The 72,089-nt window shown below is 39.6% G+C and overlaps 1 pseudogene; it reads left to right on the forward strand.

Annotated features, from left to right (window-relative positions):
• The first annotated feature begins 8,352 nt into the window (after nt 1-8,352).
• Nucleotides 8,353-54,705, forward strand: LOC127131698 (uncharacterized; annotated as a pseudogene).
• Nucleotides 54,706-72,089: the final 17,384 nt, after the last annotated feature.

A 72,089-nucleotide genomic window follows, 5' to 3' on the forward strand; every position in this document is an offset into this window, starting at 1 on the left:
AGATGATGTTGAAGAGATTCTTGATGAGATCACCCGTCTACTTGAGCATGAAGAGAAGATCATTCAGCCGCATCTTGAGAATCTGGAAATAGTCAACTTGGGGTCTGAAGATTGTATGCGAGAGGTAAAGATTGGGGCACTTCTGGAAGAATCTGTTAAGAAGGGGTTGATTAAGTTACTACGAGAATATGTTGACGTCTTTGCCTGGTCATATGAAGACATGCCTGGTTTAGATACTGATATTATGCAACATTTCCTACCTTTAAAGCCTGAGTGCGTGCCTGTGAAGCAGAAGCTCAGAAGAACTCATCCCGATATGGCAGTGAAGATCAAAGAGGAAGTTCAGAAGCAAATTGATGCGGGGTTTCTGGTGACTTCTATATATCCTCAATGGGTGGCCAATATTGTGCCCGTGCCTAAGAAAGATGGAAAAGTCCGGATGTGTGTGGACTATAGAGACTTGAATAAAGCTAGCCCGAAAGATGATTTCCCTCTACCACACATTGATATGTTGGTAGACAATACAGCTAAATTCAAAGTCTTCTCGTTTATGGATGGATTTTCTGGATATAATCAGATTAAAATGGAACCCGAGGATATGGAGAAGACAACATTCATCACACCTTGGGGAACATTCTGTTATCGAGTGATGCCCTTCGGTTTGAAGAACGCCGGAGCCACGTATCAACGAGCTATGACCACCTTGTTTCATGATATGATGCACAAGGAGATTGAGGTATATGTTGACGATATGATTGCTAAGTCAAGAACGGAAGATGAACATGTAGAGCATTTGTTGAAGCTTTTCCAGCGTTTGAGGAAATATAAGCTTCGTCTGAATCCCAACAAGTGTACATTTGGAGTCCGTTCTGGAAAGTTATTGGGCTTAATTGTTAGTGAAAGAGGTATTGAGGTTGATCCTGCAAAGGTCAAAGCAATACAAGAGATGCCTGCGCCCAAAACTGAGAAGCAAGTCCGAGGTTTTCTTGGCCGCTTGAATTATATCTCCAGATTCATATCCCACATGACTGCCACATGTGCGCCTATATTCAAGCTCCTCTGGAAAGATCAGTCTCATGATTGGACCGAGGATTGCCAGAAAGCTCTCGACAGTATTAAAGAATATATGTCTGAGCCTCCGATTCTGTCTCCGCCTGTAGAGGGAAGACCTTTGATCATGTATCTGACTGTTCTTGAAGACTCGATGGGTTGTGTCCTTGGTCAGCAAGACCAATCAGGGAAGAAGGAGTATGCTATTTACTACCTGAGTAAGAAGTTCACTGATTGTGAGTCTCAATACTCAATGCTTGAAAAGACATGCTGTGCTTTGGCTTGGGCTGCTAAGCGCTTACGCCAGTATATGATAAATCATACGACTTGGTTGATATCCAGAATGGATCCAATCAAGTACATCTTCGAGAAGCCTGCTTTAACAGGGAGAATTGCCCGTTGGCAGATGTTGTTATCTGAGTATGATATTGAGTATCGAGCTCAGAAGGCTATTAAAGGTAGTATCTTGGCTGACCATTTGGCACATCAGCCTATTGAAGATTATCAGTCAGTTCAGTATGACTTCCCGGATGAGGAAATTCTGTATTTGAAAGTAAAAGATTGCGATGAGCCTACACTTGATAAAGGGCCAGAGCCTGGTTCCAGATGGAGTATGGTGTTTGATGGCGCTGTAAATCAGTATGGAAATGGTATTGGGGCCGTGATTATTACTCCTCAGGGCGCGCATATTCCTTTTACAGCAAGGCTAACTTTCAAATGCACGAATAATATGGCTGAGTATGAGGCCTGTATTATGGGATTGGAGGAATGTATTGATCTAAGGATCAAGCATCTTGATGTATATGGTGATTCGGCCCTCGTTGTTAATCAGATTAAGGGTGAATGGGAAACGAATCAGCCTGGCCTCATTCCATACAAAGATTATGCGAGGAGGATTTCAACGTTCTTTATTGAGGTTGACTTCCATCATATTTCTCGAGATGAGAATCGGATGGCAGATGCTCTTGCTACGCTTGCTTCAATGATTGTGGTTAAATTGTGGAATGAAGTCCCCAATATCACCGTGATGCGCTTGGACAGACCAGCTCATGTATTTGCAGTAGAAGAAGTAAAAGATGATAAGCCATGGTATTATGATATCAAGTGTTTCCTTCAGAGCCAGATTTACCCGCCTGGGGCATCTGTGTAGCACCTCAAATTTGCACCCCCCCATTCATGCATTCATTTCATTTTTTAGGTCATATATCATTACATATTGCATTGCATCATGGCAATCCATCATTGGCATCAAGAGGATTCATCTGTGCAAAGAGAGCAAGTTTTCCTTGAGATGAAGGCCACATGACTATTCTAAAGAGCTTATATGAATCAAGGTTCATTTTGAAGCTATTGTACCAAGTGCTAGAGGCTCAAAAGTCATTAGTGCATTCCCAGGTCTGAGGCCCATACAAGTCGACTGAAAGTCAACTGAGGGCTAGGAGGTGGAGAAATGGTTTGAGACACTTCATTCATGTCCAAAAGAGGTTCATTCATCATGTCAAACATCTACATTGAAGATTTTGAAGTCAGACCAAAAGTTTCCAAAAATGGAAAGTGACCTGTAATTTCAAGTTTCCAAAAATGGCAAGTTTATGGACCACATTCAACTTGACTTTCCAATATCAAAGAGGCTTCAAATGAAATTTTGGTCAACATGAAAGTTGAAGATCTTTCTCTCCCATTTCCAAAAAGTCCAAGATCATGAGCATCTGATGAATGGTTGAGGAGTTATGAGCAAATGATCACCAAGTGTGCATGAAACTTCAAAGTGCCATAACTTTTGATTCAAAACTCCAAATTGAGTCACTCTTTTTGCATATTGCTTCTTTGCACTTATATTTTCCAAATCCATCATGGCATTGCATGAAACAATCACACATGATCATTGGTGCATGCATGTGCTTTTTGGAGGGAAAATGAAGAATTTAAAATTGGTGCATCACATGAACTTAATTCCAATTCCATCATGATTGTTGGATGATTTTAAATGACTTTGGGCCCTAACATGCTACTGTTCACGTGGGGTTGAGCCATGCACCCTCATTTTGCATTTTTGGTCATACACCTTATTTCTTCTTAACTTTTCATTAGCCAAGCCTAATCATCATTAGCAAAGTAATTAACAGGTCATATATAAGCTTAATTGTAACAGAATTTCTCATTCTTACAAGTTCTAGATCTAGAATCTCACTTCCCTCCAAAAATTCTCTCAATTGAAACTTGAATTTTCTTCACATAACTCATTGATTTTATTGCATAATCGTGTTCAGCATGTGTCATTGAGTAGGAATCAAGCATTGATTTGAAGAAATTGGCCAAGAATCAAGCAAATCGTGCACAAACTCATGAAGATGGATCTTGAAGATTAAGCTTCATTCAAGAGGATTCAGCTGATATTTCTTGCATCAAACTTCAAGATACACATAGAGGAGAAGATCTGGACATTGCTGGAGCTCGAATCAACTGTTTCAACTCACTGCTCTCCAAGAAGGTTGGATTTCGAATCTCACTATTTGCTGTTTTATTGCCATGATCTTGTAGAGTTTTCCATGCTGATGATTTTGATATACAGACTTTTGAAAATGGATGAGAATTGAATGAGTTGTGTCAATTTAAAGTTTGGAAGTCCAATTTGTTTTCCTTCGATCCATGCTTGTTATTGAGAGTTAGGTCAAATAGATGTTGGATTCATGATCTACATGCAATGGCGGTTCGATCCATATATGGCATTCTCCATTCTGGTATTTTTTTCTCATGATCGTCGCCAGCGTTCTACCGGAGAAGACGGTGGAAACCGCCTTGCTCCACCGTCTGAAAAAGGTGCTAGGGTTTGCCTTGTACGCTGCCACGCATGCGTCCTTGTGGCGAAACCATTGGCTAGCGCTTCCCTGACCTGGTCCACGCGTACGTTGACTCTGAGTTGGCTTGCCAACTCATTTAAGTGGTACGCAGCATTTTGTACAAAACGCGCTTGTAACCTCGCTTCGATTCTTGCTGAGGACATTCTGGAAAATCCATTTGATTTAATTGTACCATAGCCAAACACGGCGTTTTGATATGCCCTGGGTTCGATTCCAGGCGTGGACATTTCATTTGTTTTTATTTCAAGCGCTCATTTTGACTGCCATAACCTTGGTTCGATCCTTACCTGTTGCATTGTTCCAATTTTCTCTTCATTTCATTTTCCATATGATTTGCAACATTATTTCATTTTTTATTCGTTACTTCAAAAAATCACTAAAAATAGCATATGCATCCAATTTAATCCAAAGTTTTTGCCACATGTTCCTTGTAATGTCTATTATTTTGTGGTATGAATTTCCTGATTTTATCATTTTTGGATTTTTGAATGTGAACTGATGTTTGAACATGTATGCAAAACTACCATGCTTCATTCAATTGATTGTGAAATGCTCATTAATTGTCCAAATGCCTTGAAATTTGATGTGCTGAGTCCTAACATGTTGCATGATGTTTGAGCTTTTGTTTGGCATTTTTAGCATTTTTCATTTCTGTTTTAGATACATGAATGTATGGTGTGACAATGTGTGTCACACATTTTGATGTTGATCTTGTTCATTTTCATTGACATGCCAATTGAGCTCCTCTGATTCTAGATTTTTGCATGATGATTATGTTTAACATGTTGATATCACATAAAAAATTTCATGATCATTGGATGAGTTTTTGATTTAATGTGCATTTTCTCATTTGAATGCCCAATTGTTGGTCACATTGTGTGCCTTTGCCTTAGCATGATCATTAGATGGATTTGCCTTAGGATTTGAGTCTGGTCCTTTTTAGGACATGTTCCTACTTGAATAAGTGAGCTTCATGTGAAATATCAATTGTTGTTTTGACTATTTGCTTTGCCTTTGACCCTAGTCTTGGTACTAGTGGTTTGTGCTCACCAATTGTGTTTGTGTTTCAGGTTTAGCACTAATGATTGGTATAGTCTCACAACTTGAGATGCAAATTACTTTGTCCACTAACCTTGGTTGTGTTGTAGGATCCTTGGTGAAGAACTCACTTGAGTTGCTTACACATGTTGACTTACCTTGTGTGCATATTGAGGAACCACTGTTGATTGTCTGTTTGACTTGTCTGAATGTGAATATTGACTTGTTTGACTTTCTTACAGGTACTTTAGTCGCTTTTAGCCCATTGCTTGAGCTTTGCTTTGCTTGTGGTTGGTATACCACCTAGGTAATCATCCTCTAACTCCATGTAGTCGGGAAGCCCTGTCGTTTCTTTTGGCAGGCATTTGGCTGAAGTTCTCCTTAAGAGGCAATGATTGTGTTTGTTTATGTTTGTGCTAAAGACCTCCTTGTCGAGGCATGGATACTTAAGTCCTCCTAAGTGAAGAGGCAATTGGCAGATAGAAGGGACTAGCAGTCAGTCCCCTGCTAATCGTTTGAGTCGTTCATTATGCTCGCACCACGTGCTGAGGCTCTTGAACCTAACCCAAGATCCTTGTATATAGAGTCAGTCAAGTGGAGTAGGGTCCCTCATTCTGGATCCCCGCGTCTTCATTGATTGAAGCTCACCCATGCCCGGGTTAAGAGCTATGAGGTCCAATCCTCATTACCTTTCATCTGCTCACCCTGACGGTCAATGTCAGTGGTTAAGAGCCTCAGATACCCTACAGTTGGCTTGTTTATCGAGGTTGATATGACCCCTTGACTAAAGCCCGGCTTGTTTTTCGAGGTTGATATGACCCCTTGACTAAAGCCTCACCCTTGATGTTTGAGCCCCCTTGTTGGTGTGTTTACTTCATGCTGTATGTGTTTGTGTGGTGTGATTGTATCCCCATAGGTTTGCTAGACTTCGCATAGTCTCTCGTTTGCATGTCAATTGAGGTAGCACGGTTCCTTCGTCTAGGACTTCCTTTCTTGCGTGAGCTTTCCTAAAACACAAACAAACATTATCTTCCCTTAAGGACACGTTGACTCCTTCTACTACAGGTGAGTAAGTCTCCAAAGGTCGAGCATCTGGTAGATTGCGTAGTGATGTTGTTCATCTAAAAAACACAAAACAAACAGAAATAGTTTAGCCAAACTACGGCAACTCTGATTCTCATGTTCAGATGAGATACCTAGGCACGAGATGCGATGTCTTGTCGAGTTTGACTGACGACTAACATTAATCCTTCTTTTCTCTCGCCCTCGTTGCGATCGAGACCTTCCTTTTCTCTCGCCCTCGTTGCGATCGAGACCTTCCTTTTCTCTTGCCCCAGTTGCAATCGAGACCCTTCTTCTTTTCGTGGGTGTGTGTTAGGAGTCGGATGTAAGACCAGCCATTGGCATTCCGTTTCCTGTTGGCGTTTGCTTGTCCGGAGTCTGATGTAAGTTCATCTATTGGCATTCGGTTTCCCGTTTGTTTGTTGTTTGTGGAGTTGGATGTAAGTCCATTTATTGGCATTTTGTTTCCTGTTTGCGTTTGTTTGTTCGGAGTCAGATGTAAGACCATTTATTGGCATTCCGTTTCCTGTTGTATATTTCTCTTGACGTCTCAGCGTCCTTTTTCAGTGTTTTGGCGTGCGTTAGCCGAGCTACGGGTGCTCTGATTCTTTCTCTGGTTAGAGAAGATACGTATGCATAGGATGCGATGTCCTAGCGAGCACGTTCCCCATTTCCCCGAACTACGTCAACTCTGATGTTTGTGCCTGACAAACTACGTAGGCCCAGGATGCGACATCCTGCCGAGTCCGCTTTCTCCGTCTTCTTTCTCCTGTGTTTTATTCTAGTGTGTGTGCATTCTTTGAGCAGTTATTCAACAACCTTATTCTTTTCTTTTGAGCGTGGATCCCGTCGAGTACGATGGACGTGAGGGGTGCTAATACCTTCCCCTTGCGTAACCGACTCCTGATCCTAGCAATCTCTGGTCGTAAGACCATTCCTTTCCCTTTTTCAGGTTTACTTCGAGCGTTTCCTTTCCCTCCTTTGGGATAAATAACGCACGGTGGCGGCTCTGTGTCTTTTTCCCGCCGGTTGTTTTTTGCGTATGCGACAGCTGGCGACTCTGCTGGGGATCTATAAAGAAGTTGACCTCTTGCTGGTCCATCTTCCCTAAGCAAGTCAATCCTAGCGCTCTCTAGGATAGTTTTGGTTTCTTTTGCTGCTTTATTTATTGCATTTATGATTATTATGCTGTGATTGTATATATGTGCATATGCGTTTGCATGCATCATATTATCATTGTGCTGGCTGTGTATCTGTTTCTCTGTTGGGTGGGAGTCACAAGAGGTAAAAGGCCCAATACCCAGGCTATGAGTGAGCTTTAGGACACCTAGGAATAGAGTGATTCATGGGAAGCGGGTGGTATGGCGCCACTTAGCGGAACATGATATCACGAGCAGTTCAGATTCTAATGGGGTATTATCGTTGCATACACCTGGTGTGCATATGATGATATTCTTGAAAGGATTGTTTATCCTACGTTTCTCTTGACCTTACCCTGGCCTAGATGACACCCGTGTGTGGGGCGGGATTGAATCATTTGCAGGTACTGATGGTGACTATGGTTCAGATGGACTTGTGGATTTATTTCTGAGATGCTGGAATGTTGTCCGTGGTATTTATCAGTGGGTTCCGTTTATTTTGGATCCCCGGGTTGAATCCAAGGGTACTTGTTCAGAGGAACTTGTTGTCATCCGTTCAGTGGATATTCCTGTGATGATGGTGATGTATCCACTGGTTCCGTTTATTTCGAAACAACCCAAGTTGGATTTGTGGTTACTTGGGCCCTCAGATGACTGTGACCGGTTCAGAGACTTGATGGGTGCTCAGATGACTTGGAGGATGGCACTGTGACTTGCATTCATGCATCTGCATCATTCCCATTTTGCATTCATCTGCATTTAACTCATGTCTATCCGTACTCAGGGTACCTTCTCGACTGAGATTCTGGTTGAGAGACATCCTGATGTCAAAATGTTATTGTCAAATTATTATCCATCTCGATGAAGCCAGAATCAAAGGACAGAATGTTCCTCATACGGATAGACATTGCATTCATGTGTGAGTCATATTAACCCTTTTTCTGTTTTGTAGGTGTCAGTATCTAACCTGTGTGATTGACTCAGGAATCGCTGCTCGCGCACATCGGATCATTCCTCTGCACATAGCTCGTCCGCACAGATACCCTACCAGGTGCAACAAACCCAGAATGATGAATCCACCCAACGCTGACATTCTCGAGCTGAAGGAGAAGATGGGTGAGTTGATCAGTGTCATGCAAGGGTTCACCTTGGGGCAGAAAGCAATCTCCGAGAGGTTGGAGAGGATTGAAAACTGGCTGAGAATGGAGAAAACTCAGGGAAAGGCTCCGTTTTCTGGAGTAAAGGAACCCTCTGGTAATGGTCAGCACAAGAAGGAGGTTGAATCAAGTGATGTGTATGCCAAAAAGGGGCACGGTATAGATCGTTACCACCCGTATGCTGCTGCAGTGACTATTCCTGTTGGTAATCAGTTTGTACAATAGCAACAACAACCACCTCAACAGAGAGCATAGAGAGCTGGGTGCCAGGTGAGAAGAGGGACGACAGATCGTCAGTTTGATAAGCCACCCGTGACTTATACCTTCCTGTTTAAGAGGTTGAAGGATCTTGGGTTGGTTCAGCTGAGGATGTTGGTTCCGGTAGGACCAGGTCAGAGGCCTGCAAATTACGATGAGAACGTCAGGTGCGAGTTCCATTCTGGGGCACCCGAACATCACATTGAGGGTTGTAGAGCTTTTAAGCATGTCGTCCAAGATTTGGTGGATTCTAAAGCCATCAATTTCGCACCGACACCGAATGTTAATGCTGACCCCGTGCCAATGCATGGTCCTATGGGGGTGAACGTGATGTCAAAGGACAAGAGAAAAATGGAGGAGACGAATGTGGATCAGTTAAGAACTCCAATGTCTGAGGTCCAGAGTCATCTGATGAAGAGTGGAGTTTTCCCTAGTTGTGATAATTATTGTGCGGCTGTCGCCATGAATGGGTGTGCAATGATAAAGGAGACGATCCAAAGAATGTTGGAGGTGGAAATGGACAGTGAACCATGTGAAACACCATGTCATGCGTTTGAAACTGTCAAGGCGGAGAATGCCATTGTTGCTGAGAAAGAGAAAAAGTCGTCCATTTCTTCTTACAAACAGGCCATGGAAGTGGTGAAGAATGGAAAAGCCCAAGGCTGGGGAAGAATGGTAGACATTACGGTGAAAGCAGATAGGTTCGGGGTTGGCTATCAGCCGGGCCAAGACTCGTCTGGGCAGAACAGAGGACGCCATCAACCGTTTACGTTCATCGGTGCTGGAATGCTGGATCCAGGTCACGCCTGTGCGGTGGGTGAAGAGATTGGCAGTGACTGCGAGCTCGAATCGTGGATAAAATCGTGCGTACCAGAGAATTGGAAGGTCTCAAAGATCATCACTGTCACTCTACGTGAAGAGTAATATTTCTGTTTTTCAATTCTGTTTGCATGAAAGCCATACGTTTTGCCCGAAACGTATCGGTCCATTGTAAGGGCCACCTCATGTGTTTCATTTTGCAACATTTTGCATCATTAATAAACGGATGTTTTGTAGTAAAAGCGGTGTTCCCTGTTTTTCATTTATTTTTGCAATTTTAAAAAATAAAAATGGCAATGTTTGTTTTCATTTTTCCTGCCTTTTGATTGGCTTCGTTCCGACTTTTGTATTCTCCGGATCTCATTGATAACAATTCTGTTACACCCTCATATGACTTCGAAAATCCGATCTATCATGCCGAAGAAGAAGGCGAAGAAGATTGTGAATTACCGAGGGAATTAGCCAGATTGTTGAAATCAGAGGAGAAGGTGATTCAACCGCACGAGGAGCGAGTTGAAATTGTTAATCTGGGCACCAAGGAGGTCTGAAAGGAAGTAAAGGTTGGGGCCACCTTGGAGGCGAGTGTCAAGAGTGGAGGTGATGCCATTCGGTCTAAATAACGCCGGTGCTACGTACCAGAGGGCCATGGTGACTTTGTTTCATGATATGATTCATCATGAAATTGAATGCTATGTTGATGACATGATAGCAAAGTCCCAAACTGAAGAGGGGCATCTGGCAGATCTGGCCAAGCTGTTTGACTGGTTGAGATAACTCAGACTGAGGTTGAATCCGAATAAGTGCACTTTCGGAGTGCGGTCCGGTAAGTTGTTGGGGCTTATTGTGAACGAAAGAGGAATCGAGGTTGATCCTGCTAAAAAAAAAACAGAGAAAAAAAAAGCAATACAAGAAATGCTTGAACCGAGAACAGAAAAAGAATTTCGTGGTTTCTTAGGTAGATTGAACTACATTTCATGGTTCATATCTCATCTAACAGCCACGCGTGAACCCATAGTTCAAGTTGTTAAGAAAAGATCAAACGGTCAGGTGGAATGATGATTGTCAGGCTGCATTTGAAAAAATAAAAGAATTTTTGCAGGAGCCTCCGATTCTATTGCCTCCCGTGGAGGGACGACCGTTAATTCTGTACTTGACAGCCCTCGAGGGGTCTATAGGGTGTGTACTGGGGCAGCATGACGAGTCTGGTCGAAAAGAGCATGCAATTTACCTTAGCAAAAAGTTTACCGACTGTGAAACAATATATTCACTGCTCGAGAAAACTTGTTGTACTTTGGCATAGGCTGCTCGCCGACTGAGACAGTATATGCTGGTTCATACCACTTTATGGATTTCCAAGTTGGACCCGATCAAGTATACTTTTGAGAAGCCAGCATTAACCGAACGGGTTGCAAGAGGGCAAATGATTTTGACTGAATATGATATTCAGTACACCTCTCATAAAGCAATCAAGGGGAGTGTACTATCTGATTACCTCGCCCAGCAGCCCATTGATGATTATCAATCGAGGAAGTTTGAATTCCCTGATGAGGACATCATGGTTCTCAAATCGAAAGATTGTGAGGAACCGATCCCGGAGGAGGGGCCTGACCCCGAATCCGAACGGATTCTGATGTTTGATGGGGTCGTTAACGTGAATGGAAGCGGGGTTGGTGTTGCTTTGGTTACGCCAAAGGGGAGCCCACGGTCCTTTTGCTGCCCGGCTAGCATTGGAATGCACCAACAACAGTGTGGCTGAACACGAAGCTAGTATCCTGGGTATTGAACCTCAGTGCGTACATCTACTGGGGCAACGCCTTTCTCGCTCGTATGGGATGGAAGCGGGGATACCAGTTGAGGTCCAGATTCCGTCATTGAGAGTCCTGATGGATGTAAAATTGAAAGAGACGGAGTGGATAAGGACTCGGTACGAAGAGTTGAGCCTAATTGAGAAAAAGAGGCTGGCAACCGTTTGTCATGGGCAGTTGTGCCAACAGCGAATGAAGCGTGCTTTGACCGAAAGGTGCGACCTCGTGGGTATCATGTGGGAGACGTGGTGTCGAAAAGGATCCTTCCTCCTCAGAACGATCGTCGGGGCAAGTGGACCCACCGTTATGAACGCCCATTCGTGGTCAAGAAGGTTTTCTCTGGCGAAGCCTCGTTGTTAACGACCACGGATGGTGAGGATTCTCCATCCCCTGTGAATGCGGATGCAGTTAAAAAATACTTCGCATAAATTGACCCGCTGGACGAAAAGAATAAAAGAGTCCAGGCAAAAAAGGGCATCCCGGCGAACCAAGAAAAAAAGAGAAAAAGGTTAGGGCAAAAGTTAGGGATAAAGGTGAAAAAAATATGTAGACCCGGTAAGTCGAAAACCTGAAAAGGCGATCCAGGCAAAAGAGGGATTAAAGCAAAGACTACAGTCTGAGTTATCTATACTTCATCGCGCTTCAGTTTCTACCATCTCGAAGGATGTGATCGGTCCAATCGTTCTTCTCAGAAAGCAAGGAATTTGGGAGAAAATTGGGGATCTGTGAGTCATAACAGAATTGGAAAATAGTGGATGCCGTGTTCACATTGCCAATAGGATAGTTTATTTCCTTTTTTGGCGCAATTACCTCTTCCTAGGAATTGCTTCCTGGTGTATTTGCCTTTATAGGCCATTTTCAATCAATAAAAGTCGTTATTCAGTTAAATTGCTCTCTTGTTTTTATTTTACTGTTTTGTTTGCAAAACGTCCGAATTTTTGATAAACATTGCATCTAAAAAACATGAAGGCTAGACAATAACGTGCAGAAAGATAAAACATTTGAAAATCATTTTGAATGTTGAGTACACTTGAGTGTATTTTGTCCATATAATCCCTTGGGGCATATGTCTTGCTGTTTTGCAGGTTGCTATCTTTGATTGCTGGCTAAAGTAGATGAGCCACAGTTTGTTCAAAGGTGTCTTAACACTGTTCAGTAGTGTGAGGAGTTGGGTTGTCCAAAGCTAGTTCAGGGCTTGTATCCTCAGCAGCCAAGCCTGAAGGTTGCCCTTTCCCCAGCAAGTCTGAGGATTGTTAGTTCCCCAGAGAGTCTGAAGGTTGCTACTTCCCCAACGGAGGTGTCTATGGGTATTTTGTTCCTCAGTAGCCGGGCCTGAAGTGTTGTAATCCCCAGCAGGGTTGAGTTTGCTGTAATCCCCAACAGGGTTGATGTTATTTCCCCAGCAAGTCTGAAGGTTGCTATCCTCCCCAGCAGGGTTGAGAGTGTTATTTCCCCAGCAAGTCTGAAGGTTGCTGTTTCCCCATCGGAGGTGGGCGTTGTTTGTTTTCCCCGGCGAAGTCCCCGAGCGGACCGAGGTCAGTGGAGGTCGTCCCCAGTGAGGGTTATCATTTCCCCAGCAAGTGCTATTCCCCAGTATGATCGAGAGGTTGGTGTTTTCCCAACGAGTGACTCCCTAGTTGAGTTGGTTTTTCTGCCATTTCGAGAATGTCAGATCAGTGAGTATCCTCAGCAGGATTGTTGTGTCTCCTCACAGAGTTGGAAGATCGGATCAGAGTCGTGTGCTCAGCAAGTGATCGTTCGCTTTCCCAGCAGGAGTTCTTCCCTTTGCATCTTGCATATAGTAATCATCATTTGCATTTGCATCCTCAAATCGCGTAGCATTTCCATTCAATATGGAGCATTACGCCATAGAAAGCTCAAACATGTGCATACATGTGTTAAACCGGATTGGATCATATCCCCAGCAGAGGCGGATCATTTTTCAACATCTGTATGGCACATTAGCAGCGGTTGCTCTTGACAGCATTCAGAATTGACAATCCCCAGAGAGGTTTATTTCCTCACCCGTCCGTGAAAGGAAAGCGTGACTCCCCAGTGTAGTCCCCGACAAGTGTCTGCCTTGTTTTGACTAGTGAGTGTCGTGCTGATCCCCGTGTAGGTTTTTTTCTTTTGGTGTCGGTAAACATCATCTTTCGATGACCGTAAACATCAAGTTTCTTCCCATTCGTCTGTTGACGTCTGGTCGTGGTTTCTCTTCCCATTCGTCTGTTGACATCTGGTCGTGGTTTCTCTTCCCATTCATCTGTTGATGTCTGGTCGTGGTTTCTCTTCCCATTCATCTGTTGATGTCTGGTCGTGGTTTCTCTTCCCATTCATCTGTTGATGTCTGGTCGTGGTTTCTCTTCCCATTCATCTGTTGATGTCTGGTCGTGGTTTCTCTTCCCATTCATCTGTTGATGTCTGGTCGTGGTTTCTCTTCCCATTCATCTGTTGATGTCTGGTCGTGGTTTCTCTTCCCATTCATCTGTTGAGGTCTGGTCGTGGTTTCTCTTCCCATTCATCTCTTGATGTCTGGTTGTGGTTTCTCTTCCCATTCGTCCGTTGACGTCTGGTCGTGGTTTCTCTTCCCATTCATTTGTTGATGTCTGGTCGTGGTTTCTCTTCCCATTCATCTGTTGATGTCTGGTCGTGGTTTCTCTTCCCATTCATCTGTTGATGTCTGGTCGTGGTTTCTTCTCCCATTCATCCGTTGATGTCTGGTCGTGGTTTCTCTTCCCATTCATCTGTTGATGTCTGGTCGTGGTTTCTCTTCCCATTCATCTGTTGATGTCTGGTCGTGGTTTCTCTTCCCATTCGTCTGTCGACGTCTGGTCATGGTTTCGCTCTTCCCATTCTTCCGTTGACGTCTGGTTGTGGTTCCCATTCGTCCGTTGACGTCTGGTCGTGGTTTCTCTCTTCCCATTCGTCCGTTGACGTCTGGTCGTGGTTTCTTTCTCCCATTCATCTGTTGATCTTTTGGTCGTGGTTTCTTTCTTTGATAAATATCGAATCCTCAGTGAAGCCGCCGTCGGTGAATGGCCTCGCTTCTTTCACTTCATCCCCTGCAGAGTGCAAATTTTACGGTTCTTTTGGTATTCAATCCCTGTGTACCTTGAAGGTCTGACAGTTGTTGCTCTCATCCGTTCAGGTTCTCAGTTGATTGAATAGGGGCAGCTGTAGCACCTCAAATTTGCACCCCCCCATTCATGCATTCATTTCATTTTTAGGTCATATATCATTACATATTGTATTGCATCATGGCAATCCAGCATTGGCATCAAGAGGATTCATCTGTGCAAAGAGATCAAGTTTTCCTTGAGATGAAGGCCACATGACTATTCTAAAGAGCTTATATGAATCAAGGTTCATTTTGAAGCTATTGTACCAAGTGCTAGAGGCTCAAAAGTCATCAGTGCATTCCCAGGTTTGAGGCCCATACAAGTCGACTGAAAGTCAACTGAGGGCTAGGAGGTGGAGAAATGGTTTTTAGACACTTCATTCATGTCCAAAAGAGGTTCATTCATCATGTCAAACATCTACATTGAAGATTTTGAAGTCAGACCAAAAGTTTCCAAAAATGGAAAGTGACCTGTAATTTCAAGTTTCCAAAAATGGCAAGTTTTTGGACCACATTCTGTAAGACCCCAATTTTGTCCCTAAGATCCCTTATAGCATCATATCATATCATCATTGCCTCAAAGATCATTGTGCACCTTGCCTCCTTTCTTGTGGGTGGGTCATTTTGTGAGTGTGGTTCTTGATCACCAAGCATGTTTTGCATTTGTATATCATTGCTTTTCATTTGTTTACTAACCAAAAGTACAAAAATATTGTCATCTAACCTTGTTACTTGCAGATGAAGCAATCAACAGTCAATCAGTCAAGCAAGTCATTGAGCAATAGATGGTGGCCATTCTGAAGAATTTGGGCACCATGATCATTCATAAGAGATTCATATGAGTTGTGATATCATTTGGAATCAAGATCTCAAGTGGTAGAGGATTGAAATTCATCAGAACATGGCTCAGTCAACCAAAACCCTAGCAAAGTCAACTGTGGTCAACTGTGCACTTAATCAGGGATTTGATGGTGGGAAATGGTTTGAGAGACCTTATTCATGTCCATACAAGCCTCATACAACATATCAAACATCAACATTGAGGAATTGGAGGTCAAACAAAAAGTTTCCCAAAATAGCAAGTGGCCTGTAATTTCCAACTGCCAAAAATGGAAAGGTCTTCTCCTCAACTTTACATCATCAAGCAAGCTTCAAATCAAATTTTGTCCAACCTGAAAGTTGAAGATCTTGCTCTTACCTTTCCATAAAGTCCAAGAACATCCATTTCTCATTTATGGTTGGCAAGTTATGATCAAATCATTTTCAAGAAAAGTTGAACTTCAAGGAGGCATAACTTTCAAACCATTAGGTCAATTCTTGTGATTCTTTTTTGAGCAAATCCCATTGGACATGAGCTATCATAATCCATCATTACATTTCATCAAAAATCATCACATAAAAAGTGCATTTTTCAAGTGAATCAATTTGAATTTTGGTGGGAAAAAAGGTCATTTTGAAAAATACACATGATTTTCACTCCAAACCAATTGCAATGGCCTTAAAACAGAAATTTGGATTTGCTGCAAGTGGAATTTTACTGTTCCATTGGTTACATTTGAAAAAGGGCATTTTTGCCAAATTGCATAACATGAGCATTTCACTAATCCAATCCATTTTGCCTAATCATGTTTAGCTAGTGTGATTAACAGGTGGTATAAAGCACTAATCCTAACAGAATTCGAAATCAACAATCACAATCTCAGATCCAAACCAAAAATCTCTCAAATTCTCTCAAATTTGCTCAAATTTTCTCAACTTCTTTTCATCAATTTCTGCAGTGCTTTTGCTTTCTTCTGGTTCTAATCATCATTTGCAGGCTTTATTGGTGTGAATTGAAGGAAGATCCTTGAGAATTCGTTCTGGATCTTGACTGTTGAAAGTTGAAGATTCACATGGCAGTTGAAGATTTCTGCGCATTCAAGCATTGTTGAGCTGAGGTTTTGCTTCCATTCATCTTCCTATTGATCATAGAAGTTCTGTTTTCACCATTGGAGCTTTGAATCCAACAGAATCAAGATCTGCATCTTCATTGAGGTAAAACTCGATTGCTCCAATTCTCATAATTAGCATATGGCTTTGGTAGATCTTTTGTTGCTGAGCATGATGAACTTTGAATCGTGCAATTTCATTAAGTTTTGAGGAAGATATCTGGATTTGAATGTTGATTGTTAAAATTTGTTTTGCTCAATTCTTTTCCTATGAGTGAAATTAATTGAAATCAATACCATATTAGTGATGTATGATGAATGAGGATTAGAGTGATATGTGTTTTATTGATTTCTACGATGAAATGTTCTTGATGATTATGAACAGCATGAAGATGATGATGAACTTCATATTTTCATTTCCAGAACATGCTTCAATCCGTTTTGCCTTGCCTTTGCATGTGATTTCGTGTTTTAGCGCCATGAGCCAATCAGAACGCGCCATGCACTTAAGTGAAACGCAGCGTTTCACTTAAGTGGCGCTCATTTTTGAATTACTCAGGGGTTCGATTCCCCGCTTCAGCATCCATTCCAATTGCCTTGTGTATTTTCTCATATATACCTATCACATATTCATATGCTTTCCATTCATTTTTTTTATTTTCTTCCACAATCAAAAAATCATAACTCATTCATTAATAATCCAAATCACATGCAATTTTTTGTGAAATGTTCATCATAATGTGCTTTATTTTTTGATGATTTTTAATAAATTTGTGCACGTGTAGAAAAAATAAATGCCTAGGGTTTGTTTTCACATGTCATTTCTTGCACAATGCTTGCTATTTCTTTCATGAAATCATGATGCTTAACTGGAAATTCTTGAAACTTTACATGCATGATCTAGACTCATTCCTGGTCATTTTGGTATATGGTTTGTGATTTTTGCCTTTCTGGATTGTGAGATATGATGTGATCTTTAGAGGTGTGACAATGTATGTCACACCATTTCTTGTTCATTTTGTGGAATTTCTTTGCCATGCCATATGAACTTGAAATAATTTGGATTTTTGCATGTTGATACTTGTGGATGTTAAGTTTGCTTGTGATTTTTCCTGGAATTTTTGAATGCATTTTCTATTTGTTTGAGAATTTCTCCCCTGTTTGACCAATTGAGAACCTTTTGTGAGTCATGATCTCATATGTTTTGTGAAATCCTTGGTGTTTATTGGATGGACCTAAAATTTGGCATGTGTATTATAGACATCTTGAAGTTTGCCATGACTTTGATTTCATTCATTTATCATGTTTGGTTCCTGTTTTATGCTTGCTTGAAGTTGATGCTTGATTTGGTGCCTTGTATGAGCTTGTTTGAACATGCCTTGACTTATGGATTTTAATTGATTTGCTTCCACTTATCCAATTGACATGATTTTTGGTGTGTTGCTTATTCAATGTGTTCTGTTTAAGCCTGATTTTCCTTGGAATTTATTGAGCCATTTTGGTATTGATATGCTTGTGTTCATTCTGTTTACATCATTGAGTTCCCAATTTGCCTAGTTTGACATGTTTTGTTTGTGAAATGATTTTTGTGCATAGTTTTGATATGAGACCAATTGGAATTTGTTCTTATTTGATTAATCTTGATTTTGATCAATTTTCATGTTCTGTTTTAAATTTTTTCTCCTCCTTAGACCCTAGGCTTTGGCCTAGGGGTTTACTTCTCATGTTTGAATGTGATTTTCAGGTTGAAGAAGCAATTGCTTTAAGGAGATTAATTCAAGTTGATTGAGTTTGGTTTATCTGATTGTTATGAACTAACTTGGTTTGTTTTGTAGGATGCTAGCTCATTTCATTTGAGTTTGTGCTTTGCACATGTGATTGATTGTGTTGACTGTTGGTTCTTATTTTGTCTGTTTTGACTTTGTGATTGTTATACTGATTATATTTGATTGATTTCAGGTACCTTAGTTGCTATAGTTCCATTGTGAACTTGCTATTGCTTTGCTTGATAGCATTAGCATTGAGGTAGAATCTCTTGTCTCCATGTAGTCTAGAAGACCTGGCCTGTTACTTGGCCAGGCACCTGTCTAAAGTCCTCCTTAAGAGGCAATGTTTGTGATTGTTTATCTTTGTCCCCAAGCAGGAAAAGTCCTTTTGATAAGGCAATTGGTAGACAAAAGAGATGTATAGTCCATCTCCTACTATTCTTTGTGTCACTCACCTTGCTCACACCACATGTGTTGATGCATAGTGAGTAAAAACCCAAGATCTATCGAGTCATTAACTTGTGGAGAGATTTCCAACTTTCTGAACTCCCACACCTTCTATCATTTGATGCTCTCCCTGACCAGGGATAAGAGCAATGAGGCACACCCCTCATATCCTTTCATCTGCTTCACCTTAACTCTCAATGTTAAGGTTAAGAGCACCATTTACCCCATTCCAGTTGACTTTAAAGTCTAACCCTTGCTTGAGCCTAATTGCTTGGTTATAGTGTGTGCTAAATGACTTTGTTTGATTGATTGCTTGGTTCATTTGTACATGTTTGCTTGTTTGCCTTTGTGCACTTATCATCATTAATTGGTCATTATTGCATGATCATCATTTCATATCTTTGTGATCCATCTTTGGTTTGCCCATTGAGGACAACTGTAAGTCCATCCATTGGCCATTGCTCCTATGATTTGGAAAGGATAGAGTATAAGACCATTTCATTTGGCCACTCATGTCCATTGCTTCTTTTTGTTTGTTGTATGTGAGGATGCAATTGTAAGACCATGTTGTTGGCTTTTGTATTCCTATGATCATCCTTTCGAGGTTGGTATAAGTCCAGATAGATGGGCATCTGACATCCATCTTTTTGTTTGATTGTTGTCTGTGAGGATGCAATTATAAGTCCATGTTGTTGGCATTTGTACTCCCATGATCATCTGTTGGAGATTAGAGTGAGCCCAGATAGATTGGCATCTGACATCCATGTTTTATTTTGTTGAGTGAGATTGGAGTAAGTCCATTTATTGGCATCCGGTATCATTGTTTTGTTTTAGGAGATTGGTGTAAATCCATTTATTGGTATCCGATATCCGCTTTTGTTTTGTGAGATTGGAGTAAGTCCATTTATTGGCATCCGGTATCATTGTTTTGTTTTAGGAGATTGGTGTAAATCCATTTATTGGTATCCGGTATCCGCTTTTGCTTGTGAGATTGGTATAAGTCCATTGATGGCATCCGGTATCACCTTGCTTTTATTTGCTTATTTGCATTGTTGCTCCATTCCAAAGGACACACTTGAATCATCTTCTATATGAATTCAAGAGGCGAACTTCTAGGAAGTTTTACACTCCTTCATCCATATCCTTTTGTTTCAAAACCCCTTTTCACTTGTTGATTTTAAAACTTATAAATACATGTTATGCAAACATTCTCATCTCTTTTCAAATTAGAAACCTGGACCTTAAGTCCTTGACTTTTCAAACTCCATTTCATAACACTTCTTTGAATTGAATCTTAATCATACCTTGACCATACTTTGTAAATACTCATAATCAATTAACTTCACCCATTCAATTGTTTTGTGGCTTCGTCCATTGTAAATATGCTTTCATACATTAGCCATAGGTTTCAATTACCATAGTGGTTGATGTAAGTCTTACCTTGTCCTTAGTGAGTTGATTGTAAGACTTCCGTACTGAAAACAGGGTTAACCCCTCTAGTACGTCGAAGCCGTCCTCGCATGGTGGATTGTTGACTCAGGTTGAGTTTTCTCCCATTGGTAATGAAAAGCCTTAGTGCTTGTGTTTTAAAATGAACTCACTAATTTTTGGAAATCTTTTAGCCGAACTACGGCGTTTTGATCCTTACCTTTGATGGAAGGTACGTAGGCAACGGGTTCATCCGTTCAAACACAAAAATAATAAAATTGTATATTCTTTTCTCATCATCCCATTCATGTTTGCACAATATGTCATAAACAAATAAACATTTTTATACAACAAGTGTGAAAAGGGCTCCCTAGGAGTACCTAGGACGTGATGGGTGCCTAACACCTTCCCATTGCGTAATTTACCCCTTACCCAGATTCTCTGATCTTTTCATTAGTTTTCTACGTGTAAAACTTCTTAGGCTTTTGTTCGCTTTTTAGCCAATCCTTAGGATAAATAAAAGTGCGGTGGCGACTCGATTTCTTTGTATGCTTTGCTTATGGTTTAATAAATAAATCATATAGCGACGAATACACCGCTACACATTCAACTTGACTTTCCAACATCAAAGAGGCTTCAAATGAAATTTTGGTCAACATGAAATTTGAAGATCTTTCTCTCCCGTTTCCAAAAAGTCCAAGATCATGAGCATCTGATGAATGGTTAAGGAGTTATGAGCAAATGATCACCAAGTGTGCATGAAACTTCAAAGTGCCATAACTTTTGATTCAAAACTCCAAATTGAGTCACTCTTTTTGCATATTGCTTCTTGGAACTTATATTTTCCAAATCCATCATGGCATTGCATGAAATAATCACACATGATGATTGGTGCATGCATGTGCTTTTTGGAGGGAAAATGAAGAATTTAAAATTGGTGCATCACATGAACTTAATTCCAATTCCATCATGATTGTTGGATGATTTTAAATGACTTTGGGCCCTAACATGCTACTGTTCACGTGGGATTGAGCCATGCACCCTCATTTTGCATTTTTGGTCATACACCTTATTTCTTCTTAACTTTTCATTAGCCAAGCCTAATCATCATTAGCAAAGTAATTAACAGGTCATATATAAGCTTAATTGTAACAAAATTTCTCATTCTTACAAGTTCTAGATCTAGAATCTCACTTCCCTCCAAAAATTCTCTCAATTGAAACTTGAATTTTCTTCACATAACTCATTGATTTTATTGCATAATCGTGTTCAGCATGTGTCATTGAGTAGGAATCAAGCATTGATTTGAAGAAATTGGCCAAGAATCAAGCAAATCGTGCACAAACTCATGAAGATGGATCTTGAAGATTAAGCTTCATTCAAGAGGATTCAGCTGATATTTCTTGCATCAAACTTCAAGATACACGTAGAGGAGAAGATCTGGACATTGCTGGAGCTCGAATCAACTGTTTCAACTCACTGCTCTCCAAGAAGGTTGGATTTCGAATCTCACTATTTGCTGTTTTATTGTCATGATCTTGTAGAGTTTTCCATGCTGATGATTCTGATATAAAGACTTTTGAAAATGGATGAGAATTGAATGAGTTGTGTCAATTTAAAGTTTGGAAGTCAAATTTGTTTTCCTTCGATCCATGCTTGTTATTGAGAGTTAGGTCAAATAGATGTTGGATTCATGATCTACATGCAATGGCGGTTCGATCCATATATGGCATGCTCCATTCTGGAATTTTTTCTCATGATCGTCGCCGGCGTTCCACCGGAGAAGACGGTGGAAACCGCCTTGCTCCACCGTCTGAAAAAGGTGCTAGGGTTTGCCTTGTACGCTGCCACGCATGCGTCCTCGTGGCGAAACCATTGGCTAGCGCTTCCCTGACCTGGTCCACACGTACGTTGACTCTGAGTTAGCTTGCCAACTCATTTAAGTGGTACGCAGCGTTTTGTACAAAACGCGCTTGCAACCTCGCTTTGATTCTTGCTGAGGACATTCTGGAAAATCCATTTGATTTAGTTGTACCATAGCCAAACGCGGCGTTTTTATATGCCCTGGGTTCGATTCCAGGCGTGGACATTTCATTTGTTTTTATTTCAAGCGCTCATTTTGACTGCCATAACCTTGGTTCGATCCTTACCTGTTGAATTGTTCCAATTTTCTCTTCATTTCATTTTCCATTTGATTTGCAACATTATTTCATTTTTTGTTCGTTACTTCAAAAAATCACTAAAAATAGCATATGCATCCAATTTAATCCAAATTTTATGCCACATGTTCCTTGTAATGTCTATTATTTTGTGGTATGAATTTCCTGATTTTATCATTTTTGGATTTTTGAATGTGAACTGATGTTTGAACATGTATGCAAAACTACCATGCTTCATTCAATTGATTGTGAAATGCTCATTAATTGTCCAAATGCCTTGAAATTTGATGTGCTGAGTCCTAACATGTTGCATGATGTTTGAGCTTTTGTTTGGCATTTTTAGCATTTTTCATTTCTGTTTTAGATACATGAATGTATGGTGTGACAATGTGTGTCACACATTTTGATGTTGATCTTGTTCATTTTCATTGACATGCCAATTGAGCTCCTCTGATTCTAGATTTTTGCATGATGATTATGTTTAACATGTTGATATCACATAAAAAATTTCATGATCATCGGATGAGTTTTTGATTTAATATGCATTTTCTCATTTGAATGCCCAATTGTTGGTCACATTGTGTGCCTTTGCCTTAGCATGATCATTAGATGGATTTGCCTTAGGATTTAAGTCTGGTCCTTTTTAGGACATGTTTCTACTTGAATAAGTGAGCTTCATGTAAAATATCAATTGTTGTTTTGACTATTTGCTTTGCCTTTGACCCTAGTCTTGGTACTAGTGGTTTGTACTCACCAATTGTGTTTGTGTTTCAGGTTTAGCACTAATGATTGGTATAGTCTCACAACTTGAGATGCAAATTACTTTGTCCACTAACCTTGGTTGTGTTGTAGGATCCTTGGTGAAGAACTCACTTGAGTTGCTTACACATGTTGACTTACCTTGTGTGCATATTGAGGAACCACTGTTGATTGTCTGTTTGACTTATCTGAATGTGAATATTGACTTGTTTGACTTTCTTACAGGTACTTTAGTCGCTTTTAGCCCATTGCTTGAGCTTTGCTTTGCTTGTGGTTGGTATACCACCTAGGTAATAATCCTCTAACTCCATGTAGTCTGGAAGCCCTGTCGTTTCTTTTGGCAGGCATTTGGCTGAAGTCCTCCTTAAGAGGCAATGAATGTGTTTGTTTATGTTTGTGCTAAAGACCTCCTTGTAGAGGCATGGATACTTAAGTCCTTCTAAGTGAAGAGGCAATTGGCAGATAGAAGGGACTAGCAGTCAGTCCCCTGCTAATCGTTTAAGTCGTTCATTATGCTCGCACCACGTGCTAAGGCTCTTGAACCTAACCCAAGATCCTTGTATATAGAGTCAGTCAAGTGGAGTAGGGTCCCTCATTCTGGATCCCCACGTCTTCATTGATTGAAGCTCACCCAGGACCGGGTTAAGAGCTATGAGGTCCAATCCTCATTACCTTTCATCTGCTCACCCTGACGGTCAATGTCAGTGGTTAAGAGCCTCAGATACCCTACAATTGGCTTGTTTGTCGAGGTTGATATGACCCCTTGACTAAAGCCCGACTTGTTTGTCGAGGTTGATATGACCCCTTGACTAAAGCCTCACCCTTGATGTTTGAGCCCCCTTGTTGGTGTGTTTACTTCATGTTGTATATGTTTGTGTGGTGTGATTGTATCCCCATAGGTTTGCTAGACTTCACATAGTCTCTCGTTTGCATGTCAATTAAGGTAGCACGGTTCCTTCATCTAGGACTTCCTTTCTTGCGTGAGCTTTCCTAAAACACAAACAAACATTATCTTCCCTTAAGGACACGTTGACTCCTTCTACTACAGGTGAGTAAGTGTCATACGGTTAACTGGACTTTTTGTGGTTTTAATCGCAATGTCGCGGTTAGCAAGAGTCGCCACCGACTTTTCTTTTATCCCTTAAGGAAAGGTGGAAAAGAACAGGAAAGACCTTAATTTTAAATTCTTAGGTTCGGGAGGTACTTTATACAAAGGGAAGGTGTTAGGCACCCTTTGTATCCATGGCTATCCATGGGCTCTTAATTGCTCAATCATTTATGTTTTCTAGTTTGAAAAAGGTGGTTGAGAAATGTGTGAAAAATGTTTTGAAAACGAGAATTTAACTTTGTAATGATTCTTGCATGAATGTATACAAAGTGGTTATCTCGTTTAGTTTTTCGAAAATAGTTTAGAAAAATATAACTTGGCAATGATCCTAGTACGGATGTATGCTAAGTGGTGATTTTCCAAAAAAGATGTTTGAAAGGTGTGAGGTGAAAAGTGTATTTTTTGGTTATGAATGAGCAATTAGGGTTATACCTGTCCGAGGTCTTTTCCGGGCGTTTCCTATCCTTATGAGGGTAAAACTGTCCTTACTATTGAGAAGTAAGTAGTTTTATCCTTGGGATGTAGAAGGGTCATCGTAGGGTCATCGATTGGTCATTGAAGGCAACAGTTGTGAGGATACCTTAGCATTCGAAGGGACTATCATCATTTAACCGTAGGCTACACCGAAGGGTCATCGAGGGACAACATCGTATTTTTGAAGGCAACATTCGAGGGACTATGATGATTTTTTTTACCGACGGGTCTTTGCTAAGGATATCCCCATATTCGCGGGACATGACCGTAATATTGTAATCGTGGGGTAATAAAGAGAGGTCCGATATCATTTATTTAAAGTCCATGTTTTAAGTTCATTAGGTAATTATGGTGATACCGCATTGAATCGATACATTAAAATCAACACATTAAAGATCAATACATTAAAATTGGTTAGGCAACCAATGTGAATTTTCACATTAAAGTGACATAATTTAGAGTCCATCTCCATGAAAGTCTTCCCATGCATAAAGCGGTGTACCTAGCCGGTTATTTCTTCGGAAGTATGCTAGCCTTTACACCATTAACACACAGATTATGGCATTGAGATAAACACAATTGGAAATTGCATCACAAAATGAATATAACAGCCAGGAATTTAAGCAAAATGATGCAGAGTCATGATTAGATAAGTATGAAACGGGCAACAAAGGGACCAAGCAGCCCCTGTCCTGTTCGCTTCTGCTTCGCCTAGCGAAGGCTCAGCGAAGGCTCGCTGCGGGCTCGCCTAGCGATGAGCTAGCGAGCGGCCACGGGTTTGAAATTATGACCTCAATCAGCAGCATGGCCTATGGCCTCTAACACATAATTATATGGTTCAGTTTCACAATGTTCAAGCACATTTAAATTCTCATGCAAAGCTTCAAAATGTTTATGAATTCAATTATGATATCCTCCCCTAATTAAGAACATGAAGTGGTACCATATGCCAAAAGAGAGTACAAAACGATGTCACATGCAAATTAAGACACTAATGCGGTATCACATGCAAAATAAGAATGCCAAGTGATAATCATGTGTCAATTAATATCCTAAAGTGATATCATATGCCAATTAAGAACTAAAACGATAATAGTGAGGCAAACCTGTTTGCAAATCGAGTTGCAACCTTGAATTGGCGAGCCGGATTGAGTTGGGCGGCGGTAGCTTCGGCACGGGTAAGCGGCCTTCAGGGTTTCCGCCTTCTGAAATCTTTGGATCAGCAGGGTTTCTGTGTTTCTCCCTCTGGATGCGTGTTTCCGTCCGTCTTCGTCCGTCTCTGTGTGTGTTCTTTTTCGTGGCAGAGGAGCAGGTATTTATAGTAGAGGTAGTGGTGACCTAATGGGCTTAAAATGAGGTCCAAAAATCTCAAACTTCGCAAGCTTCGCTAGGCGAAGGAATTGCTCGCCTAGCGAGCAAACTAGGTCTGGGCCTTTTCCTGGATCTGACGCTTCGCTGGGCGAGTGTCATGATGAAGCGTTCGCTAGGCGAAGGGATTGCTCGCCTAGCGAGCAAGCTATTTTGGGCCTCTTTTGGGTTGGGCCTGTTGTAAGCTGGGCTTTTGTTCACTTGATGTCGGTGCCTTGCAGAATAAGTCGGAGGGTCTTGAGAAATGCTTTGTAATACCAACGGGCAAATTTTGGGGTATGACAGCTGCCCCTGTTCAATATTCTTGAACCGAGAGAGTAGAATGGTAGGCGCCGTTCGTGGTCTGGAGGTGAAAGATTATTGAACACTTAGAATGCCCCAAAAATTTGCACCTGTTCATTTGTCTTGACGGAGATGGGCTTAAAGATGCCACCCAAGAAACTTGCTGAGGAGATTTCCAGATTGTGTCGTACGTTAGACGATATCTAGAGACATGGGCGTCACACCGGGTCATACATCAGACAGTATAGTGAACCCTCCATTATGCTGTTGACTTCGCTGGGGAGTTAGAGTATGCTATACTGCTGGGGATAAGGGATCAGAATGGATCATACGTTAGATCGTGTCTGAATACCAGAGTGAGCTGTTCATTAGGCGGATGACTTTGCTGGGGATGAAAGATCAGAATGGATCGTACGCTAGATCGTATCTGAGTTGCAGAATGTGCCGTCTGCTAGGCGGAATCTGCCGAAGAGGGAATGGTCGTATACCAGCCCACCATTCAGGAATGTACCTGTCCGAAGGTAGCATCTGAGTAAGGGAGTAGCCATATACTAGACTATCATTCAGGAATGTACCTGTCCGAAGGTAGCACCTGAGCAAGGGAGTAGTCGTATACTAGACTACCATTCAGGAATGTACCTGTCCGAAGGTAGCACCTGAGAAAGGGAGTAGTCGTATACTAGACTACCATTCAGGAATGTACCTGTCCGAAGGTAGCACCTGAGAAAGGGAGTAGTCGTATACTAGACTACCATTCAGGAATGTACCTGTCCGAAGGTAGCACCTGAGAAAGGGAGTAGTCGTATACTAGACTACCATTCAGGAATGTACCTGTCCGAAGGTAGCACCTGAGAAAGGGAGTAGTCGTATACTAGACTACCATTCAGGAATGTACCTGTCCGAAGGTAGCACCTGAGCAAGGGAGTAGTCGTATACTAGACTACCATTCAGGAATGTACCTGTCCGAAGGTAGCACCTGAGAAAGGGAGTAGTCGTATACTAGACTACCATTCAGGAATGTACCTGTCCGAAGGTAGCACCTGAGAAGATGAAGGTTTAACTTGGTCGTCCATTAAACCATACTTGAGTCGTTGAAGATCAGAAGGGATCGTACGCTAGATCGTATCTGAGCTGGAGGTCCAAATGGGTCGTACGTTAGACCGTATTGGAGTTGCTGAGAGTCAGAATGGATCGTACGTTAGACCGTATCTGAGTTGAAAGAGTCATATGTTGGGCTGAATCAGAATGAACCGTACGTTAGGCTGTATCTGATAATATTTGTTGCATTGGCGATAAATGTCTGGGATGGGCTTATAGATGCCATCGTTGGGAGGATGTCAGTATGAATGTTGACACGGAGCATATCTGAGAGCTGTAGTTGAATCCTGAATGTAATTGATACAGATGTCCGTCTGAATGGACCTTTGTGTTGATTGTATCAAGAGGATAATTAACCTGGTATGTATGTGTATGCATGTATATGAAATGATGTAGAGTGTATGATGCGGAATGAAGTAAATGTGAGCGTTGGATGCAGGTATGTAGTATGAAATGATGTAATGAATGCACTAGGTGTCTGAAGCATTCTTCCAGGGGACACTACTGGGGGAGATAGATCTCAATCCACTGGTCGGAGACATTGGTACTGATGGCCCTTCCTTAGCTGGGGATTTGGGTTCTGTCCAACGGGGCCTGGCTGGGGATGGAAGAGATGACCTGTCTGTCTGGTGTTGCCGACCTCTTCTGGGGAATAACTGGCGTTGCCGGGGAATCGGATTAGCAACTGACTCCTTGGGGAAGTGTGATTAGACCTTCTCCTCGACCCCGAAGTCGTGTAGTAATTGCTATTGCTATTTTAGGCATGCATTTTTGTAAACATTAGTCATATTCAAGTGCATATATCAATTCAAATTAAACCGATGGACGTTTACGCAAACAAAACAGAAAAGTAAAAACTAAAAGCATCTTTTTGGAAATGAAATTGCATTGATTTTGAAAGAGGGCCTATAAACAGGCAATTTGTGTACAAGGAGACAGAAATCCTAGTAAGAGGAAATTGCCAAGACAACGAAAAGAAAGCTATGCAGAATAAGTCCTATAGATTTTGATTCCACTACTGTCATTATGCCTTTAAGTATCTCATCCCCTGCTGTCGGATAGAAGTGATTGGCTTGTTCAGTCCCTGGAACTGGGTTGAAGCAGACAGAGAACGGGGCATAGTCATACGCTTTAATCCCTAATTTTTGCCTGGACCGCCTTTTCAGGTTTTCAGTCCACCGGGATACCCTTTTTTGCCCAAGCCGCCTTTTCAGGTTTTCGACTTGCCGGGTGTACGTTTTTATATGTTTATCCCTAATTTTTGCCCGAACCCTTTTGGTTCGCCGGGATGCCCTTACTTTTGCCTAGGTACGTCGACCTAGCGGGTCTCTTTTATGCGTAGTATTTTTTAACTATGTCCGCGTTCACAGGATGCGGGAAATCTTCGCCATCCATTGTAGCAAGTATCATGGCTCCACCCGAGAATACCTTCTTAACCACAAATGGCCCTTCGTATGTGGGAGTCCACTTGCCTCTGGGGTCACCTTGTGGTAGAATGATACGCTTGATCACCAAGTCGCCTACCTGATATATCTGTCTCTTGACTCTTTTGTTGAATGCTTGGGTCATGCGCTTCTGATATATCTGCCCGTGACAAACAGCCGCAAGTCTCTTCTCGTCAATCAAGTTTATTTGATCGAGTCGAGTCTGAATCCATTCATCTTCGTCTAAGCCCGCCTCTTTCATGATTCTTAGAGAGGGAATCTGGACTTCCACCGGTAAAACGGCTTCCATTCCGTAAACTAAAGAGAAAGGAGTTGCCCCTGTCGAAGTTCGCACGGAGGTACGATAACCATGAAGAGCAAATGGTAACATCTCATGCCAGTCTTTGTATGTTACCGTCATCTTTTGTATGATCTTCTTGATGTTCTTATTAGCAGCTTCTACGGCGCCATTCATCTTTGGCCGGTATGGAGAAGAATTATGATGCTTTATTTTGAACTGCGTGCAGAGTTCCGTAATCATCTTGTTATTCAAATTAGTACCATTGTCCGTGATAATTCTTTCAGGGATGCCATACCGACAAATAAGACTATTTTTGATGAACCGTGCCACCACATTCTTGGTGACAGAAGCGAAGGAGGCTGCCTCTACCCACTTCGTGAAGTAATCAATAGCGACGAGAATGAAGCGATGCCCATTTGAAGCCGTAGGCTTAATCTCTCCGATCATATCGATGCCCCACATTGCAAAGGGCCAAGGAGCTGTCAACACGTTCAATGGAGCAGGAGGCGCATGTACTTTATCCGCATAGATCTGACACTTGTGGCAGGTTCTGGAGTGACGGTGGCAATCAGCTTCCATGGTAGACCAATAATACCCTGATCTCAGAATCTTCTTGGCCATTGTATGTCCATTAGAATGAGTCCCAAAAATGCCGTCATGCATGTCTCCCATAATCTTTTCTGCTTCCCTTTTATCCACACAGCGAAGCAGAGTCGAGTCATGATTACGTTTGTATAACACTCCATTACTCAGAAAGAATTTAGCGGAGAACTTCCTCAGGAATTTTCTGTCCTTGATGGATGCCCCTTCGGGGTATTCCTGAGCTTCCAAATATCTTCTTATGTCGTGGAACCAAGGTTTCTCCTGTACCTTCTCAGTGTTAAGTCCATAACAGTACGCTGGTTCATCTAACCGCCCAATGGTAATCATGGGAGCTTCACCGTCCCATCTGACTCTGAACATAGACGACATGGTAGCTAATGCGTCTGCCAACTGATTCTCTTCTCGTGGGATATGTTCAAATGTTATCTCTTCAAAGTATGGGATCAATGTCATCACCTGCTCTCGATAAGGGATGAGATTTGGATGTTTAGTATCCCATTCCCCTTTGATCTGACTGATTACCAAGGCCGAATCTCCGTACACACTCAAAAGCTTGATTCGCCAGTCTATAGCAGCCTTGAGTCCAAAAATACATGCTTCATACTCAGCCATATTATTGGTGCAATGAAAACATAGTCTAGCAGTGAGAGGTGTATGGTAACCTCCGGGAGAAATGAGTACAACCCCAACACCATGGCCCAATGCATTAGAAGATCCATCAAAGACCATAGTCCATCGGGATCCCCATTCGGGTCCTTCATCTGGTTTAGGTTTTTCATTATCAGTAACAAACATGACATCCTCATCTGGGAACTCAAAGTTCATAGATTGGTAATCATCCACCGCTTGATGAGCCAAATGATCAGCCAACACGCTTCCTTTGATTGCTTTCTGGGTAGTATACTGGATATCATACTCTGTTAAGATCATCTGCCATCTCGCTATTCTTCCGGAGAGGGCAGGCTTCTCGAACATGTATTTGATGGGATCCATCCTAGAAATCAACAAAGTGGTCTGATTCAACATATACTGTCTTAGTCGGCGAGCAGCCCAGGCCAAAGCACGGCAAGTTCTCTCGAGCAGTGAGTATCTTGTTTCACAGTCGGTAAACTTTTTGCTCAGGTAGTATATGGCATGCTCTTTTCGACCAGACTCGTCATGTTGCCCCAATACACACCCCATTGAACTTTCTAACACGGTCAAATACATGATTAGAGGTCTTCCTTCGACTGGTGGTATCAGAATTGGAGGTTCCTGGAGATATTTCTTGATTTTGTCAAAGGCTTCTTGGCATTCGTCATTCCATATCATTTCTTGATTTTTCCTCAGTAATTTGAAGATGGGTTTGCAAGTAGCAGTCAAGTGCGGGATGAATCGGGCAATGTAATTCGAGTGCCCCCAAGAACCCTCTGACTTCTTTCTTGTCTATTTCAGTACCCAGATTTGCAATTTCAATTGATTCCTCCTGCGGCTGTATGGTCTTTTCTTCTTGTAGTACCAGTCTGGCAAGTTCTCCAGGGACTTTACAACCTTCCTCACTTCCATCCTCAGCTTGGTAGATCGGATTTTCAAAGTCATAATGAACAGTAGCAGAGCTATTATCAACAGGATCCAGAGTGAATATGGATACGCGATTTGTTACGTGAGTGTGTGCAAGAAAACATAGCTTGTTTGAAAAAAATGACAGGAAAGATAAAGAGCGCAATATTTGAATGCAAAAAGTCCATTGATCTATTGAATATGAATATGCTTATGAAAATGACAAAACCCTTGAAAAATTAGCTATTGTGCCCCGGGCATAGACACAATGCCTTAAAATGCTAAAACAACAATAACAATTACTCCTGACTAAAGGAAATCGGGATAGTGTCTTCAGCCTTCCAACTATCGAGTCTGTCACCAATTGTTGGGGAAATCCCGCTATCCAGGTCGCAATCACTGTCAGCGTCTTCTACAACATTGATTTGATCTTTGACTATCTTTTCAGAGTTGAATCCCAGACCAGCTTTGTCAGACTTGTACGGTACGTTGATCAGTTGACCCCAGCCAGTACAGCCACCATCTTCCACTACAGCTTGAGCATCTTTCAGAGAAATCATAGCAGGAGGAGCACGAATAATCTTGGGCACACAGGGGGTTGGCTTAAGGACAGGATCGGGCGGAGAAACCACTTCAAATGACTGAGTCGGAGTCTCGAAGAATTCACCATCCATCTCAACGTATCTGAAGGTATGCACACTACTGACAATGTATTCCTCTTCCCCACACACGGTGACGATTTTACCCTCTATTGGATACCTCAGCTTTTGATGGAGCGACGAAGCCACAGCACCTGCCTCATGAATCCAAGGGCGCCCCAGTAGGCAGGAGTAGGCAGGACGAATGTTCATTACATAAAAGGTAGTGTTGAAAACTTGAGGTCCTATCTTGATAGGGAGAACAACTTCACCGTGGACAACACTCTTTGCACCATCGTAAGCCCGCACCACAATATCACTAGGCTTCAGTTCAACGCTCTTGCAGTCAAGTTTCTCGAGCACGGCTTTCGGTAACACATTCAAAGAAGAGCCATTATCGATCAGCACATGAGACAGGGTGATGCCTTTACACTCAATAGAAATATGCAGGGCCTTATTGTGGTTCCTTCCTGCTGGTGTCAGGTCAGCATTGGAAAAACCTAGGCCGTCGTCAACAGTCAGGTTAGCAACATAGTTTTCGAACTGATCGACGGAGGTCTCCTGAGGTACATGGGCAGTCTTCAGGAATTTTATCAAGGCATTGGCATGAGATTCAGAAGACAACAACAAGGACAACATCGAGATTTTGGAAGGGGTATGCCCCAACTGTTCTACCACATCAAAATCACTCTTGCGGATGATTTTCAGCACTTCTTCCATTTCTCGTTTGGCAACGTCTTCAGTAGTAGCTTCGATCGGTGTCTCTGACCGAGAAGGGTTGACTGGTTCCTTTCCTCGGTTTTCGGGAACTGGAGGTGAGATCTCTGGAGAGAAGATCCTTCCGCTTCGAGTAACTTTACTAGCCCCAACAATATCATTAGGATTAGCAGAATTGCCAACTTGCTTTACACCATGGATGTAAACATCACCTCCATAATTCCACGGAATGGCCTTGCTTGAGGAGTACGGTATTGGGCCAGGTGCAGTAATGATCAGGGGAGCTACCTTGGGCTCAGCAATGATCTTCACAGGTACCCTGGGAGCGGTAATCTTAACCGGAACTTTGGACCTTGCAATCATAGATATTTCTTCAATAGGGTTTTCCGCCTTAGAAACCCTTTCAAAGAGAATTGTACGGTCGTCTATCAGCTGTTGAATACCATTCTTCAATTTCAAACAGTCCTCGGGCCGGAGTATGCAGAGATTGCAATCTTCAGTACAACCTGGAAATAAACCAGCTTGCAATAAATTCCTCTTTATAATTGGGAGAGGAGATGTTAAGTCTGCTACAGTAGTGATGAGAGGATTGCCATCGAGAGCATTAACAGCCTTGTCATGATTAGGCATAGGAGCGGTGATGACATTAGGAGTCTCCGGAGGCTCGAACTCAATTTCCCCAGCGTCGATCATGTCCTGAATCTTATTCTTCAATAGCCAACAATCATTTGTATCATGCCCGGGGCTATCGGAGTGATACGCACACCTGGCATTGGGATTATAACGAGGCGAAGCAGTGTTGACATTTGCAGGGGGACCTCTGAGAGTGATCAGGTTTACCTTCAGCATGCTTTGCAGTGCTTGTGCTAAAGTCATATTGAGCTTGGTAAACTGCCTTCTTGGTCTGTCTTGTCTTTGCTGGAAGTTTTGAGCTGGCGGGGCTGCAATCGTCACTGCTCCAATGGCATGGTCACCGATTTTCTTGTTATGATTCTTCTGACCATACACAGCATTCGATTCATTCTTCCCCTGGTAGGACTTTTTACTGCTTGTAGAAGTAGTTGCCTGTAATTTTCCACTTCGAATGCCGCTCTCCACCCGTTCACCTGTCAGTATAAGTTCAGTGAAACCTGATGAAGAACTCCCCAGTAGGTGGCTGTAGAATGGGCCAGTCAGAGTACCCATGAACAGGTCTACTAATTCTCGGTCAGTCATAGGGGGTTTGACTCTGCCGGCCAAATCTCTCCATTTCTGAGCATACTCTTTGAAGCTTTCTTTAGATCCCATGGTCATATTCTGCAACTGTAGCCGAGTAGGTGCTAATTCTGAATTGTACTGGTACTGCTTATAGAAAGCTGTTGCTAAATCAGTCCAGGTGCGGATGTCAGAACTCTCGAGCTGATAATACCATTCCAATTGAGTGCCAGACAGACTTTCTTGGAAGAAATGGATCCATAGTTTCTTATCAGTGGTATGCGGCTGAATCTTTCTCACATAAGCCCTTAGATGCATCTGAGGACAAGACGCACCATCGTACTTATTGAAAGTGGGGATTTTGAATTTGCGAGGAATAGTCACATCGGAGACCAGACCCAAACTTTCGAAATCCAGACCAGGTGTCTGCTGACCCTCCATGGCTAGCATGCGTTCTTCCAGCAGTTTGTATTTATCATCCCTTGGAGAGTACGATTCATCTTCATACTCTTCCTCCTCATCCTCAGGGTTAGAGAAATCAGCGTCCTCCTCCTCTGAATCCTTTTCCGCCCCCTCTTCTGGGCCATTCGGGATTCCAAATTTGATTCCCGTAGCCTGTCCTTTACGCTTTCTGCCCGGGTTAATGAAGCTCACAGCTTTCTTGTCCTTCTTCTTTTCGGCCAAAAGAGCCTTCAGTTCCTCCTGTCCCTTGGATAAGCTCAGCATCATCTCCTTGAATTGAGCATTCTGAGTCTGGAGATCTTTGACAGTCTGTTCGAGATCCATTTTTCTGTTTAAGAGGCAGACCGTGAGAATATGGTCTTTTAGAACACCTGTTATGCAATGTTATGCTATGCAATGTATGAAATGTTTTCAAGGACTTTTGGAATTTAACTCTGCATAAATCCCCAACAAGAGGGAAATGTTTTATTGCTACTTTTTTTTTTTTTTTTTTTAATCAATGTTCATTACAAAAGGAATAATAGTAAAAATACAAAGCTCAAGTCTCCCAGGGGCGACTTCTTTTCGGGCGAAGATATGCATTGAGTCTTCGTTCCTCATTAAGCTGACTGGTGAGCTCTAACACTTTCTTCCTTTCTGCATTGAACTGAGCTTCGAAAGTATCTCTCTCTTCTCTCAACTGGGTCCAGGATCTTTTCAATTCCTCAACATCAGTAGGCATATCTGGATAAGGAATGATCTGGGAAGTAGCTCCTTCGGCCTCTGATTCAACAATCAATGGTCCGACTGTAAGATATGGCATGACAAGTTCGTGAGCTCTGGCGCGTACCCATCTGAGATAAGGCTCCATAGGAATAGAATTTTTCTTTCCTAAATTGCTTCTTTTCACCATGCCCCAAGCTCGTACAAACCTTTGGCGGAGACCTTGAGAGTCATTGTCATAGTCAAACACTGTACCTTGAATAATCATTTTATGTGGACCATCTCTTCGAGCATGCCCAAACTGACGTAGGGCTAAGGCAGGATTATAAGTAATACCTCCTCTTATCCCCAGGAGTGGTACATTAGGGAATTCCCCACAACGGTCGATGATGATAACATTTTCTCTGAGGTTAGAACACCAACGGATATCTGAATGGGAGAGTGCCATTATCCTTTGAGACCATTTCAGATTTTGATCATTCTTTAGGACTGATTGAGGAAGGTGCGAAATAAACCACCTAGACAACAAAGGTACGCAGCACATGAGAGTCCCTTGCCTCCTCATAGTACGAGTGTGAAGGGAATGCAAGACATCTCCAAGCAAGGTAGGCACAGGATTATGTGTGAGGAATATCTTAATAGCATTCACATCTATGAATTGGTCCGGATTAGGGAATAGCACCAAACCATAGATTAGCAATGCTAAAACATCTTCAAAAGCATGGACATTCACAACTTTTAGGAATTCTCGGGCCTTACTTATCAGAAATTTGGCAAGTAAACCTTTCGTTCCACTCCTTGTTACCCAATTGGTCTCAATGTCAGATTTCGTCATGTGTAAAGCTGCGGCCACTTCTTCAGATTTCGGAATCTTTTCCAGACCACTGAAGGGCATTTGATCAAGAATAGGTATCCCAAGCAGCTGGGAAAATTCTTCTAATGTGGGTACCAACTGATAATCTGGGAAAGTGAAGCAATGATGCTTAGGATCGAAGAACTGGAATAGGACTCTCATCATATCTTCCTTGAAACCAGTGGTAACTAAGTTGAGAAGATGACCATGTTTCTTGTTGAACTGAGCATGATCGGAGAGTTCTGACACCAAATCCTTGAGTTGAGGAGAGATTGCTACAAGATTGACCCGGATAGTCTTCCTGGAAGCCATAACCTGTTCGACAGAGCAAAGCTAAATTCCTAAGTCCTTGAAATGGTTAGTATAATGCCATGATGTTATGATGTTATGATGTTATGATGTTATGCAAGCACAAGCATGTCACACAACAATTATTCCTAGGTTTTAAGGCTTGCATGAGTTCCATAGGTACGTACCCTCCCCACTGAAGTTTGGTTGGTTCAACCTGTCCTAGAATAGTAACCGGGTTCTAGAAGGATCTCAAATCATCGACCTTTCCTTAAGTCCACTTCAGTGCAACACCAAGTGGTTGACCGAAGCTTCCCTAAAGTCCAATCTCAAAGAGTGTAGTATCGAGTATCAACCAACTGCAGTCGGAACCGAAGCCAGTTATCTCACTACTTTCTAATGGCTAGGATGAGTCAATTAGGGTTCTAAAGGTCTGGTTAATGCTTTGATGACACCACGCGGAAGCCAAATTTTTCCTCAAGTAACATGAGGAACATCAGGACAACCAAAGTGTCACATTAACCGTAGCCATCATTTTAACCATTCCAGTATACGCCGGATAGTCGCGATGATCTATTGCTACTTACCTAAGGTACACTAGATCCGGGTGTAGGATCTTTCACTCAGACAATCCCTTAAAACGAAAGAACAAATGCAAACATAAATGATTTTTAAGGTGGACCTCTCTTTAGTCCCCAGCAGAGTCGCCAGTTCTGTCATACGGTTAACTGGACTTTTTGTGGTTTTAATCGCAATGTCGCGGTTAGCAAGAGTCGCCACCGACTTTTCTTTTATCCCTTAAGGAAAGGTGGAAAAGAACAGGAAAGACCTTAATTTTAAATTCTTAGGTTCGGGAGGTACTTTATACAAAGGGAAGGTGTTAGGCACCCTTTGTATCCATGGCTATCCATGGGCTCTTAATTGCTCAATCATTTATGTTTTCTAGTTTGAAAAAGGTGGTTGAGAAATGTGTGAAAAATGTTTTGAAAACGAGAATTTAACTTTGTAATGATTCTTGCATGAATGTATACAAAGTGGTTATCTCGTTTAGTTTTTCGAAAATAGTTTAGAAAAATATAACTTGGCAATGATCCTAGTACGGATGTATGCTAAGTGGTGATTTTCCAAAAAAGATGTTTGAAAGGTGTGAGGTGAAAAGTGTATTTTTTGGTTATGAATGAGCAATTAGGGTTATACCTGTCCGAGGTCTTTTCCGGGCGTTTCCTATCCTTATGAGGGTAAAACTGTCCTTACTATTGAGAAGTAAGTAGTTTTATCCTTGGGATGTAGAAGGGTCATCGTAGGGTCATCGATTGGTCATTGAAGGCAACAGTTGTGAGGATACCTTAGCATTCGAAGGGACTATCATCATTTAACCGTAGGCTACACCGAAGGGTCATCGAGGGACAACATCGTATTTTTGAAGGCAACATTCGAGGGACTATGATGATTTTTTTTACCGACGGGTCTTTGCTAAGGATATCCCCATATTCGCGGGACATGACCGTAATATTGTAATCGTGGGGTAATAAAGAGAGGTCCGATATCATTTATTTAAAGTCCATGTTTTAAGTTCATTAGGTAATTATGGTGATACCGCATTGAATCGATACATTAAAATCAACACATTAAAGATCAATACATTAAAATTGGTTAGGCAACCAATGTGAATTTTCACATTAAAGTGACATAATTTAGAGTCCATCTCCATGAAAGTCTTCCCATGCATAAAGCGGTGTACCTAGCCGGTTATTTCTTCGGAAGTATGCTAGCCTTTACACCATTAACACACAGATTATGGCATTGAGATAAACACAATTGGAAATTGCATCACAAAATGAATATAACAGCCAGGAATTTAAGCAAAATGATGCAGAGTCATGATTAGATAAGTATGAAACGGGCAACAAAGGGACCAAGCAGCCCCTGTCCTGTTCGCTTCTGCTTCGCCTAGCGAAGGCTCAGCGAAGGCTCGCTGCGGGCTCGCCTAGCGATGAGCTAGCGAGCGGCCACGGGTTTGAAATTATGACCTCAATCAGCAGCATGGCCTATGGCCTCTAACACATAATTATATGGTTCAGTTTCACAATGTTCAAGCACATTTAAATTCTCATGCAAAGCTTCAAAATGTTTATGAATTCAATTATGATATCCTCCCCTAATTAAGAACATGAAGTGGTACCATATGCCAAAAGAGAGTACAAAACGATGTCACATGCAAATTAAGACACTAATGCGGTATCACATGCAAAATAAGAATGCCAAGTGATAATCATGTGTCAATTAATATCCTAAAGTGATATCATATGCCAATTAAGAACTAAAACGATAATAGTGAGGCAAACCTGTTTGCAAATCGAGTTGCAACCTTGAATTGGCGAGCCGGATTGAGTTGGGCGGCGGTAGCTTCGGCACGGGTAAGCGGCCTTCAGGGTTTCCGCCTTCTGAAATCTTTGGATCAGCAGGGTTTCTGTGTTTCTCCCTCTGGATGCGTGTTTCCGTCCGTCTTCGTCCGTCTCTGTGTGTGTTCTTTTTCGTGGCAGAGGAGCAGGTATTTATAGTAGAGGTAGTGGTGACCTAATGGGCTTAAAATGAGGTCCAAAAATCTCAAACTTCGCAAGCTTCGCTAGGCGAAGGAATTGCTCGCCTAGCGAGCAAACTAGGTCTGGGCCTTTTCCTGGATCTGACGCTTCGCTGGGCGAGTGTCATGACGAAGCGTTCGCTAGGCGAAGGGATTGCTCGCCTAGCGAGCAAGCTATTTTGGGCCTCTTTTGGGTTGGGCCTGTTGTAAGCTGGGCTTTTGTTCACTTGATGTCGGTGCCTTGCAGAATAAGTCGGAGGGTCTTGAGAAATGCTTTGTAATACCAACGGGCAAATTTTGGGGTATGACAGTAAGTCTCCAAAGGTCGAGCATCTGGTAGATTGCGTAGTGATGTTGTTCATCTAAAAAACACAAAACAAACAGAAATAGTTTAGCCGAACTACGGCAACTCTGATTCTCATGTTCAGATGAGATACGTAGGCACGAGATGCGATGTCTTGTCGAGTTTGACTGACGACTAACATTAATCCTTCTTTTCTCTCGCCCTCGTTGCGATCGAGACCTTCCTTTTCTCTCGCCCTCGTTGCGATCGAGACCTTCCTTTTCTCTTGCCCCAGTTGTAATCGAGACCCTTCTTCTTTTCGTGGGTGTGTGTTAGGAGTCGGATGTAAGACCAGCCATTGGCATTCCGTTTCCTGTTGGCGTTTGCTTGTTCGGAGTCTGATGTAAGTCCATCTATTGGCATTCGGTTTCCCGTTTGTTTGTTGTTTGTGTAGTTGGATGTAAGTCCATTTATTGGCATTTTGTTTCCTGTTTGCGTTTGTTTGTTCGAGTCAGATGTAAGACCATTTATTGGCATTCCGTTTCCTGTTGTATATTTCTCTTGACGTCTCAGCGTCCTTTTTCAGTGTTTTGGCGTGCGTTAGCCGAGCTACGGGTGCTCTGATTCTTTCTCTGGTTAGAGAAGATACGTATGCATAGGATGCGATGTCCTAGCGAGCACGTTCCCCATTTCCCCGAACTACGTCGACTCTGATGTTTGTGTCTGACAAACTACGTAGGCCCAGGATGCGACATCCTGCCGAGTCCGCTTTCTCCGTCTTCTTTCTCCTGTGTTTTATTCTAGTGTGTGTGCATTCTTTGAGCAGTTATTCAACAACCTTATTCTTTTCTTTTGAGCATGGATCCCGTCGAGTACGACGGACGTGAGGGGTGCTAATACCTTCCCCTTGCGTAACCGACTCCCGATCCTAGCAATCTCTGGTCGTAAGACCATTCCTTTCCCTTTTTCAGGTTTACTTCAAGCGTTTCCTTTCCCTCCTTTGGGATAAATAACGCACGGTGGCGACTCTGTGTCTTTTTCCCGCCGGTTGTTTTTCGCGTATGCGACAATCTGTAAAAGATAGGAAGACTTTGAGGAGATTGTCAGGCAGTTTCTACCTCAATGGTGAAGTGCTTTACAAAAGAAATTTTGACATGGTTCTGCTCAGATGCATGGATAGACACGAAGCAGACCTGTTGATGACTGAGGTCCATGAGGGTTCATTTGGTACTCATTCCAATGGACATGCCATGGCTAGAAAGATGTTGAGAGCAGGCTACTATTGGCTGACAATGGAGTCTGACTGCTGCAAATTTGTGAAGAAATGCCACAAGTGTCAGATTTATGCTGATAAGATTCATATTCCCCCGACACTTTTGAATGTGATCTCATCACCATGGCCTTTCTCCATGTGGGGAATTGACATGATTGGCATGATAGAGCCGAAAGCGTCCAATGGACACAAATTTATTCTCGTAGCAATTGATTACTTCACCAAGTGGGTTGAAGCGGCGTCGTATGCAAATATGACCAGGCAGGTGGTCGTGAAGTTTATCAAGAATCAACTCATATGCCGATATGGTGTGCCAGATAAGATCATTACTGATAATGGATCTAACTTGAATAACAAGATGATGAAAGAGCTGTGTAATGAATTCAAGATTGCACATCATAATTCTTCTCCGTACAGACCCAAGATGAATGGGGCTGTTGAAGCTGCTAACAAGAATATCAAGAAAATTATCCAGAAGATGGTTGTTACGTACAAAGATTGGCATGAGATGCTACCATTCGCTTTGTATGGCTATCGTACATTTGTCCGCACTTCAACAGGGGCAACCCCTTTCTCTCTTGTTTATGGCATGGAGGTTGTACTCCCAGTAGAGGTGGAGATCCCATCAATGAGAGTCTTGATGGAGGCCAAGGTGACTGATGCTGAATGGGTTCAGATTCATTATGACCAGCTAAACTTGATTAAAGAGAAGAGATTGACTGCCATGTGCCATGGTGAGTTATATCAGCAGAGAATGAAGAAAGCTTTTGATAAGAAGGTCAAGCCTCGTGTGTTCCGAGAAGGTGACCTTGTGCTCAAGAAAGTCTTGTCTTTCGCGCCCGATTCTAGGGGCAAGTGGACTCCAAACTATGAGGGTCCGTATGTTGTTAAGAGAGCCTTTTCAAGCGGTGCTTTGATACTTACAACTATGGATGGGGAGGATTTCACTCGTCCTGTGAACTTAGATGCAGTCAAGAAATACTTCGCCTAAAAAAAACTGAATAGCTCGCTAAGTTGAAAACCCGAAAGGGCGGCTTAGGCAAAAATGAGCGTCTCGGTGGATTGAAAACCCGAAAGGGCGATCCAGGCAAAAGTTAGAGACACAAAAAATATATAATAATGATATATGTATCCCGCTAGATTTAGTACCTCATCCTGGGGCAATCTAGGCAAAAATTAGGGATTTGGCAAGTAACTGCATCCTGACAAGACTTTGTTCTACAATTATCGTCCATCAGAGATCCTTGCCCATTATCAGCCAAAGCTTCAAATACATCGGATTCAGAATTGGTGGAGAAATGGTCATTATGTTCAATGTAGCCCTTTTCCAATATATATCACCAATTTCAAATTTGTAAAGATCTATGGAGTCTTGCCATTCGCAGACTACCATTCTATCAAATAAATCTGAGCCTTTTATCCAATTATTGGCACTCTTATCTGTTTCTATTCAACAAATATTTTGCATGTTTTGATTAAGAAAATATCATTGTTTTAAACGATCAAATTTTTTATAATTTGTTTTTAAACAAAGTGAACATTCACAATGACGAAAGGATACTTAGGAGATCCTTAGTGCTCTCCCAAGGGTGGTACGGTCCCCAACAGGGTAAGATTTTTGTCCATATTCCTGGCATGACTGTATCTCCTCCCTCCGGAACCTTTTGTGGTTTATCCTACCAAGTGGATTGCTTGTTGAGAGTCACCTCTCTTCCCTTCAGCAGAGTAGCAATCTTTCTTCCTCAGCAGCTTGGATCTCTTTGGGCAAGAGCGGTATTTAGTGGTTGATCCCGATAAATCCTTTATCTCCTCGGATAAATTCCCCAGTAGAGTTGTTGGTGTGGTGGACCTTGTCTATGATAACTCTCGTCCCCAGCTGGAATGATTGATGATTCATCCCCTGCAGAGTTCTTTGCTTCCTGGTATCTCTGATCCCTAGCAGATTGGATACTCTCCGGTGAACTTGGCTTTCTCTCTTGAGATGTAGTACCGGTCGGTTGATTCCTGGACCTGGTTGTGTTAGATATGTCTGTTTGTCAGCATACATCATACATAAACCACGCATATACATGCATAATTATAACATTCAGATATTCATGTTGAATTCTTTGCCATATATCGTTGTTTGCTGTCTCCTGCTATTTGGTGATATACTTCCCCAAGCAGACGTGTGTGTTTGATCTCTCCATATAGAGTCAGCTCCATAGGCAGAAAGCGTCTATCCTTTCTTCCATATTCCCCACCGGGTTATATCCTCATGGATGTCGATTGTTTTTGTTCCTTCCCAACACATATACTGGGATGATTTTCCCCCATTGAGTTATATCCTCACCGGGACAAGTCTTGATTTGGTGTGCCTATCTAGTTTGATCCTAGATCGGTCTCTTGAGACTCTTTTCTTGTTTCCCCGTGGTAAATGAATAATTGCTCAATAATTAGTAATTATTATCCCCGGCAGAGTCTGTGTTTCTCTACCCTCATACTGGTAGTTGTAAACCCTATTTCTTCCCTTTTTGCAGAGTAACTATTTTTGCTCATCTTTAATTGGTGACAGTTATCTTCATCCAATATTCGGTGATGATATCCCCTCGTCTGCTTGGATAATTGCCCTGATTACGCAATTTATCCCCAGCGGGTCATCTCTCGTCTACCTTGTTGTTGTTGGTAACGATTGTTTCTCTCCTGAATTGATCATCATTATATACCTAGTTTCGGTATCCCGATGCCTTTTCTTTTCGGTCGATTTATCCTTTATTAACCCAGTAACCGGTTGTGGATAATCGTCCATGCGAGTATATTATCTACGTTCTGACAGTAATAGATAGTATATCTCATGCACTCTCGGGTCTGAAGCCTTTTGTTCTTCCCCAGTTGAGTAAGATTCGTATCCCCTTTGTGGAGTCGAATATCCATCCTGTAATCGAGTTTGCTTTTAGCCCTCTTTTGGATGATGAGTGTTTTGGGAATATTCCCCAATTCACGTCTTGGTTGGTCACCTATTATATGCCCAGTAACCGGTATCCCTGGTGTTCCTTCCTCTCTGCTCCCTATTATGACTTTTTGTCCCCTGTGGAGTCAGAATCCCTGAGTTGAAGTATACCTTTTAGGTTTTCCTCAGACGTTTTGAAGTTTTGATATCTCTCACCCTTATACCGGTCTTAGATATTCATTCTTCCCGAGCATGTTGTATCTCTCGCCCTTTCGTCGGTGTTCAGATCCCATGTCTCGTTGAGCTTATTACCCAGTAAACCTGTAATACCTCGTCCCGCTGTTTCCCCAGGAGTGTCCTTTTAGACATCCCCAGCGAAGGCCCTTAGTGGATTGTTTTCATCCGGATTTTATCCGAAGTATCCGTTGTGAATAGTTTTTTGTTGTATTGGCATATTCCCCAATACATGCATCTTCAAGTCAGCTCGAGTCTTTCCATTGGATCTTTTCCCTTTGGAATTCTGTTCCCCACGCTTTGAGTCGTGACCTGCTCGCGCATTTTTATCCCTTTTCTATCCCCAGGAGAGTCCCCAGGGTCTTGGTCCCATGGAGTGAATTGCTCATATGGATTATCAGTGGCTTCTGATTTCTTTGCTTTTGTGGACACATATCTCCACAGAGTGCTACCATTTTTCATACCTACATTTGCATCATGAGGTCTCTTAGGGACTTAAATTCGTCTCTTTGTTATTATTTAAGCCCATTCTACCCCGTCGAGACGAAGATTTTAACCTTCACTTATCCGACTAGAATGACCTTAAATAGGGGCATCTGTAAGACCCCAATTTTGACCCTAAGATCCCTCATGGCATCATAACATTGCATTTGCATTGCCTCAAGGATCTTTAGCATCTTGGTTCCCTTTGCCTTTGGGTGGGACTCCTTGTGATTGGTTTGAGATCACCAAGCATGCTTGAATTATATATCATTGTTTCTCTTACTTTTGTTTACTAACCAAAAGCACAAAAATGTGTCACTAACATCTTTTGTTTAAAGCTTGAGTATCATCCAAGACACTTTGTGGATTCTATTCGGGGGATCAGTCAATACAAAGGAATGACGTGGGTTATCACCAACATGTTCCAATGGGATCTATTCATCATTCAAAATGCTAATCTGGAAAGAGCAAGATCTGTCTCTGAATTGTCATGCTCGCTAGGCGAAGCGCGCACATTTTGGAAAATAACAGAAAATTTTGGGCTTGATTCTGAGCCCACCAAGCCACCAAAATCAGGTTATAAATACCAGAGCTTCATTTGAGAAACAGAGGCTGGAGACTATTACAAACCCTGGAGAAAAAGAGAGAGAAAAGAGACAGAAGGGAAACCTACAAACTAATCTACAGCAACCTCCAGGCAACTCTGAAAGGTTCACTCGGACTCACACACTTTCGCCTCCGCCTCACGCAAACCCTAACATTGCTTTGCAAACCCAGTCGTGCCTTTCGAGTTTCATCGGTCTCTCTAATCAGGTTTGCCCTTATCCCCATTACTCTATGCTTTTAATTTGAATACTCTGAATGTGTGAGGTATCGTTCAGTTTTTGCCCACGGGTTTAGATATGCATGAATGTGTAAACAATACCTTGAATGTTTTGATCACTTGATTTCTGAAAGGGATACCATAGGGTTTGGAGTCCCTAAAATCGTACTGTCATCAATGGGAAATCCAGAACCCGTAGGCGCTCGCTAGCACCTTCGCTAGGCGAGCCTACAGCGAAGCTTCGCTAAGCTTTCGCTAGGCGATGCAGCAGCGATCGCGACAGTAGTTGTTTTTTCCTGTTTGCTCTAATTTGTCTTGTGTTTGTCATGGCATTGTTTTCTCATAATTCTTTCATATTACTCTAACCTGTTTGTTGAGTGTTTGTGAGGGCTCACATCCTCTTGCAGGGATAGCTTGCTTGGTATTCCACTTTATTTGTGGGATACCACCTGGAGGTTTATTCTGATTACCTGTACTGACTCGTTTTCTTTGATGGTGCTTAGCTTGGAAGGGTCTTTGGTTTTCTTACCTCTTAAATTGTTGTTACTTCGGATCCTTATCCGCGTGGTACTTTACTTTTCCCGCATGTTACCGATTTCTTAGGTTTCGTATAGCCTCTCGTGGCATGTCATTTAAGGTAGCACGGTTCCTTCATCTAGGACTTCCCTTTTGCATGAGCATCCCTAAAACACCCCAAACTCATTGATTTTTCTTCTTCTAAGAACACGTTTACTCCTTCTACTACAGGCGAATGAGTCTCCAAAGGTCGAGCATCCGGTAGATCGCGTAGTAACATCGTTCAACCCTTAACCCGTAGTTAGTCGAACTACGTTTTGCTCTGATTCTCATTCCAGATGAGATACGTAGGTATAAGATGCGATGTCTTACCGAGAACACTCCTCTTTAACCCATAGGTAGCCGAGCTACGAAGACTCTGATTCTCAGATTCAGATGAGATACGTATGCAGTGGATGTGACATCCGTGCGAGTCATTTTCTTTTGACCTTTCTTTTAGTAAGTAGTACATTAGATAAACATACACGCTTTTCTCATCCCTTCAATCATGTTTGCACAAATAAATTTTCACAAAAACAACAACCTTTGCAACAAATGTGAAAAGGGCTCCCTAGGAGTACCTAGGATTCTTTGGGTGCCTAACACCTTCCCATTGCATAACCAACCCCCTTACCCAGATCTCTGATATTTTTACTAGTTTTTTATTCGATAAAACTTTTAGGTTTTTGTTCGCTTTCTAACCATTCCTTTGGATAAATAGAAGTGCGGTGGCGACTCGACTTGTATGATTTACCTTGGATTTAGTCAATATCTCCAATGGTAACGAATACCCCGCTACAGACTCAAGCTAGGCTTGACAATGGACCAACATTCTTTTGGCGTGATTCCTTCTAGCTTCTTTGTCGAACATCTGTTCAGGATATATGTCGTAGTCGACATAGCTTCTCCCCATAATTCTTTGGGTAGATGTTTTCCTTTCAACATACTTCTAATCATATTCATGATGGTTCTATTCTTCCTTTATGTGACTCCATTCTACTGTAAAGTGTAGGGTGACACCACCTCATGCATAATCCCTTCTTTCATACATAACGCGTCGAAGTATCTCGACACATATTCTCCACAATCATCAGTCCTCAAAATCTTGATCTTTTGACTGCTTTGTCTTTCGACCATAGATTTAAACTTGGCAAATACCTCGATCACTTCACTTTTCTTCTTGATCAGAAAGACCATAGTTTTCGGTTGAAATCATCTATGAATGTAACAAAGTATTTATTACCTCCAATCGAATCCACCTGGAGTGGACCACATACATCAGAGTATATGACTTCAAGAATTTCCTTCGACCTGCTTCCTGCATCCTTACTAAAGTTATTCTTATGTTGCTTCGCCTGCACACATTCTTCACACACTTCGTTTGGAATGTCGATTTCTGGTAATCCTGAAACCATATTTCTTCTCTTCAAATATTTGATATCTTTGAAATTGAGATGACCAAGTCTATAATGCCATATCCACTCATCTCTGTTGGTTGTTGTTGCAATGCACTTATGCTCCATCATATTAAGCTCAATCTTGAAGGTTATGTTCTGAGACATTGGAGCCTTCAAGATCAACCTCTCATTTGATTCGAGAAATCCCATCATCTTGTCTTCAATCGACACGTTGTAGTTTTTTCCGATTAACTATCATATGATGAGCAAATTTCTCTTCATGCCTGGTATGTATAACACATTTGAAATTAATGATCACTTGTGATCTTTCCTCATGATTAGAACATCACCAACACCTTCAGCTGCTAGAGTGTTAAAAATTTCACCATGTTCTTCATTGAGGGATTTATGTTGACAAATCAATCTTTTTTTCTTGACATGTGTGATGAGCATCCTGAGTCTAAGTACCACTGGTCCTTGAATCTCTTCATCTCTCGTTGTAACCACCAGCAATGTCTCTTCTTCTTCATATTTCGCCAGCTTTGCATAAGTTTCTTGATTCTTCTGCTTTTCTGGACAATCACTAGAATAATGACCATACTTCTGACAATTGTAACACTGAATGTGACTTTTGTCAGGCTTTTGACCACCACCTCTTCCTCTACCTACAATACCTCCTCTTTGATTGCCTTGGTTCCAGGGTTTTCTCTGATTCGACCAGTTTCCTTCTTGCTGATTTCGACTAGTCGACTTTTTTTAGCCTCCTCTGCCTTTGTTGCCATTACAACTTCCTTTGCCTTTTCTTTCTTTTGCTGATTGCGCCTGCAAAGCCATATCACTCTTCGACTTTCCTGCAACTCTTTCAGCCATTTTTTGTTCATGAGATTCAAGTGTCCCTTGAAGCTCTTCCTTTGTCAATTTTGACAAATCTTTCGACTCTTCTATGGCTACTACCACATGGTCGAACTTTGGAGCCAACGACCTCAAGATCTTTCCAACAACAGATCTTGATGTCAACACTTCTCCACATACCTTCATTTGATTCACCAGTTTTGTAACCTTGGTGAAGAAATCAGTTATGCTTTCATTGTCTTCCATCTGAAGCAATTCATATGTCCTCTTGTAAGTTTGTAACCTCACATCTTTCACCTTATTTGCGCCTCCAAACGATTTCTACAGAATTTCCCATGTTTCTTTCGTTGACTATGCATCACTAACCTTTTCAAAGTTATCTGCATCAACACATTGATGAATTATAAAGAGAGCTTTATAATCTTTCTTCTTCAATTCTTTATGTGTAGCCTTTTCTTGATCTGTCGTGTCTTCTGCAAGCGTTGTTACTCCTTCCTTCACAAGATCACAAAGATCTTGATAACAGAACACAGTCTTTATCTGCTTGCACTAATTCTCATAATTGTTGTTCTTGAGAATCGAAAGATTTGCTGGAAAATGTCCGTTTGGATGATTCGTTCCCATGATGATTTTCTTCCCACGAATCGTTTAAACTGGAGCTCTTGATACTAGATGCTGGAAATCCACCACAACCTATGAAAAATTTCAATCAATTTTGATGAACAAGATTACTATCACCCACACAATAACAATGAAAGAGAAGAACAATGGAGAAAGAAAAAAAGAAAGAACGATAAAGGAGAAGAAGAATATAATTCTGTAAAATTTCTCTATACAACTCTAACATAATTACATAATTTTTCTTCAGATAAACTTATATTTATAAACATAGCAATATTTAAATTTATAATATTTCGTACGAAGCGGATTATGAGATTAGACTATTTCTGTAGTAAAAATAAAATAAAAATAAATTCTTTTCATGAATAATCCGCAAAAGTTTATAAAATAAATAGAAGAGAGTTTATTAGGAATCCTAAACAATTTTAAAAATTCAAATATATTAACACAAACCTAACTTGAATATTATTATAAAAAAAACTCATGCGCAAGGCTCCCAATTTTGTCTGGGCTGTAATTTTAGGATTTCTTGGTGCAGACTTTTAAAACCTGGGCTGACCCTGAATATTTAAAAAATATTTGACAGAAAGAGAAATTGCTCATTGTGCTTTTAATATCACTCTCAAATCCTTAAATTTTTCATTACCGGATTGCATCCAATGCTCATATAAGTGTTGGGGTTTAGAATTTTATATGTAGTTTTTTTGTGAACTAACTCTCTTCCAATATGTTATGCGTTAGAATCTCAAAATGAGAGGGACATTTCCCGCAATCCACAGGGTTTAAGAGTAATACCAAGGTGCAATGAGCAACTCATGAAAAAAATGAGATGTTTCTCTCAGAGTATGAAAATAATGAAATTCGTCAGACCCATAACTCCTCTTCGCACGCGATTCGCGAAATCGATATATTTTACTTTTTTTTTTGTTAAATGTGTTAGAAGTTTTTTTTAAGTGAGTTATTATATGTTTTGGAATGTTTTTTAAAAAATATTTACTATCTTGTGCCTTAAGAAACAGAAAAAAAATAGTTTTGAAAATTATGTATTAATTTTAGTAAAAATATGCAATTATTTTTAATATAAAATTTTTATTTATAAATTTTTTAATGTGTGTGTTTAAGGCACAAGATTTTATTTTTAATAATGAAGAATATTTTGATTTCAATTTTTTTTAATTTAACTTAATATATAAAACAATTTTTTAGTTTATTTTTTATAAAAAGTACATAATATTTTTTAAAATAAGTTCAATTTAAAGAGTATTATACTATTATTAGAAAGTTTTACCTTATACCCTTACATTTATCTTTCCACCCCTACATTTTATAAAAAATACCAATTTTATCCTTATATATTTTTAATTAATTTATTATTTTATTTTTTAAATATTTTTAAAATTTTATTTTTGTGTATCGGAAAACTTTGCAAAAGAGTTTCGGTAGTCATTTTTCCATTATTTTTTTAATATTTTTTTATATACCGGAAGACTTTGCAAAAGAGTTCCGGTAGTCAATTTTTGTGTATCGGAAGACTTTGCAAAAGAGTTCCGGTAGTCAATTTTTGTGTATCGAAAGACTTTGCAAAAGAGTTCCGGTAGTCATTTTTCAAATATTTTAACATTTTTTTGTGTGTACCGGAAGACTTTGCAAAAGAGTTCCGGTAGTCAAATTTTATGTACAGGAAAACTTTACAAAAGAGTTCCGGTAGTCATTTTCAAATATTTTTTAATCATTTTTTTGTGTACCGGAAGACTTTGTAAAAGAATTCCGGTAATCAATTTTTGTGAACCGAAAGACTTTGCAAAAGAGTTCCGGTACTCATTTTTCAAACATTTTTTGACTTTTTTTTATTATACCGGAAGACTTTGTAAAAGAGTTCCGATAGTCAATTTTTGTGTACCGGAACTCTTTTGTAAAGTCTTCCGGTACATAAAAAAAGTTTTAAAAATACGTGAAAAATGACTACCGGAATTCTTTTACAAAGTCTTCCGATATGTAAAATAAAATTTAAAAAATATTTAAATAATAAAATAATAAATTATTTAAAAATATATAAGGATAAAATTGGTATTTTTTATAAAATGTAGGGGTATAAGGATAAATGTAGGGGTATAAGGTAAAATTTTCCTATTATTACCACATCAATTAAAGCCTTAAAAATAAACTTTAAACTTTGATTCGACTTTTTGACTTATCTGCCCCTTTTTTATTTTTTTATTTTTTATATACCCTATTCTAAAATTAAATTCGTAAAGTGCATTTTTTTAGTATTCACTCGTCCAATGAATGGACGAGTTGCTGAAAATATTTTTCTATAGTGTGGACTCGGCCAATGGTTGGCCGAGCTATCGAAGGAGCAAATTTTTTTTTTTATTTAAATACATTTATTATTAATAAATGATTTTCAAGTCTACACCGATGTTATTGATTCTTCGTGATATTCAAATCTACATTGATGTTATTGATTAATTTTTAATATAAATAATAAATGTTTTTCAAATAAAATTATAATTATAAAAGTGGTATTTAAAAAGCGTTTATTATTAATACTAAAATCGCTAAGAATTTTCCATAGTTATAATTAACGATATAAATAATTATATTAATTAAGAATATAAATAATTGTAATAAATAATGGATACTAATAATGAAAACATATCTTCAAAACATCTCTTTTAAGTACTATTATAGAATTGCAATCTCTACCTGTGATTTCAAACGATGGATCACAATTGGATTAAACATTATTATCAAATTAAAATATATCTTCGAAGTATATAATTGAATTTAATACTTTATAATATTGTCAAATTAAAATAATTATTATTATAAATCAATTATAATTTATCAAACTTTATTGTTTAAATATTATTTTTTTGAAATTATATGGCTAAGATAGATGTTAAAGAGTATATTTTATATATGAAAAAATTATTTTTTACTAATATAATTAGTTAATTTAAATTTTTTTCTATTTTTTAAATAAAAATAATTATAATTATAATATTATAAAAATTATATACAATTTGTGGTGGATAATTTTTATAATATTATAATTATATTTATTTTTTGTATATAATTTTTATAATACTAAAACTTTTTTTCTAATTTTTGTATACAATTTTTACAATATTATAATTATAATTATTTTTATTTAAAAAATAGAAAAAAAGTTAAATTAACTAATTACATTAGTGAAAAATGATTTTTCCATATATAAAATATACTCTTTAACATCTATCTTAGCCACACATTTTCAGAAAAATAATGTTTAAACAATAAAGTATGAAAAATTATAATTGATTTATAATAATAATTATTTTAATTTGACAATATTATAAAGTATTAAATTCAATTATATATTTGAAAGATATATTTTAATTTGATAATAATGTTTAATATAATTATTTATATCGTTAATTATAATTATGGAAAATTCTTAGCGGTCTTAGTATTAATAATAAATATTTTTCAAATACCACTTTTATAATTATAATTTTATTTGAAAAGTATTTATTATTTATATTAAAAATTAATCAATAACATATGTGTAGACTTGAATATCACGAAGAATCAATAACATCTGTGTAGACATGAAAATCATTTATTAATAATAAACGTATTTAAATAAAATAATAATAATAAAATTCCCTCCTTCAATAACTCGGCCAACCATTGACCGAGTCCACACTACAGAAAAATATTTTCAACAACTCGTTCATCCATTGAACGAGTGGATATTAAAAAAAAAACTTTAAGAATTTAATTTCAGAATAGAATATATAAAAAATAAAAAATCATAAAAGAGGGCAGTCAAAAAGTCCTTTGATTCATAAATATCTATCTTAAATATTTGGCTCTTAGCATCCAATTGGTGCAGGATAACATTGGTGAAGGATATTCTAAATTAATATAGAGTGATGGTAAGATATAAGCATGATATGTCAAATCTAAGTGTCTTTGAAAACTGTCCTAAGTTTCTGTGTGAGTTACTTAACAGTGAAGTGATTGTAGCTTTGTTGCCTCTTGAAGGCTAGTTGTTCGGTGATTGTGGGCCTTGGCCCTCTTAATTCCCAACAACAAAAGTAATTTGATCTAAATTTATAAAAAATATTTAATTAAATTTAAAACTCAATCAATTTAATAATCAAATTACTAAATATAATAATTATGAATATTAATAGTAATTTATAGAAATGAAAGGCAAACAGATAATAAGATGTGTCACTATCTTTATTTAGATGATAAATTCAATCTTTTTAAAAATTACTTTTATAGGCCTATGAGAGATGACATTACTATACACGAGTCTTTGCACTTTCTATAAAAGATCTACTTACTGTCTTTAGTGCTATGAAGTAAAAAGTGTCAAATGCAAATGGTATGAAAGCATGTTGATGGTCTGAACACACTTTCTCTTGTTTGACCACTTTACTTGAAGTGACTTTAAGAGTTGTTTGTGGTGCGATAGAACCTCAAGTCCTCAGTCCCACAAGGGGGAAACTCCAATCAAGTTCACACATGCATGATTCCCTCCTACCCAACTGTATACCAAAACATTGACTGTCCTAAGTGTCAATCTTCCGTCCTGAGGGTCAATTAAGAACTTCATAGGCGCCTATTTCTTCACAGATATTGTCGTCGGTCTAAATGTATCGAACAAGACATCTATAACAAGGTCCTACCGAAAATTATGGGTTCTCAAAATGTATCATAGACTAATTGCGCTAATGTAATCACATTTGATTGTAACACATCCTAATTTTAAATCAAAGTCAAATAATTTACTTTATCCAAAGGACTTGTGCATAATAGTTATCAAGGACTACATATTCTTCCTAGGCGATAGAAAGTTGCAACGCTATGTTGCTTCTTGCTATGCCACGAGATTAGATAATTTCCAAAAATGTGACATTTCCCACTAGTGTTCTTCCTATCTGACTTGCACGTTCTGAAGTCAGAGTCAGAGAATCCTACCAAACTACATTCACTTCCCTTAAGGAACCAAAGACCATAGTTTAGAGTACCATTTAGGTATCTTAAATTACGTTTAATGGTCTTAAAATGTGATTCTCTAGAGGAAGCTTCAAATCTAGCACACATACATACAATAAACATAATACCACGATGACTTGTTGTTAAATAAAGCAAATATCTAATTATACCTCGATACTTGATTATGTCAATCTCTTTTCCCATTTCATCTTTGTCAATGAGAAGGTTTAAGGAAATTGGATTAGAGATGGACTTAGCATTCCTCATATCATACTTCTTAAGGACTTCTAAGCGGTATTTGGTTTGGCTTATAAAAGTTCCCTTGTCGGTTTGCTTGATTTAAAGGCTCAAGAAGTACGTGACTTCATCCATTAAGCATATTTCAAACTTACCCTGCATATTTTTATAAAATTCTCTATATAAAGACTCATTAGTATACTCAAATTGATAGAATAGAATATTTTGTTATAATTAGTCATAATTAGTTTCCTATAATTATGTTGTATCATAATTAGATAGTTGACCAAATTTTACACATTGATGTATATATATTTTATTCAGATCAATGAGAAGGACACGATTTCCATTATCTTACATGGTATCAATCCTAACTGATCCCTCTTTCTAAAAAAACGAGTTTCTTCTTCTCCCTCATTCAGTCTTCCGCCGCACGTTTCTTCTCCCTCCTCGAAGTCTGTCGCCGCAACAGGACTACTGTACTCTCTACCGCCGCCGCCGAACACGAGAACCACCATATTCTCTCGCCTTCCATCTCTGTTCGCGCCGCCACCGTCGAACCTGCAGCCATGTCTGAATCAGACCATTCAGAACACAGTGAAGCTGATACCCACAAATCTGTCGCCGATACCCACAAATCCGCCGATACTGGTGATTTCGGCCAGCCCAAGAACATCACATTTCGAGGTTCCAAATCGGAGTTTCATCCCGAACTTGCCGTGTCCAATATTAGGAACCACATTCATATTATTCTTGAGATGGAAAAAGATCAATATGGTACCTGGGCCGAGCTTTTTCGCATCCATGCTCGCTCACATCGAGTCCTGCATCACATCGTTCCATCTATTGGAAATGAGCCACCAGCCATTACCGACTCCAACCATGAACAATGGTCCACTCTTGATGCCACCGTTCTTCAGTGGATTTATTCCACTATTTCTACCGATTTACTGACCACTATTCTAGAACCCAACTCCACTGTAATGGAAGCATGGAATCGCTTGGAAGATATTTTTCAGGACAACTAAAATGCTAGAGCTGTCACTCTTGAGCAAGAGTTTTCTAACACTCGTATGGAGGATTTTCCCAATGTCTCAGCTTACTGTCAGCGTCTTAAGATGCTTTCTGATCAGTTGAGAAATGTCGGTTCCCCTGTCAACAATCATCGTCTGGTCTTTCAGCTGATCTCTGGTCTCCCAGAAGCTTACCGCAGTGTTGCTACTTTGATTCGTCAGAGCAACCCTCTTCCGGCATTCTATCAGGCTCGTTCCATGCTCACTTTAGAAGAAGCCGGTATGGCTAATATGGCAAACACGTCTCTCATGCTGCTATGCACACCACTCATCTGAAATCTACTGAAGACACCTCTCAGTGTGGCAACTGCCGCCCCGACAACCATTCTCGCTCCCGTGGCAACCAGGGTCGCGGAGGAGGACGTGGTAACTGCAGTGCACCTCATTCTGGAGCTTCCAACGCTCTCTCACCTTGGTCCGCTCCTCCTTGGAAACAACAACAGCAGTACCCAACCTGGAAACCATGGGGTTGGACTCCACCACCATGGACTATGCCACCGTGTCCGTATCCTACCTCTCAGTAGACACGCCTTGCCGGTCCTCCTAAGCAACCAGGGATTCTAGGACAGCGTCCTCATGTGTATGCAACCTCTACCTCATCTCAGATATCGACAGACATTGAGACCACAATGCACACCATGTCACTCCACACGCCTGACAATCAGTGGTACATGGACACGGGCGCAACATCTCACACAGCCGCATCACAAGGTAATCTCTCATCTTATTTTCCTATAAGTAATTCAAATCATAAAATCATTGTAGGCAGTGGCCATGGAATTCTAATTCACGGCACCGGACACACACAAATAACCACATCTCACCAACCCATTCACCTTAACCATGTCCTGCATGCCCCGAAAATTATTAAAAATTTAATTTTTGTGAGACGACCCACCACTGACAACAATGTTTCTGTTTCCTTTGATCCTTTTGGTTTTACTGTCTCTGATTTTCAGACGGGGATCACCCTTCTCAGATGTGACAGTCGTGGAGATCTTTATCCAGTTACCATTCCTCCCAATTTTGTCGGTCTTACATCCAGTCTTTGGCATAGTCGTCTTGGTCATCCTGGTATGTCTGTTTTGAATTCCCTTCGCAAAAATAACTTCATATGTTGTGAATCTTTTAATTCTTCTTTCGTTTGTGACTATTGTGTTTTAGGCAAACTACGACTTTGATGCCTTTTGACATTTTACATAGTGATTTATGGATGTCTCCAATTTTAAGTTCTGCCGGTCATAAATATTATGTCTTATTCTTAGATGATTTTACAAACTTCTTGTGGACTTTTCCTATTAGTAGAAAATCTCATGTGTTTGAAACGTTCAAGTCACTTACTCAACTCATTCAAACTCAGTTTTTGCAAAAAGTCAAAACTTTTCAATGTGACAATGGCGGTGAATATAATAATGAGCTTTTTCAAAAATATTGCATTGATCATGCTCTAGTTTTTCGTATCTCTTGTCCCCACACATCCTCACAAAATGGGAAAGTGGAACGTAAAATAAGAACCATTAATAATATGATACGCACTATGCTAACTCATTCTTCTGTTCCCCCCTCGTTTTGGCATCATGCTCTCCACATGGCAACTTACCTGCTAAATATTATTCCCTGTAAAACACTTCATAATCAGTCACCAACACAACTCATGTATCTTCGTGATCCCACCTACACACATCTCAGAGTCTTTGGTTATTTATGTTATCCATTATTCCTGTCATCTACCATTCATAAGTTATAACCCCGCTCTACTTCGTGTGTCTTCTTGGGTTATCCGCCGAATCATAGAGGTTATAAGTGTTTTGATTTGTCTAATAGAAAATTAATAATTTCGAGGCATGTTATCTTTGATGAAACTCAATTTCCCTTCACCAAGATACACTCCCCTTCACCTCACTTTTATCAATTCCTAGATGATGACCTTCACCCCTACCTTATACATTAGTGGTAAAATCAAATTTCACCACCTGTTGCACATAACCAACCAACACCCATAATCCCAATTGACCAACCACTACCCTCAATAAACTAACAATCATCATCTCATACCTCTTCGATCAGCACACCCATTACAATAAACTATCCATCACCACAATCAATTCAACCGCATCCACCTCCACCTACAGGAACCATCACCACCCGAAGCATGAAAGGCATTGTCAAACCCCGCACGATATTTAACTTATCAATCTCTCACTCTGACCACACCATCTCTCCCATACCTAAAAACCCCAAACTAGTGGTGCGGGTCATGATGAAGACATGAAAGATGTCATTGGGTCCGTGGGTGGTGGTGTTGATGAGGAGGATTGAAGACCTTGGTTTGGGTAGTATTAGATTTTTTATTTGTTAGTTTATTATTATTATTATTATTATTATTATTATTATTATTATTATTATTATTATTATTATTGTTTTTGTGTTTTTAATTATGGTTGTACCTTAGGAAGCATCACATGTTGGTGTTTCCCGTTTTTTTTTTGTACTTTTGGTGGCTCTCGTTTCACCGTGAACTTTTGTTTTGTTAATTGCATGTATCTTTATTGTGAAGTTTAATTGTGTGTTTCTATGAACTTTGGTATGCCCCATTTTTTTGTTTAATTGTCCTCGTTCTTGAGTTAAGCTTGAAGGAACCAAGTGATACTTGCGAGGAAGGAAGTGTAGGACACTTCGAGTGGTGATGATAAGAATTGGTTGTCGGCATTTCAAGGAACACTTTACCGCTTTCTAGACTTAACATGAATAGTTTGATGGTGTGTTGCAAATTTCCTATCATAAATTCCTTGAGATACATGCCAATTTTGAGTCAAAGTAGAACTTAACCAATTGTGAAGTAGCCTTCCATTGTGCACTAAATGCGGGAGACCGAATATTATTTCAATTCATTCTTATCATGCTAAATCATGCATTAGTCTATTTTTGTGAAAACTGTGAAAGTGATAGAGGCATTGTTTGTTATTAAGAAAAACCACTTGGCCAAATTTTTTTTGAATCAACTAACCTTGTGAGGAGTGATCCTTGGTTTAACCCCTTTGAGCTTGTATTAGGATTCATTTGATTGATAAGTTGAAATTCCATTAAAAATATTGCGAATAAATGAATCCTAATTTCTTTCGTTTCAATTGAACCTTCAACAGATTTTGTTTGCAATTTTTGTCTTTTGCCTATGTCTAAGTAGGGAGCATTATTGCATAAATTTTGTCTTGAAGTCTAAAGTTGGGGAGAGTAACTTAGAAGAGTTGATAAAAACTTGAAAAAGTGGTGTTTTAGAAAAGGTGAAAGTGTGAAAAGAAACAAGAACAATAAGTCACCTTTGAAATTATGGAGCTAGTAAAAAAAAAGAGCTCATGGTTGTGTTGTTGTTGAAAAATAAGAAAAGAAGAAAAATTGGGATCAAAAATAGAATTTGTTGTTGAGTTTGAATTTATGGGAATGCTCCCTTGGGATAGGCATTTTTGTTTGAATTCCCTTAATCATACCCTTTCTTTGTAACCCAAGCCACATTACAACCTTTGAAAGACCTCTTGATTCTCATTTTTTTCACATGATTTAGTGTTTGCTTTGATGACCGCATGATTCAAGTTGATGTTGATTTAATTGTTCGGATGAGTGAAAGAAAACCCTCATGTTTATTCATCACAGACCCGAATTTGAAATCCGCAATGCAATCTGGATTTGATGCTCTTATTCGAAATAAGACGTGGGATTTAGTTCTCCGCCCTTGTGATGCTAATCTTATTCGATGTATGTGGATTTTTAGGCATAAGAAAAATTTGGATGGCTCCTTTGAGCGTTATAAGGCTCGTCTTGTAGGTGATGGCAGGTCACAAGTTGCAGGTGTGAATTGTGATGAGACTTTTAGCCCCATGGTGAAACCCGCTACCATTCGAATAGTGCTTACCATTGCTCTATCCAAATCCTGGCCCATTCATCAACTGGATGTCCAGAATGCCTTTTTACATGGTGATCTTCATGAGACTGTTTACATGCATCAGCCATTGGGTTTCCGTGACCTCCGTCATCTAGATTATGTATGTCGGTTGAAGAAGTCATTGTATGGTCTCAAGCAAGCCCCTAGGGCATGGTACCAATGTTTTGCTGACTATGTCGCCACCATTGGCTTTCTCCATAGCACATTAGACCACTCCCTCTTCATATATCGACAAGGTTTAGACATGGCCTACATTCTGCTGTATGTAGACGACATCTTCCTCATCACCTCCACTCAGGTCCTCCGCCAATCAATTATGTCACTCTTAGCATCTGAGTTTGCAATGAAGGATTTGGGCCATCTGAGTTACTTTCTAGGTATTGCAGTATCTCGTCATCCTGATGGCATATTTCTCAGTCAAAGCACTTATGCATCAGAGATCATTGAACGTGCTGGCATGGCGTCCTGTAAACCATCAGCCATTCCTGTTGACACCAAGCTGAAACTCAGCACCTCCTTCGGCACTTCTTATGAGGATCCCTCCTTGTATCGGAGTCTTGCAGGGGCCCTACAGTATCTCACCTTCACTCGACCTGATATATCATATGTTGTTCAACAAGTTTGTCTTCACATGCATGCCCCTCGCACGGGACACATGCTTGCTCTTAAGCGTATTTTGCGCTACGTTCAGGGCATCTTACATTTTGGACTACACTTGTCCCCATCTCCCATTACAAATCTTATCTCCTACATTGACGTTGATTGGGGTGGATGTCCTGACACCAGACGTTCTACATCTGGATACTGTATTTTTCTAGGTGACAACCTTATTTCTTGGTCTTCCAAAAGGCAACCAACTCTCTCCCGTTCCAGTGCTGAAGCCGAATATAGGGGGGTTGCCAATGTTGTCTCCGAATCATGTTGGATTCGCGATCTTCTCCTGGAACTCCATTTTCCTATTCCTCAGGCCACTTTAGTGTATTGTGACTATGTTAGTGCCATCTATCTATCTGGTAATCCTATGCAGCATCAGCGCACTAAGCATATTGAGATGGACATTCATTTTATTCGGGAAAAGGTAGCTCATGGTCAGGCTCGCGTCCTTCATGTTCCCTCAAGACATCATATCGCAAACATCTTCATCAAAGGACTTCCTCGCTTTCTCTTTGATGATTTTCGGACCAGTCTAAGTGTCTGTGAACCTCCCGCTTCGACTGCGGGGATGTGATAGAATAGAATATTTTGTTATAATTAGTCATAATTAGTTTCCTATAATTATGTTGTATCATAATTAGATAGTTGACCAAATGTTACACATTGATGTATATATATTCTATTCAGATCAATGAGAAGGACACGATTTCCATTATCTTACACAAATATAATGTCATCTAAATTAATATGTATTAAAAAACATGCTTTCCTTTATGCTTTATAAACAACGTTGTGTTTATGGTTCCACGATTAAGTTCTTTCGTTAGTAAGAAACAACTAAGGTGTCCATACTAATCTCTAGGAGCTTGTTTGAGACCATATAGAATTTTCATGCTCCTCATTAGAGGTTGAGAAATTATAGCTCTCTGTGCATAAAAACATTTATAAAATAATACTTAATGTCCATCTGATATAATTTGAAATCAAGAGAACAAGCAAATGCCAAAATAAGTCTAATAGCTTTGAGACGGGCTACATGAGCATAATTCTCTTCATAATATATCCTTTCATCTTGATTATGTCATTTTGCCACAAGTCTTGCTTTATTTTTTTTAATTATTCTATTTTCGTCGTGTTTGTTCTGAAAACCCCATTTATTGCATATGGCCGACCATTTTTATTTTTAGAATGTTGGACAAAATACCGTTCATAATTCCTTTTACAATGATTGAGTTCTGCTTGTATAGCAAGAAGCCAACCTTCATCATTCAAAGTATCACTAATAGCTTTTGGTTCAACTTGAGATATGAAAGCAGGGTTATTACATAAATTATTTAATTGTAAACACATCTTTACTCCCTTTTTGATATCTCCCAGAATATTATCTAACATATGTTCCTTTGTGATGATACAATATTGAGGAAGTTGTTTTGAGGTATCCTGTTTATCATCCTCTTGTTTACTTTCCTTTTCATAATCTTTAATGTCCTTATTTTTTTTAGGATCTACTTTTGGAACTTTGTCTTTAATTAAGTCTTTCATGTTTATTCATCAATTATCAAATATACAAGAACTACAATTGCCCATCTATTGGGGTCTGGTTTCATCAAAAGCTACATGCACTGAAAATTCAACAATATAGGTTAAATTATTGAAAATCATATAGGTTTTACTAGATGAGGAATATCTAAGTAAGATTCCCTCATCAACTTTAGCATCAAACTTACCTAACTTCTCTTAACCATTATTTAAAATAAATTATTTGCAGCCAAAAATGAAAATGGTAAATGGTTAGCTTTCTACCTTTAAGTAAATCATATGGGATATTCTCTAGGATAGGTCTAATGACCACCCTGTTTAAGACGTGGCATGTGATGTTAATTGCATTTGTCCAAGAATACTTAGGTAGACCCATCTTGTACAGTCACAACCCTAATTGCATAACTCTTTGACAACACAACCCCTGTATCGTCATGAACCCTAATGCAACAATTTCATACCGCCAAACACACCTCAATTGATAATTCAATATGATTGATCAACATGTTATTGCTTCACCATACTAATGTCGGATTCTTAAGCAAATGACCATTGATCACTCAAAGGAATAACAATCATTAAGTGTTTGAATAAACGAAATAGAAACAATATATCATACATACCATATTTTGCATTAGAATTACTTATATCATATATATAAATTGATCGATCTCATTTGTGTAACCTATGCACGATCGATGTATCGCTGCTTCACCATACTAACGTCGGATTCCGAAGCATAGTCAACATCAATCATCCAAATCGTACACACATGATGCCAAATTTAATTACTCGTTTATTATTTAATTCATTATGTCTTTTAATCGTATTAATACAGAAAATACATAAAATAAACAACTATTAGATGCATGGTTTCGTAAGTGGCTCTGATACCACTTAAGGAAAATTGCGATCCAAAACGCAACGGGAATTAAAAATTTTCCTTTAGTGATCCTTATGAATGGGCATGATCAGTTAAATGTGTGGTACCTTACCACATTTCGTATTCTACTTAAGTGCATGGTACCTTACCATATTTCGTATTCTACTTAAGTGCATGGTACCTTACCATATTTCGTATTCTACTCAAGTGCACCTTACCTTATGATGTTCTATAATTCACTTAAGTGCATTGTACTTTACGGTGTTCCTTATTTACTCTGTCTCTCATCAATCTGTCCTTTTGTGTGTGAACCTGTAGATTTTCGTGATATTGGAAATTATATTAAATCACGTATTTAACATAATAAACAATGAATGGTATCTAGCAACACATCACTGCTACCCAAGACACGAAAATGTCATGTGATCTGACAAATCCCTTTTTGTCATAATATTTGTGTGTACAATTACCCTTTTTACCCTTATGTCTACATTGAACACAAGGCATAGACTGTGTCATCCTTGTCCAGTTCAATATTGGGCCCTTAGACATTTATCTTGTTACGCAGGATTGACAAATTCCATCTAGCTCACTCATGTCCCTCAGCGTGCTTCATGGAGTACCCATCAACTGTATTTATGGTCATCCAGTTACAGATAATGTTTGATCAGCAATAAAGAACTCGGCTCTACATCTAGGATCCATAGTGGTTTCAGGTCGAAGGGTGGTATACACCACTATCACCATGAGAATAACTTATGACACTTTGCATAACATTTTTTGTAGTATTCTCATAGTGGGTCAATCTAGTATAAATATTGCTCCTAATATTCATACATGTGTTTAAAACTTGATAAATCCTTATCCATGATCCATGAGATGTGATCATCAATCTATATACATAATAGTCTTAATGCTTTAATGTTATCCCACTTCACAACAAAGCTCGACTACAGATACTTTAAGAATAGTGTCCTTATGTTTAATGGGATCTCATGATTAAGTCACACTAGATATATTAAACGGACTAGCTATTCTAGGGACTTTATTAAACAAATATAATAAAGAAAAAGCCTTTTATTATTAATAAATAATTCGATACAAGTACCAAAAGTATTGGCCTCTAGGGCTTACACCAACAACTTCAAGGTGAAGCGCAAGCGATGCACTTAGCAATCTAAGGCGACAAGGTAAGTTGCAGAAGAGTTGTAATTACTTAACCTAGAAGAAAGTAGGCGCGATAAGCCATCCTGAGCGGTGCATTTAGCCAACCCATATTTTCAAACCCTATAATTATGGGTGCTAGGAAGTTCATTTAGGATATATAAGTGGATTCAACGTAGTTCCTAGAGAAATTATGTTCTCACCAAAAATCATAATAGGAGAAAATATGAGAAGAAGATTGAGGGCAAAAGCGTTGTTCGAGGAATCGTCAACAAGTGTTGTTCAACTTCTTTCTTCTAGAGCATAATTGTAAAGCTACAATGAATAAGCGTAGAAATTTTTCTCATTTATTAGGGTTATATATAGTTGTCTTAGTACTTATGTTGTGATCTCGACCATGGCGTTCTATATAAATCTTCTTATGTTTTAATACTGATGAATTCTTTGTTCTTAATGCTTGTTCTAGATTAGCTACATAAACCATGTTTTCATGGTATGACTTGATATTTAAAAGTACTGGTCATTAATAGATCCAAGTATTTCATCTATTGTATGCTAAAGCATAGATATAGATTTAGGTTTAATATGTATGTTAACTATTGAAACTTAATGCTAACATATTAGTTAATAGGTTGAGACATAATCTATTAGATAATATATTAATTTCACGTCGTTGACTCAGACATGAGCTGCGATGAGAGATTCGGGCATTAATATTAACAATTGATTAAAATTTCATATTACTGGTCAACGATGCTACTGTTTACCTATGAATTTGGCAAACAACTGATAGTCCTTCCAAATAGGGTCACTCGCAGGATCGACTAGATTGATCCCAGGACATACGTGCAAAAGTTGTGATTATCGTGTGTAATGTTTGCACAAACACTCAAGAGTTTTTTTTTGAAATAACTCTTAAAACAAATGAAGAACAAGACATAAAATGTTCGCTATGTTTCGACTAAGTATTGGAAAAAAGCAAGTAAAAGCAGATATAAGTAAAAGAGTTTGATAAATAAAAGGGTGTATGAACGTACATTTGCACTCAAATTCACTCTTTTCTCTCTTTGAAACAGATACTTTGAGTAAGTGAATTATGCAGTAATTTCAACACACAAATTTTCCTAAGTTACAATCCTTATTTATAGTAAAACTAAATAACTACTTCTTAACGGGTCTTTGTTCCTTACTCGCCACATTCTGCCTGCATGCAAAACCGTCTTCAGATGTGCTTCCACGCATTTCTTGTCTTGGATAAGGCTAAAAGATAATTATTTAGCCTCATTTTATTCCTCGACTGCCTCTGGTCGAGAGAAATATCTTTTCATCTTGCATGAATTTTCACTAAGTCCCCTAGATCACACAACATATACATGGGCTTCGACTAGCTTCTTAAAGTCAGTCTTGGGTGTTGACAGGATCTTGGGGACAAACTTTGTCGAAACATCCTCCCCTATCGAAACCCTCTTCTATTCCCATAGAAACCTTTTCTTCCCTTTTCATTCTTGCTTCTTTTCTTTTGTCGAAGTGCCTCCTTTGCAGCAGCCAACTCATCTTCGATTCATTAACTCATCATCCATGTCATCACGTCGAAACCCTAACTAACAGATTGCCCCCCGAAAACATTATCTTTCGATTTAGAGAAAGATACATTTTTGTTTAACTTATTTTGACATGTAGGGTGTAGGATTGTCATTGTACTAACGTCACTATAATGATTTCGCGTTACCTGTAACACCCCGAATTTAATTAATTAATTAATTTTAATTATTTAGATTTTTATATGATTAATGGGTGTTTTAAATTAATTGTGTATGATTGTGGGGGTAGGTATCCTTGAAATAGAAGTATGGATGAGTAAGAGTTTGGTATAGTTGTTGGTAATTAATTAAAATTTTAATTAGTGATTGAAGAAAATAGTGTTTTATTCGAATTAATTAAATAAATAATAAAATAACTAGAATATGAGCATCTTAGTTAAATAATGAAATTAAGTTATTTTACTTATTTATTGGGGATAATGAGAATTTTTAATAACTAGCCTATAACTATTTTATTTAATTGGTTGAAATAAAATAGAAGAGTAGAAATAGTAGGGAGAAAAAGAAGAATATTATTAGTATTATTTTATTAAAAGAAAATTAGAGCCAAGAGGGGTATGGTGGTAAATAAGATGATAAGTGAGGGCAATGGTGGAAGTTCCTAATTGAGGGGGATTAGGTTAATGATAAAAAGGTTAGTAAGAGAGTTTGGAGGATTTTACGTAAAATAGAATTTTGTGGTGAGAAGAGGCAAGGGTTAGGGCTAAAGGAAAACTCCATTGTTAGAGCTTGAAGTGTGAATCTTGTTGGAAAATCTAAGGTAAGGGTGAAAATTTATTCCAATAGTAAACGGTATGATAGAAGGATATAATGGAAGAACCCTTAACCTCCTTAGGGTTGAGTGTTTTGATTCATAATTTTGAATTTGGATTCTATGATGATTATTATATGATGATTATATGATGAATTTCGTGTGCCTTATATGTGTGAAGTTTTCTATTTTGATGATTGAACTTATATCTGTCGCAACTGGTGCGAAAAAAACAACCGGCGAGCGAAAGAAAACAGAAGAGTCGCCACCGTTCGTTATTTATCCCAAAGGAGGGAAAGGAAACGATCGAAGAAAACCTAAAGAGAAGGAAAGACAAGGTCTCGCAACCAAATCTAGGGTTCGGGAGTCGATTATGCGAAGGGAAGGTATTAGCATCCCTACGCATTCGTAGTACTCTACGGGATCCACTCTTGTTGTTCTAGTCTAAAGGGTGTAGGTATATCTAATGTACTATTTACTAAAAGAAGGTTAAAAGAAAATGACTCGCAAGGATGTCGCATCCACTGCCTACGTATCTCATATGAGTATGAGAATCAGAGTCTTCGTAGCTCAGCTACCTATGAGCGAAAGAGAAGTGTGCTCGCTAAGACATCGTGTCTTATGCCTACGTATCTCATCTGGAATGAGAATCAGAGCAAAACGTAGTTCAGCTAACTACGGGAACAAGGGTCTCAATTGCAACTAGGGCAAGAGAAAAGGAAGGTCTCGATCGCAACGAGGGCGAGAGAAAAGAATCGCAACAAGGGCGAAAGCAAACAAGGATTAGTTATTAGTAGTCAGTCAAAAACTCGGCAAGACATCGCATCTCGTGCCTACGTATCTCATCTGAACATGAGAATCAAAGTTGTCGTAGTTCGCCTAACTAGGGGTTAAGGATTGCCATCTGAACATGGACTTACAAAAGAGGACACCAGCTGTGTCAAAGGCAAGTGGGCAATGTGGTCAACGTCCTAGCAGTAGGTGTCGCAGCTCGCTGAATCGAGTCTTAGGCAGTTACCTCTTTGCAATAGAACGGACTGACATGCCACAAGATTAGAGACGCACGGAAGATCTGAAAGTGGGGAAGCTCTGCCCTAGAATTGTCATGCAATGCGGACCTATATGTTAGGATTTACAGAGGGGAACATCTACCTAATGTTAGCATGCAAAGAATAAGGGAATTCTACCTATGTTGTCATACAAAGAGTTCTACCTAATGGGTGCTACCTAAACGGAACAAGAGTCGACGGATGGAGCAAGGAGAGGAGCCACGAAAAAGGGTAGATGGCGATGCCTGAGGCAATCGACTTATAGGTAGATGGCGATGCATGAAGCAATCGACTTACAAGAGAAATGGAGATGCATGAAGCAATCGACTTACAAAAGGATGGATGAATACGTGCTGGTTATGTTAAGTTTTGAAAATGATTACTCGACGTTGGATCGAGCTTTTGATCTTGTTTTGGAACGATTATCGGATATTCGTTTTAATTCTTGTATTAATAGATGAATAAAGAATGAAAGAATAAATATTATACACTTCATGGGAGAGGGGTACATTTGTTATGAATGGGGATGGTTCATGGCATTTAAACAATAAGAATATATGCCTCAATCATCATACAAGTAGGAAACAATTATCAATTAATAAGAATAAGTAAACAGGTATACAATCAAATCAAAGAATCAAATAATGAAATAAAGGAGCATTAAACAATGCATGGGAAGTATGAACATGTTAACAATCAAGCAATAGAAAGCATGGATGAAAGAAACAAGTATAACAAATGATAGATGAACCAGACAGATGAATAGATGCACAAAAAGAGTCCACTGAACAATTTAATCAGGAAATGAGGTAAGGATCAAATAAAATCAAGATACAAGGCCTCTAATACATGGCATATGAGATGAACAAGGTAGGATTAAAAGATCTCTTCAATTTCCATAAGCAATCCCTAAGTCAAACATCGATCATAAAGAAGTCAACTGAAAATTCAAGCCAACTTAATCAATATCAAATAAATAGCAAATTAATCAATAAAGTTATAAAAAATTAAACTAAGTAAGGTGGGGTCAGGACATCATCATCCCCCAAAAAGATTTTAAAAATAATGAAAATTAGTGTATAACATAATTGAAATAAAACAGAGGTCAAAACAAAAGTCAACCAACCAAACTAGGTCAAAAATAAATCCAAAATAAATTGAAAATGGGAAATAAAATTCCAAGAAAAGGTCAGGTTGACCATGGGACATTGGTCAACCTTCATCCCAAAAATCAAAAGCTAAAAAGAATTTGAAGTCATAAAAATAAAATCAAGAAAAAAATGTGTGTTAAAATGGACCATTTGGAATAAATAATTAAAATAAAATATTAATATTAAATAAATACGAAAATAAAAATTAAATAAAATTAAATAAAGCATTAAGAAATATGGAAAATAATTTTGGATATTTTTATGAATAAAGAAAATATTTTAAAATAATTAAAAGCAAAACAAAAATTAAATGTGAATTAAAAAAGAAATATGAAAGGAGGTGTGGATTAATGCTGATGGGCCATGAAGTGTGGGGGTGTCAAAAGAAGATGCGCAGGCCCAGTCCAAAACCAATATATCCAGCGTGACACATATTAAAATAACATTTTAATAAAAAAAATCATGTAACATTTATCAATTGGTCAGGTTGGTTTAAGTGACTAGAGGACAAAAAGGAATGGGCGGCTATGATTAAAACCCGCTCCTTAGATCTAACGGCTTATAAGATGCCACATCATCGTATTCTTCATGGAACAAGAAACCCTAACACCATGCAATGCAACACGTGAAAACGCAGTGAATTTCTTCAATCTTCCACTCAATAATACAAGCACTATAATGCACCAAATGAGATGAAATAAAATCCAGATCTCATGTATGAAATGTGTATATTAACATGGTGACTTGTTTTAGGTAAAATGATGGCTTAATCATGGAGAAATATTGACAATAAGATGTCAATATGGGCACGGCTATGAACATAAAATAACAACATAAATCCATATCAATAACACAAGCATATGATTGGCATGGTAATGATGATGAGCATGGTAATGATGATGAGCATGGTAATGACATGAAACAAGCATGGTAAATAGTAATGATAATAAGCATAGTAAGCATGAAACAAGCATGGTATATCAATGGATGGCTATGGAAAATGGACAAAAAATGTTACCTAGTGGAAGTTAGCTCCACTGCCCCTTGGGTTGTGTAGAGAATAGAAGATGATGCTTCCTTCTTGATGCTTCAAAGCTTCCACTTGAGAACTTGATGAGGAAAAATAGTCTGCTATGTGACCTCTTTGCCTTGCTTGCCACGAAATTCCAATGACTTCTTTTAGGTTTAGGGTTTGCAGCTTTTAAATATGGTGGTTAAATGATCTTAATAGGCTTTGAAATCCATGTTTTGGTTTATGGGCAAAAAATGCAAAGTGAGGTGTAGAAAGAGTGCATGCGAAATGTTGTTATTTTGGGCCAAACTTAAGTGAATGAATATCCAATGCATGGCCAAATGAGGTGACAAAACATGGGCTGGTTTGCAGCATGGCTTGGTTGGTTTGGTTTGGCAAGAAAACATTCCAAGGTGGTGACTTTATGGCCATGTAACTTGATGATCAAGTCTCCAAATGGTGAGACAATGCAAACAGTAGAAAGATCTCATGGAGTATAGCATCTTTCATGTTGAGCATGAATGGAAATGATGAATGGAAACAGGTGAAAAATGGCCTCAAAGTCATGTCACCACAACTGCAAAATGGTTGGGCCAGTTTGGCCTAAAATCTGCCTAGAAAATCAAGTCATGATGCCAACTTTAGATGAATGCATCTCTCAAACCATGGATCCAAATGAGATGATTCCAAAAGGAGGTGAAAGAGGACATGGCAAGGTATAATTGTTGTGAAGAAAACATTTTCAATTGGTGCCTTGAAGTGCAAGAAAACTGGCCAAGAAGTCTTGACAAACTTTGAAGATTTTGGGACTTAGAAATATTTCTAAGTGTCCTAAAAATATGTCTCACTTTGACTAAGCATAACTTTCTCAATTGTAATATAAATGGAACAAACTTTATATCTCTAGAAAGCTTGGAACAAGAGGAACAACTTTCATGTTGGAGAAATTTTCAAATGAAGCTTTTATTTTGATGGAAAATGGGCTTAAAGTGAATGCAACAATCATGAAAACTTGCCATAAATGGAAAGTCAACCATTTACAAATTAAGTAACTTTTCCAATTCCTGATTAAATGATGAATCCATGATCCAACCTTGATCAAATTTCACATGTAGGATCCCTTAGGCATGGATTTTGAGATTCCCTCTCAAAATGTTAGGAGTTGACTTTTCTGGCCCCACAGTTGACTTTTCCCAAACTGTCTGATTCCCGATTCCAGTGATCAATTGAAGCACCTCTGGCTCAAATAAAGAGCTGATTTTTTATATGTAGACCCTTGTGGACATATGGAGGGCCATGGGAAAGAGTTTCACCCAAGGAATCAGAAATAAACTGATTTTATACCAAACCCTAGTTTAGGGCAAAATTGACCAGGAACTGATTGCACTGATTGCCAATGGATCTTTCTGAGATAATTGTGAGTCTTCCTAGGCCAAGATGCCTCTATAATCATGACATGGATGAGCCCCTCTACTTCCAACCAAACATTGCCTGTTGCAGGTAGCCATGAAACTCTAATTTCTGATTAAATCCAGGTGAGCACTCTGATAGCTCTGAATCCTTCACTGATGAATTGAAGACCATAATAAGATACTTGGAGCCCCCTGAGACCCTTGAGACTTGTATATTTAGAAAATGAAGTCCAATTCTTAATCTTGCTTTGTGTGGGCTCCTTCTGTTAAGGAGTGATAAATCAAAACCTGATTTCCATGTCACTAATGCAGTATGCAATGAGTATGACCTAGTATGATGCTAATGAAACATGAAACATAATCCCATGCTTCCGGGAAAAATGAAGGGTAAATTTTGGGGTATTACAGCTGCCCCTATTCAATCAACTGGAGACCCGAAAGGAAGATAGCAACGGCTTTTGCACTTTCGAGGTATCAAGTGATTGAATACAATAAAAGCCCAAAAATTTACACTGATGTGAAAAATGAAGTAAAAATGCCTGTCAGAATCGGCAAACAGGTGGTCGTGATCTGAGCATCAACAAAGAATCCGTCTGGTACAGCGAGAGTCGGTCTGAATACCGAAAAAGAAATGTTATCTTGAATACCAATATAAATGGTAACACAGAAATAACCATGGCTTGAATGCCGCTTGTCAATCTGAATACCAGAAATCACTTCGATCTGAGCATCAGAAGATATGAGATTATCAAACATTGTTATGAACATCGGAAAACTGGCCTGAATGCCACTTCGGTTTGAATACCGGAAAACTGGCCTGAATGCCACAAGTTGCGTCGACTTGAACATCGGAAACTTCTTCGATCTGAACATCGGAAAATTGGCATGAATGCCACTTCGGTCTGAATACTGGAAAAATGGCCTGAATGCCACAAGTTGCGTCGACCTGAACGTCGGAAACTTCTTCGATCTGAACATCGGAAAACTGGCCTGAATGCCACAAGTTGCGTCGACCTGAACGTCGAAAACTTCTTCGATCTAAACATCGGAAAACTGGCCTGAATGCCATTTTGGTCTGGATACCGGAAACTGGCCTGAATGCCACAAGTTGCATCGACCTGAACGTCAGAAACTTCTTCGATCTGAACATAGGAAAATTGGCCTGAATGCCACTTCGGTCTGAATACCGGAAAACTTTCATGCCTGTTAGCATCGGTAGAAATAGGGAAAATGATAATTGAGGCGGCGCGTAGGCCAACCACCCCTGCTGGGAATAATAAAGGATAAGTCATGAACAAACTTCAATCTGAGTACTGGAAACAAACTTCTGGCTTATCACTTGGGATACCGAGAATGTCTTATTCTTTACATGCATATGTTTGAATTTTTCAATGGCGTAATACTCCATGAGAATGGAAATGCTACGCGATTTGGGAGGATGCAATGCGATATGATTCTATATGCAGGGATGTAAAATGCTAGGTTAGAGAGAACGCCAAGCCGAGGCAAAGAATTCTGCTGGGGAAATGATCACAATCTTCTGGACCCAGGCAGTGCTGTTGGAGATACACAACACAATAAACTCTGTGGGGAAATGACCGGCCATGCGGTGTTCTGGCAATAACAAAGTATAGGGACTCTAACTGGGGAGAGAATGGCACTGAAAGCTTGTTGCTGAGGAAGGCGATAGTGGTTCTGGAAACCATAATCTGCGAGAGAGACGACTCAGTCGGGGAAGTAAAACACTGATACGGTACTGAGATTCTGCTTCAAGAAAAAGGACCATGGATCTAGCGTCGAGATCATCGATCTGGCATCGAACTCTGAGGAGCAGCCGCTTCTGTTGGGAAGATACAGTCTGACACTGTCGACTCCACTAGGGATATACAGTCTGGCACTGTTGACTCTACTGGGGAGTGTATAGTCTGAAACACATGCTTGGGGAAGTACATTAGTGAGAGCCTGCTGGGGGATTGAAGAATCCAATGCTTGGATCAGCTCTGCAGGGATAAGATACCAACTTCCAACTATTGAGAAAAAACATCCACGATCATCTGCTGGGAACATTAAGGAAATGCCCCGAGTGTACCTGTTCTGAATAGACGATCCGAAGCACTTAAAATTTAAAGCAATTTTAAATTTTTATTAAGCATGTACCTGTAAAGCTCTTATGTTTCATGATGCAATGTTTATCAAAAATTCGGACGTCATTTTTGCAAACAAAACAGTAAAATGAAAATGACACAGAGATATACTAAATAACATGATTTTATTGATTGAATGGCCTCTGAATAGGCATTTACATCAGGAAGCAATCCCTGGAAAGAGGTAATTGCACAAAAGATGAAAACATAAATTAATCTAATGGCAATGTGAAATGGATTTCTACCGGGTTCCAATTCTGCTATGACTCGCTCGTCTTCAAGATCCTTCAAATGATTAGCTTTCTGAAAAAGGTGATTGGACTGTTTCCTATCCTTCGAAAGTTTCCAGTTATCGACACGAGATGAGATTCAGAACTACTCAGAACGCAGTCATTCGCTTAATCCCTAACTTTTGCCTGGATCGTCCTTTCGGGTTTTCAATCCACCGGGATACCCATTTTTGCCTAAGTTGCCTTTTTAGGTTTTCAACTTACCGGGTGTACAATCTTTTAATTTTTAATCCCTAACTTTTGTCCGAACCTTTTTCATTTTCTTGGTTCGCCGGGATGCCCATATTTTGCCTGGACTATTCTTTTTATTGTCCAGCGGGT

Source organism: Lathyrus oleraceus, chromosome 3 (genome assembly GCF_024323335.1).
Source record: "Lathyrus oleraceus cultivar Zhongwan6 chromosome 3, CAAS_Psat_ZW6_1.0, whole genome shotgun sequence".
NCBI lineage: Eukaryota > Viridiplantae > Streptophyta > Magnoliopsida > Fabales > Fabaceae > Lathyrus > Lathyrus oleraceus.